Consider the following 72,089-nt stretch of genomic DNA (forward strand, 5'->3'; position numbering starts at 1 on the left):
GCTTCATCTTCCCTGTTCTCATTTTTGTAGAGATTCTACCTCATTTGTACTTCATATGTCTACTACATACTGATATAATCAGTTTTTGTGTTTATTTTTTAGTGTCATTCCCATCTGTTCCTCTCTCGGTGACTAAAGACCTCCCTTACTAACAACCTCTGATCTCTATTAATACCACTTCACCAATAATATGTCATAATATCATTGCTGCTGCTACTAAGTTGCTTCAGTCATGTCTGATTCTCTGCAACCCCATAGACAGCAGCCCACCAGGCTCCTCTGTCCCTGGGATTCTTCAGGCAAGAATACTGTAGTGGCTTGCCATTTCTTCTCCAATGCATGTATGCATGCTAAGTTGCTTCAGCTGTGTATGACTCTGTGTGACCCTATGAACAGCAGCCCTCCAGACTCCTCTGTCCAAAGGGTTCTCCAGGCAAGAATACTGGAGTGGGTGGCCATTTCCTTCTCCCCATAAATTATTATCACAGTGTTATCTTCTTTATTTGCTTAATGATATACTTTAGAATTAGAGACATGCCAGCAATACACTTGTGGACATATACCTGGACAAAACTATAATTGGAAAAGATACATGCACCTCGATGTCGACAGCACTTACAACAGCCAAGACATGAAAGCAACTTATGTGTCCAATGACAGATGAATGCATAAAGAAGATATTATATACACACACACATATACACACAAAATGGAATATTCAGTTCAGTTCAGTTCAATTCAGCCGCTCATTGTGTCCAACTCTTTGCGACCCCATGAACCGCAGCATGCCAGGCTTCCCTGTCCATCACCAACACCTGGAGTTCACCCAAACCCATGTCCATCAAGTCAGTGATACCATCCAACCATCTCATCCTCCCTTGTCCCCTTCTCCTACTGCCCTCAATCTTTCCCAGCATCAGGGTCTTTTCAAAAGAGTTAGATCTTCGCATCAGGTGGCCAAAGTATTGGAGTTTCAGCTTCAACATCAGTCTTTCCAATGAACACCCAGGCTGATTTCCTTTAGGATGGACTGGTTGGATTTTCTTGCAGGCCAAGGGACTCTCAAGAGTCTTCTCCAACATCACAGTTCAAAAGCATCAATTCTTTGGTGCTCAGCTTTCTTTATAGTCCAACTCTCACATCCACACATGACCACTGGCAAAACCATAGCTTTGACTAGATGGACATTTGTTGGCAAAGTAATGTCTCTGCTTTTCAATATGCTATCTAGGTTGGTCATAACTTTCCTTCCAAAGAGTAAGTGTCTTTTAATTTCATGGCTGCAGTCACCATCTGCAGTGATTTTGGAGCCCCCCAAAAGTCTGTCACTGTTTCCACTGTTTCCCCATCTATTTGCCAGGAATGATGGGACCGGATGCCATGATCTTCGTTTTCTGAATGTTGAGCTTTAAGGCAACTTTTTCACTCACCTCTTTCACTTTCATCAAGAGGCTCCTTAGTTCCTCTTCACTTTATGCCATAAGGGTGGTGTCATCTACATATCTGAGGCTATTGATAGTTCTCTCAGCAATCTTGATTCCAGCTTCTGCTTCCTCCAGCCCAGCGTTTCTCATGATGTACTCTGCATAGAAGTTAAATAAGCAGTATACAACCTTGATGTATTCCTTTTCCTATTTGGAACCAGTCTGTTGTTCCATGTCCAGTTCTAACTGTTGCTTCCTGACCTGAATACAGATTTCTCAGGAGGCAGGTCAGGTGGTCTGGTATTCCCATCTCTTTCAGAATTTTCCACAGTTTATTGTGATCCACACAATAAAAGGCTTTGGCATAGTCAATAAAGCAGCAAAAGATTTTTTTCTGGAACTCTCTTGCTTTTTCAATGATCCAGCGGATGTTGAAAATTTAATCTCAGGTTCCTCTGTGTCTTTTTTTTTTTTAATATTTGAGCATATTTTATTTTATTTTATTTTATTTTATTTTATTAGTTTTTGAACATCTGGAAGTTCACGGTTCATGTATTGCTGAAGCCTGGCTTGGAGAATTTTGAGCATTACTTTACTAGAATGTGAGATGAGTGCAATTGTGTGGTAGTTTGAGCACTCTTTGGCATTGCCTTTCTTTGGGATTGGGATGAAAACTGACTTTTTCCAGTCCTGTGGCCACTGCCAAGTTTTCCTAATTTGCTGGCATATTGAGTGCAGCACTTTCACAGCATCATCTTTCAAGATTTGAAACAGCTCAACTGGAATTCCATCACCTCCACTAGCTTTGTTCATAGTGATGCATGAACATTGCTCATCCATAAAAAGAATAAAATAATGCCATTTGAAGAAACAGACTGTCATGGTAGGTCAAAGTCAAACAAAGACAAATAGCATATGACACCTTTTATGTATGGAATCTAGGAAAAAAGATACAAATGAACTCTTTTACAAAACAGAAACAGACTCACAGACATAGAAAGCAAACATATAGTTACCAAAGGAAAAAGAGGGAAAGGGATGAATTAGTAGTTTGGGATTAATAGATACATACTACTTTATATCAGAAAAGGCAATGGCAACCCACACCAGTACTCTTGCCTGGAAAATCCCATGGACAGAGGAGCCTGGTAGGCTGTAGTCCATGGGGTCACATATAAAATATTAATAGCCAAATAATAAGGTCCTATTGAATAGGACAATGAACTATATTTAATATTTCACAGTAACCTATAATTAAAAAAACTGAGAAGGTGGGTCTGTCTGCCTGCAAGGCAGGAGACCCAAGTTCAATCCCTGGGTCAGGAAGATCCCTTGGAGAAGGAAATGGCAACCCACTCCAGTACTCTTGCCTGGAAAATCCCATGGATGGAGGAGCCTGGTAGGTTATACAATCCATGGGGTCACAAAGAGTTGGACACAACTGAGCTACTTCACTTTCACTTTTCACTTTCACACATATATATATATGTATACATATATATATATATGAATCACTTTGGTGTACACCAGAAACTAACTTAATGTTGTAAATCAACTATAATTTTTTTTAATTAAAGTATGAATTGCAGAAAGTCTTATACCTGATAAAAGAGGTGTTAATTTTTGTGTTTGGTTAATTTCAAATATGTAATAAGGAGAAGGAACAAAAGTCATTGTGTGCAATGCCCTCAGTGCCAGAGTTGATGTGTCAGAGGCACTTGTCCTGTATCTTTCTGAATACCCATGGTCTGCTATGAGAATAAAGAAAATTTCCAAAGACTTGCAAGCTAAACCTATCCTCCACCCTGAAACTTCTAAAATGAATAGAAAATGTGATGAGTCACTGAAATCATGATCTTCTGACAAATTGTACCTCATTTCTAGGAGGTTGTAAATACAGAAACACTTTTTTAGGCAAAGAAAAATTGTGATTAAAAAAAAAAACTATACCATAATCAAATGCAAATGTCAGGGTGTGACATTCTGGCTTGATTTTATAGATTAATTTTGTAAGGAGAAAAGGCAGGGCTTACAATTCAGTCTTTCCTTGATTTTAAAAAAGTTTATGCAGCTTTTAAAATATATTACTCTCCTAAAAGGGGGCTCCTTTCCTTCAGTGTAAAAAAAAAGTTGGGAGGAATAAATTCTGCTATTTTTCTGTTTGCAAAAAGAGAATAATATTTGAGCTCCCTTCAACTCAAGTTACTACTTCACAATTAAATGTATATGTAGAGAAGTGTAATTACTAATTAATGTGTATCCTCTCAGCTGGATGGTCATGTAGAGGACTACTTTCTCTCTCCATGAGTCATCCAAGTAGATGACTGAGGGAAGATGACATATAACAGAGAGATAGGTAAGTAGGTAGATAAAGATACATAGGTGATAGCTATTTTTTAAAGTAATGGGATATAAAACCACATTTAAAAATCCTCCTTCCCTTAGATTCCTTTTGTACTTCAACTCTGAAGTCTAACCCTTCATATTTTCACTGTTACCTCTGAACAGATACAGAAGAGTCAAGGTCTTGTATCCAACCTCAGGGAGAAAAGTGCTCTATCATATTTAAAATCTTAAAAATACATTACATGTATGCATAGTAGTAAATATATATTTAATAAGTTATTGTAACTTGTTTTACCCAAACAAAAACTTAGTTACTCTCAGGGAAAACAGGAAAACAAATTTGAAAACAATACTAAAATGTTTATCTTCACATTTTAAGTTTTCCTAAAGAAAGTTTTTGCATTGATAAAAAGTAAAGATTAGGCAGTTTTCATTATCAGATGGGAGAAGGTAATGGCAACCCACTCCAGTACTCTTGCCTGGAAAATCCCATGGGCAACGGAGCCTGGTAGGTTACAGTCAGTGTGGTCACAAAGAGTGGGACACAACTGAGTGACTTCACTTTGAATTTTCACTTTTCACTTTCATGCATTGGAGAAGAAAATGGCAACCCACTCCAATATTCTTGCCTGGAGAATCACAGGGACAGAGGAGCCTGGTGGGCTGCTGTCTATGGGGTCGCACAAAGTCAGACACGACTGAAGCGACTTAGCAACAGCAGCAGCCGCATTATCAGATGGAGGCTCGATAACTAAAACTTGACATTTTTTAGTCCATTTTTAAATGTTTCAAATACGTGTGGACAAAGGATCCTCACATGATTACCATCAGTTGATGGGCTGAAAGTTATCCTTGCCCCTGTGCACTCCCTGTAAACATGCAAAGGGAAGAGGAAGAGCAGGAAGCCTCTTCCGCTGGATTCAGTTCAGTTCAGTCATTCAGTCGAGTCCGACTCTTTGCTACCCCGTGAACTGCAGCAAGCCAGGCCTCCCTCTCCATCACCAACTCCCACAGCTTACTCAAACTCATGTCCATTGAGTTGGTGATGCCATCCAACCATCTCATCCTCTGTCGTCCCCTTCTACTCCCTCCTTTAATCTTTCCCAGCATCAGAGTATTTTCCAATGAGTTGGTTCTTCGCATCAGGATGCCAAAATATTGGAGTTTCAGCTTCAGATCATTCCTCCCAATGAACATTCAGGATTGATTTTCTTTAGGATAGACTGGTTGGATCTCCTTGCAGTCCAAGGGACTCTCAAGAGTCTTCTCCAACACCACAGTTCAAAAGTGTCAGTTCTTTAGTGCTCAGCTTTCTTTATAGTCCAACTCTCATATTCATACATGACTACTGGAAAAGCCATAGCCTTGACTAGACTGACCTTTGTCTGTAAAGTAATATCTCTGCTTTTTAATATGCTGTCTAGGTTGGTCATAGCTTTCCTTCCAAGGAGCAAGCATCTTTTAATATCATGTCTGCAGTCACCATCTGCAGTAATTTTTGAGCACAAGATAATAAAAGTTTCTCACTGTTTCCATTGTTTCCATATCTACTTGCCATGAAGTGATGGGACCCAATGCCATGATCTTACTTTTCTGAATGTTTTTTTCAGCCAACTTTTTGACTCTCCTCTTTCACTTTTATCAAGAGGCTCTTTAGTTCTTCACTTTCTGCCATAAGGGTGGTGTCATCTGCATGTCTGAAGTTATTGATATTTCTCCCAGCAATCTTGATTCCAGCTTGTGCTTCATCCAGCCCAGAATTTCGCATGATGTACTTTGCATATAAGTTAAATAAACAGGGTGACAGTATACAGCCTTGACGTACTCCTTTCCTGATTTGGAACCAATCTGTTGTTGCATGTCCAGTTCTAACTTTTGCTTCTTGACCTGCATACAGATTTCTCAGGAGGCAGATTAGGTGGTCTGTTTTTTCTGATCTCTTTAGGAATTTTCCACAATTTTTTGTGATTCACACTGTCAGAGGCTTTGGCATAGTCAATAAAGCAGAAATAGATGTTTTTCTGGAACTATCTTGCTTTTTCCATGATCCAGCAGATTTGGGCAATTTGAGATCTTGTTCCTCTGCCTTTACTAAATGCAGCTTCAACATCTGGAAGTTCACGGTTCATGTACTGTTGAAGTCCAGCTTGGAGAATTTTGAGCATTACTTTGCTAGTGTGTAAGATGAGTGCAATTGTGTGGTAGTTTGAAAATTCTTTAGGATTGCCTTTCTTTGGGATGGGAATGACCTTTTCCTGTCCTGTGGCCACTGCTGAGTTTTCCAAATTTGCTTGCATATTGAGTGCAACACTTTCACAGTATCATCTTTTAGGGTTTGAAATAGCTCGACTGGAATGTCATCACCTTCACTAGCTTTGTTCATAATAATGCTTTCTAAGGCCCACTTGACTTCACATTCCAGGAAATCTGGCTCTAGGTGAGTGAACACACCATCGTGGTTATCTGGGTCATGAAGATCTTTTTTGTACAGTTCTTCTGTGTATTCTTGCCACCTCTTCTTAACATCTTCTTCTGTTAGGTCCATACCATTTCTGTCCTTTATTGTATCCATTTTGCATGAAATGTTCCCTTGGTATCTCTAATTTTCTTGAAGACATCTCTAGTCTTTCCCATTCTATTTTTTCCCTCTATTATTTTCCACTGATCCCTGGAGAAGGCTTTCACATCTCTCCTTGCTGTGGTTTGGAACTCTGCATTCAGATGGGTATATCTTTTCTTTTCTCCTTTACTTTTAGTTTCTTTTCTTTTCTCAGCTATTTGTAAGGCCTCATCAGACAACCGTTTTGCCTTTTTGTGTTTCTTTTTCTTGGGGATGGCCTTGATCACTGCCTCCTGTACAATGTCATGAACCTCCATCCATAGTTCTTTAGGCACTCTGTCTATCAGATCTAATCCCTTGAATCTATTTGTCACTTCCACTGTAAGGGATTTGACTTAGGCCATACCTGAATGGTCTAGTGGTTTTCCCTTCTTTCTTCAATTTAAGTCTGAATTTGGCAATAAGGAGTTCATGACCTGAGCCACAGTCAGCTCCTGGCCTTGTTTTTTGCTGACTGTATAGAGCTTCTCCATCTTTGGCTGCAAAGAATAAAATCAATCTGATTTCAGTATTGACCTTCTGGATTGAAAACAATTAAACATCATTTTTCTGCTGAAGATTATTTCAATGTTCTATACACAATATTCTATATACAGTTAATCCCTATGGATTTAAGAAATCTAAATTTAATTTCAGCCACTTTATTTCACAGTTTAATGAGTTATATTTGTCATCTGGATTATAACTCTCTTATTTGGTCTAAACTGTTCAGTTCTGCCTTTTATTTTCTTGCTCACTTGGGAGCTAAATCAACAAAACAACTTAGTGCAGTAAACCACATGTTCACACCATAGAGTTCTATCACGTTTTTCAAGTAAGAAATCATTTAAAATAATCTATATCAACAGTAAAAAAGGAAAAGTTAGTTTGTTTGTTTGTTTGTTTTCCCTGAGTGGAATGGTAAGAATGTTAAGTACTCTAAGAGATGTATGGTGAATGTTGAAGACCAAAAGACCAATACATTTGCACAGCTACATTAAGTAACAAATAGAGCTGCAAAGAATTATTCAGCTAAAATTCAAGTTGAGTTGAGCAACACCAGGGTGCAGCCCTCACCTAACACAAGCCCTTTACCTTATAAACAAATTTATATTCCACCTGAAGAGTCCCCCGACTCTCTACCCAGATGATCGTAGTTTCCATCACATTTCTAACCAGAAAGCCTTTGATCTGAATCATCTTGAAATAATACTGGCAGGCAGAAAGCCAATAATAGAAAAACTTTAGTAATCTAAATGTGAACAAAAACAAATCAATCAAAATCACTGTTGGCCCAATCACCAAACTTCTCTACTGATCAGTGGGAACATTTTGAAGTATAGTAGGAGCAAGGGTCGCTAAGAGTCGGACACGACTGACCGACTTCACTTTCACTTTTCAATTTCATGCATTGGAGAAGGAAATGGCAACCCACTCCAGTGTTCTTGCCTGGAGAATCCCATGGACGGGGGTGCCTAGTAGGCTGCCGTCTATAGGGATGCACAGAGTCGGACACGACTGAAGCGACTTAGCAGCAGCAGCAGCAGGAGCCATTATGGGGCTTCCCTGGTGGTTCAGTTATAAAGAACCCACCTGCCAAATAGGAGGCCTGAGTTCAATTCCTAGGTCAGGAAAATCCCCTGAAGAAGCAATTGGCAGCCCACTCCAGTATTCTTTCCTGGAAAAGCCCGTGGGCAGAGGAGTCTAGTGGACTACAATCCACAGGTCACAAAAGAGTCAAACATAATTTATGTCTCAACGACAAGAAGGAGCCATAATGACAGCATAGATGGAAAATAGGAAAGATATGCTTTTCAAACTTTGTTGCAAAAAGCAAGTAATATGTTGGCTGAAAAGATCCCTGAAAGTACTTGCAAGTTTTTGTTGTTTGTATGTTTGTTTTGAGAAAATTTAGGAATACAACATACTTTTGTGGAAGATTATATAAATAAAACTAACTGAACCTGCCCCTAATGAACTCACTTCTCAGGTCCAGGGGCTGCAGGGCCAGTTCCTAATAAGAAGATTTTTGTGTATACCTAGAAGACAAAATAACAGTGAACAATAAATTTCCTTGTAATTTCCCCCTTTACAGTATAAGGGGAGCAATACTAGTGGGATATTAAAGCAATATCCCACTAGAAATAAATGCTTTTCATTCATCCACATTCAATGCTGAGCTGCCTTGCCCAGGGAAAAAGAGGGCATTTGCTGCCTTGAACAAAGAGGTTGTTAAATAGCGCTGATCTCCAGCTAACGTTTTTCTTTTTTTTTTTTTTTTAAGAAAGTAGTCTTGGAAGAGAGAGGAAGCAAATTTCTAAACTTCTTCAGATTCTATTAACATTGAAGAGTCAGGCCTATCAGAATGAATCTTAGATATTTACTGTATGCCTAAAGTAGGAAGAATTCAAGACATGGAAGGAAGAAAAAGCCCATGGCTTCCACACTGCCATTGCCACTGTTGTTTAGTCAACAAGTCATGTCCAATTCTGTGAACCCATGAATTGCAGCACACCAGACCTCCTGGTCCCTTACCATCTCTCAAAGTTTGCCCAAGTTCATGTCCATTGAATTGGTGATACGATTCAACCATCTTATCTTCTGTCATCCTCTTCTCCTCCTGCCTTCAATATTTCTCAGCATTAGGGTATTTTTCAAAACGTTGGCTCTTCACATCAGATGGCCAAAATATTGGAGCTTCAGGTTCAGCATCAGTCCTTCCAATGAATATTCAGGGTTGATTTCCTTTAGGATTGACTGGTTTGATCTCCTTGCTGTCCAAGGTACTCTCAAGAGTCTTCTCCTTCTCTCTGCCTTCTTTATGGTCCAACTCTCACATCTGTATGTGACACTGGAAAAACCACAGCCTAGATTATACACACTTTTGTCAGCAGAGTGTTGTCTCTGCTTTTTAATATGCTGTCCATGCTGGGCTTCCCTGATAACTCAATATGCTGTCTAGATTAGTCATAATTTTTCTTCCAAGGAACAAGTGTCTTTTAATTTTATGGCTGCAATCACCATCTGCAGTGACTGGGCAGGGAAGTCCAAGAATACTGGAGTGTGTAATCTATCCCTTATCCAGGGAATCTTCCTGACCCAGGAATCAAACTGGTGTCTCCTGCATTGCACGCAGATTCTTTACCAGCTGAGCCACCAGCTTTTTCACTCTCCTCAAGAGGGCTTCTCACCCTCATCAAGAGACTCTTTAATTCCCCTTCACTTCCTGCCATTAAAGTGGTATTATCTGCGTATCTGAGGTTGTTGATATTTCTCCCAGCAATCTTGATTCCAGTTTGTAGTTCATCCATCCTGCATTTCGCATGGTGTGCTCTGCATATAAGTTACATAAACAGAGGGATGATATACAGCCTTAACATGCTCCTTTCTCAATTTTGAGCCAGTCAGTTGTTCCATTAAGTTTTTAGCTGTTGCTTCTGTTCCACAGGTTTAACTGTTACTTTTTTCCACAGGTTTCTCAAGAAATAGGTAGGATGATCTGGTATTCCCTTCTCTTTAAGAGTTTTCCACAGTTTGTTATGATCCACTAAAAGGCTTTAGCATAGTCAATGAAACAATGGTAGTTTGTTGTTTGTTTGTTTGTTTGTTTGTTTGTTTGTTTTTCGGGAATTTCCTTGCTTTTTCTATGATCCAACGAATGTTACCAATGTGATCTCTGATTTATCATCCTTTCCTAAACCCAACTTATACATCTGGAAGTTCTCAGTTTATGTTATGCTGAGAACTAGCTTGAAGGATTTTGAGCATAACCTTACTAGCCTGGGAGATTAGTGAAATTGTCTGGTAGTTTGATTATTCTTTAGTACTCCCCTTCTTGGGAATTGGGATGAAGATTCACCTTTTCCAATCCTTTGGTAATGGTTGGGTTTTCCAAATTTGCTGACTCATTGAGTGGAGCACTTTAATAGCATCATCTTTTAGGATTTTAAATAGCTCTGTTGGAATTTCATTACCTCCACTAGCTTTATTGGCAGCAGTGCCTCCTAAGACCCATTTGAATTCACAGTCCAGAATGTCTGGCTCTGGGTGAGTGACCATACCATCAAGGTTATCCGGATTATTAAGATTTTTTTTGTAGAGTTCTTTTGTGTATTCTGGTCATCTCTTCTTGATCTCTTCTGCTTCTATTAGATCTTTACCATTTCTATCATTTATTGTATCCATCTTTGGATGAAATAGTCCTTTGATACTTCCAATTTTCTTGAAGAGATCTCTAGTCTTTCCTTTTCTGTTGTTCTCCTCTGTTTATTTGCATTGTTCATTAAAGAAGGCCTTCTTGTCTCTCCTTACTATTTGAACTTAACAGAACTTTGAATTCTGTTGTGTATTCTTTTCCCTTTCTCCCTTACTTTTCACTTCTCTTCTTTTCTCAGGTATTTGTAAAGCCTCCTTAGACAAATACGTTGATTTCTTGCATTTCTTTTTCTTTGGAATGGTTTTGTTCACCACCTCTTGTACAATATTATGAATTTTGTCCATAGTTGTTCAGGCACTCTGTTTACTAGTTCTGATCCCTCGAATCTTACATGGACATAACAATAAGGTTTGGAATAGAATGATGAAATTATTGCCAAAGTCTTCTGCTTCCCTACATCTTCAGAGACTTTACAGAACTTGAGGAAGAAAAAGAAGTGGAACTGTAGGACCATTCATAGAGGATGAGGACTTCAATGTTAATGGGTATATATTTATGACAGAGCCTTGGGGCACCCAGGAGAACCCCAAATTTGAACCCCATATCAGATCCAACATGGTACAGGTGGGATGGTGCAGAGGAAATGGTGAAAGATGGCTGACAAAGTGAACAGAAAGCAGTAGTTCTGGTTACTGATGATGTATGTGTAGCATATCTAGATATTCCCACACCCCTCAGAAAGGCGCTCAGTGAATACCTTTCCTATATTTATGATCATTTCCAAGCACCTTCACATGGAATACTGAGTCCTGCTGTGGTGCATTTTATATTATCCATTAAGTCCCCACCAATTACATTTTTACTGGCAATATCAGTTTCTCCAAAGTTTCCCCAACACTAAATGTTTCCAATCTTTTTAAGTAGCTAAATTATTAGGTGTAAGGGATTTTTTATCATTATTTTTCAAGATTTTTATTCAGCACTTGTGTCATAAGCCTTTCTCAAGCCAACTTTTCAAAAACACTTCATGCAACTCAAGAGACCAAGATGGAAACTTTGAATTTTTTCTCCTCCCATGAACTAACTGAACATACAGCAACATGTAGAGCAATTCCTTCTAAGGGAAATCCAAAAATTGGATAAGCAACTCTTACACATTGGGCAAATGAGAAAACACATCAAGACAAGTAAGAAAAGCTGAGAAGCTCCCCCTTCATAAACCTCATGGTATCATAAAATTGGAAAGAAACAGCTAACTTTCAGCTCCTCACTAAGAAGCAAAGCATTTGTATCACACATCTAACATGTCAGCTTCTAAAACTCCCACCAAAAGATGGACTGACTCCCAAGATACCTAGATCTGAAAGCCAACAGGGCAAGAGAAATAAGCCTCACAAGACTACTAAAAATAAGAGTCCTTGTTGGGCATGTGAGCAATTTTGCTAGGAAAAAATGCCCCTAGGAAATAATATCTGAAAATTTCTTAACCTGGGGAAAGAAATGTACATCCAGATAAAAGAAGCATCAGAAGTGGCAAAAGAAAAAACAATCTAAAAGACCCATATGGAAACACACTGTAATTAAATTGTCAAAGATTAAAGGCAAGAAATAGAGTAAATAAAGAAACAATAGAATGAGAAACACTACAGATATCTTCAAAAAAATAAGAGATACCAAGAGAACATCTCATGCAAAGATGGGCACAATAAAGACAGAAATGGTATGGATCTAACAAAAGCAGAAGATGTTAATAAGAGGTGGCAAGAATACAGAGAAGAACTGTACAAAAAAAAAAAAAAAAAAGATCTTCATGACCCAGATAACCACAATGGTGTGATCACTCACCTAGGCCCAGACATCTTGGAATGCAAAGTCAAGTGAGCCTTAGGAAGCATCTCTATGAACAAAACTAGTGGAGGTGATGGAATCCCAGTTGAACTATTTCAAATCCTAAAAGATAATACTGTGAAAGTGATGTACTCAATATGCCAGCAAATTGGAAAACTCAGCAAGTGGCCACAGGACTGCAGAAAGTCAGTTTTCATTCCTATCCCAAAGATGGGAAATTCCAAAGAATGTTCAATCTGCCACACTTGCACTCATCTCACACGCTAGTAAAGTAAATCTCAGAATTCTCCAAGCAAGGCTTCAACACTACATGAACCATGAACTTCCTAATGTTCAAGCTGGATTTTAGAAAAGGCAGAGGAGCAAGAGATCACATTGCCAACATCTGTTAGATCATAAAGAAAACAACGGAGTTCCAGAAAAACATCTATCTCTGCTTTATTGACTATGCCAAAGCCTTTGACTGTGTGGATCACAACAAACTGTGGAAAATTCTTAAAGAGATGGGAATAACAGACCACTTTACCTACCTCCTGAGATATCTGTATGCAATTCAAGAAACAAAAGTTAGAATCGAAATGGAACAACAAACTGGTTCCAAATTGAGAAAGAAGTACATCAAGGGTGTATACTGTCAGCTTGCTTATTTAACCTATATGCAGAGGACATCATGTGAAATGCCAGGCTGGATGAAGCACAAGCTGGAATCAAGATTGCCGGGAGAAATATCAATAACTGCTGATTTACAGATTATACCACTCATCAAAGAAAGTGAAGAAGAACAAAGAACCTCTTGATGAATGTGAAAGAGGACAGTGAAAATGCCTCCTTTAAACTCAACATTCAAAAAGCTAAGATTGGAGGTGGTCCTAAGATGGCAGAGGAATAGGATGGGGAAACCACTTTCTCCCCCACAAATTCATCAAAAGAACATTTAAACGCTGAGTAAATTCCATAAAACAACTTCTGAATGCCGGCAGAGGGACATCAGGCACCCAGAAAAGCAGCCCATTGTCTTTGAAAGGAGGTAGGAAAAAATATAAAAGACAAAAAAAGAGACAAAAGTGGTAGGGACGGAGCTCCATCCCGGGAAGGGAGTCTTAAAAAGAGAGAAATTTCCAAACACCAGGAAACACTCTCACTGCCGAGTCTGTGGCGAGCCTTGGAAGCACAGAGGGCAACATAACAGGGAGGAAAAATAAATAAATAATTAAAATCCACAGATTACTAGCCCAATGGTAACTCCCCCAGTGGAGAAGCAGCGCAGACGTCTGCACCTGCATTGCTTAGAGTAAGGATCTGGCCTGAATGCCCGGAGCGCAATCTGAGCGAACTAACTTGGGCTAGCAAACCAGACTGTGGGATAACTACCACACAAAGAGCCAGCCCTAACCTAAGACACCACCAGGCACATGCACAGAACAAAGGACTGAACAGAGATAGTGGGCTACAGACCATCCCCCTCCGGTGTCAGGCAGCCAGAGCCAGAAGGGGGCAATCGCAGCCCCAGAGGGACATTATCTACAAAACTGTAAGCAGGCTTCTTTGCTAACTAAGACTTCTTGGGTTTCTGGATGGTCAACATCTGCCTGAGAAGGTGCACCGGTTGTACACCCAGAAAACCGAGCAGCAGGGATGGGGGAGGTGATAAGTCGCAGTGACCACACTCGCCAAACACCTCATCACCTGAGCTGCTCGGACCTGGGGAGGGCACAAAACGCAGGCCCAACCAAGTCTGCACCTCTGAGGACTACCCGAGCGGCTTAGACCTGGGAGGTGCATGCAGCCCAGGCCCGGCCTTGGATGGTGCCTGGTGGAGCAACCTAGAGCCTGAGCAGTGTGGGCAGGGAGGGTACATGCACTGTGAGCATGGGCAGGCCCAGTGTTGCTGAGCCACTGCGAGCACACACCAGTGTTATTTGTTTGCAGCATCCCTCCCTCCCCACAGTGTGACTGAACAAGTGAGCCTAAAAAAAGTACCTACCACCGCTCCCTTTGTGTCAGGGTGGCAATCAGACACTGAAGAGACCAGCAAACAGAAGAAGCTAAAACAGAGGGAACCGCCTTGGAAGTGACAGGTGCAATAGATTAAAACCCTGTCGTTAGTACCGACTACATAGGAAGGGGCCTATAGGTCTTGAGAAATATAAGCCGGACCAAGGAACTATCTGGAAAATGAACTGACCCCACAATACCCACAACAACACCAGAGAAAGTCCTAGATATATTCTTACTATTTTTACAATCATTCTTTTCTTTTAATTTTTAAGTCCTCTATTACTCCTTTAATTTTCACTTTTATAACCTACTATTACTTTGCAAAAAAAAAAGACCCTATTTTTTAAAAGCAAACTTCATATATATATAAATAAAATATTTGTGACTTTTTCTCTTTTTTTTCTTCTTTTCTCTAATATTGTATTTTTGAAATTCCAGACTCTATTATAGATTTTTAATCTTTGCTTTTTGGTATTTGTTATCAATTTTGTACCTTTGAGAACCCAATTTTCAGTACCCGTTTTTACTTGGGAGAGAGATTACTGGCTTGACTGCTCTCTCCCCCTTTGGACTCTCCTTTTTCTCCACCATCTTGCCTGTGTCTCCTCTCTAAACCCTCTCTTCTCTACCCAACTCTGTGAATTTCTGTGTGTTCCAGATGGTGGAGAACACTTAGGGAACTGATTACTGGCTGGATCTGTCTCGCTCCTTTTGATTCCCCCCTTTTATCCTCCTGGCCACTTCTGTCTCCTTCCTCCCTCTTCTTTTCTATTCTCTGTATAACTCTGTGAACATCTCTAAGTGGTCCAGTTGTGAAGTGCACATAAGGAAGTGATAACTGGCTAGCTTGCTCTCTCCTCTACTGATTCCACCTCATCTCATTCGGGTCACCTCTAACTCCCTCCTCCCTCTTCTCTTCTCCATGTAACTCTGTGAACCTTTCTGGGTGTCCCTCACTGTGGAGAAACTTTTCATCTTTAACCTAGATGTTTTATCAATGGTGCTGTATAGAAGGAGAATTTTTGAGACTTCTGTAAAAATAAGACTGAAAACCAGAAGCAGGAGGCTTAAGTCCAAACTCTGAGAACACCAGAGAACTCCTGACTCCAGGGAACATTCATTGACAGGAGCTCATCAAACGCCTCCATACCTACACTGAAACAAAGCACCACCCAAGAGCCAACAAGATCCAGAGCAAGACATACCATGCAAATTCTCCAGCAACAAAGGAACACAGCCCTGAGCTCCAATATACAGGCTGCCCAAAGTTACTCCAAAATAACAGACATCTCATAACACATTACTGGACACTTCATTGCACTCCAGAGAGAAGAAATCCAGCTCCACCCACCAGAACACTGACACAAGCTTCCCTAACCAAGAAACCTTGACAAGCCACCTGTACAACCCCACCCACAGCGAGGAAACTCCACAATAAAGAGAACTCCACAAACTGCCAGAATACAGAAAGGACATCCCAAACTCAGCAATATAAACAAGATGAAGAGACAGAGGAATAACCAGGTAAAGGAACAGGATAAATGCCCACCAAACCAAACAAAAGAGGAAGAGATAGGGAATCTACCTGATAAAGAATTACAAATAATGATAGTGAAAATGATCCAAAATCTTGAAATCAAAATGGAATCACAGGTAAATAGCCTGGAGACAAGGATTGAGAAGATGCAAGAAAGGTTTAACAAGGACCTAGAAGAAATAAAGAAGAGTCAAAATATAATGAATAATGCAATAAATGAGATCAAAAACACTCTGGAGGCAACAAATAGTAGAATAACAGAGGCAAAAGATAAGATTAGTGAATTAGAAGATATAATGGTAGAAATGAATCAGAGAGGAAAAAAGAAAAACGAATTAAAAGAAATGAGGACAATCTCAGAGACTTCCAGGACAGTGTTAACGCCCCAACATTCAAATCATAGGAGCCCCAGAAGAAGAAGACAAAAAGAAAGACCATGAGAAAATACTTCAGGAGATAATAGTTGAAAACTTCCCTAAAATGGGGAAGGAAATAATCACCCAAGTCCAAGAAACCCAGAGAGTCCCAAAAAAGGATAAACCCAAGGCAAAACACCCCAAGACACATATTAATCAAATTAACAAAGATCAAACACAAAGAACAAATATTAAAAGCGGCAAGGGAAAAACAACAAATAACACACAAGGGGATTCCCATAAGGATAACAGCTGATCTTTCAATAGAAACTCTTCAAGCCAAGAGGGAATGGCAAGACATACTTAAACTGATGAAAGAAAATAACCTACAGCCCAAATTACTGTACCCAGCAAGGATCTCATTCAAATATGAAGGAGAAATCAAAAGCTTTACAGACAAACAAAAGCTGAGAGAATTCAACATCACCAAACCAGCTCGCCAACAAATGCTAAAGGATCTTCTCTAGACAGGAAACACAAAAAGGGTGTATAAACTCAAAACCAAAACAATAAAGTAAATGGCAACGGGATCATACTTATCAATAATTACCTTAAACATAAATGGGTTGAATACCCCAACCAAAATACAAGACTGGATGAATGGATACAAAAAAAAAGACCCTACATATGTTGTCTACAAGAGACCCACCTCAAAACAGGGGACACATACAGACTGAAAGTGAAGGGCTGGAAAAAGATTTTCCATGCAAATAGAGACGAAAAGAAACCAGGAGTAGCAATACTCATATCAGAAAAAAATAGACTTTAACAAAGGCTGTGAAAAGAGACAAAGAAGGACATTACATAATAATCAAAGGATCAACCCAAGGAGAAGATATAACAATTATAAATATATATACACATTGAAAAGTAGAGACATTACTTTGCTGACTAAGGTCCATCTAGTCAAGGCTATGGTTTTTCCTGTAGTCATGTATGGATGTGAGAGTTGGACTGTGAAGAAAGCTGAGCACCAAAGAATTGATGCGTTTGAACTGTGGTGTTGGGGAAGACCCTTGAGAGTCCCTTGAACTGCAAGGAGATCCAACCAGTCCATTCTGAAGGAGATCAGCCCTGGGATTTCTTTGGAGGGAATGATGCTGAAGCTGAAATTCCAGTACTTTGGCCACCTCATGTGAAGAGTTGACTCATTGGAAAAGATTCTGATGCTGGGAGGGATTGGGGGCAGGAGGAGAAGGGGACGACAGAGGATGAGATGGCTGGATGGCATCATGGACTCGATGGACGTGAGTCTGAGTGAACTCCTGGAATTGGTGATGAACAGGGAGGCCTGGTGTGCTGCGATTCGTGGGGTCGCAAAGAGTCGGACACGACTGAGCGACTGAACTGAACTGAACTGAGTGAATACCAAAGGAGAGCAAGCCGGCTGCGTATAGGACCCTCCCTCCCCGGAGACAGAGAGGCAGGCGAGCAACATCCAGAGCCTGAAGGCAAGGGGCTGCTGCAATCTCCACAGAGACCACATCTTCCACCAAACTGTGAGCAGGCTCCCGGTTGTTAACCTCATCTTCCTGGGATCCTGCGTGGTTGACATCTGCCAGCAGTGTCACAACCTGAGATCACCTCCCCAGAGGAGACACACGGCACGCCTGGGACTGTGCTCTCACATTGCATCCTGGAAACCGAGCCTCTGAGACTGGGCAGGTGAATAGGATGCACGGCCCAGCTGGGACAGCGTGCTCACCAAGCATCTGGTAGCCTGAGCTCCTCAGACCTGGAAAAAGCTCAAAATGCACAGCCCATCCTGGTCTGTGCACTTGCACTCTACCTGAAAGCTTAGACCTCAGAAGTGCATGAAATGCAGGGCCCACTTGGGTCAGTGCCCTTGCAGAGCACCATGGAGACTGAACAGTGTAGACCCGGGAAGCACATGCTGCCTCGGGCTGTGGCAAATCCAGTGTGGTCCACCCCCTGTAAGCACTCCCCACACATGCCAGCAGTATTTGTATGCAGTGTCCCTCCTTCCTCACAACATCCTGAAGAAGTGAGCCTAAATAAGTGGCCACGTTTGCCCCCTTGTGTCAAGGTAGAAATCAGACACTGAAGAGTCTTGCAAACAGAAGAAACCAAAATAAACAAAGAAGGGGAAACTGTTCTGGAAGTAACAGGTGCAATAGATTAAAACCCTGCATTTAATACTGGAGACATTTGAGGGGCATCTATAGACCTCGAGAACAAGTACAAGAAGGAACAATTATCTTCCCCTGAAAACAAACCTTATTAAAAAAAAAATTCCATGTATACTTTTGAATTATTATGATTGATTATGTTTTGTATTTTTATACTGTATTTTTGAGTTTAACATCTACTCTCTGTTTCTAATCTTTGCTTTTTGATATCTGTTATCAATTTTGTACCTCTAAAAATCTAATCTTCAGCATCCATTTTCACTTAGGGATTCGATTACCAGCTTGATTGCTCTCTCCCCTTTTGACCCTCCCTTTTCTCCTCCAGATCACCTCTATCTCTTTCCTCCCTCTTACCTCTATCTCTTTCCTCCCTCTTCTTTTCTATACATAACTCTGTGAATCTCTTTGGGTGTTTCAGGCTGTGGAGAGCACTTAGGGATTAGACTATGGGGTAAATTGCTCTCTTCCCTTTTGACTCTCCCTTTTCTCCTCCTGCTCACTTCTATCTCCTTCCTACCTCCTTTCTTATCTATATAACTCTGTGAATCTCTCTGGGCTTTCCTGGCTGTGGAGAATTGTTTCACCAATAAATCTAGGGGTTTTATCTTCTATGCTGTATGGATGGAGAAGTATTGAGGCTACTGTAAGAGAAGAATTGAAAGCCAGAGTCAGGAGGCTTAACTCAAACTTTAGAACATCAGAGGACTCCAGAATCCAGGGGACCTTAATAGACAAGAGCTCACCCAAAAGTCTCCACACCTACACTGAAACCAAGCTCCACCCAAAAGCCAACAATATCCAGTGAAAGACACACCATAATTTTCCAGAAAAACAGGAATACAACCCTGAACATTAAAAGATGGTCTCCTCAAAGCCATGCTAAACCCATAGACATCCCAAAACTCACTACTGGCCTCTTCATTGCACTCCAGACTGCCGGGGGCCAACGTGAGGAACTCCGCCCATGGCAAAGGTCATGAGGAAGGAGGCTTGGCTTACGGAAAGGCATGATCAAGCCTCAGGAAACCCCCTGTTCCTGAACATCTACCCCAAAACCAGAGTCTGTTTTATGTTCTCCCCCATAACCATTTCTCTTGGAGAAGGAGTAAATGTGCAGCTCCAAGACAATAAAAATTCCTGGGCATGACAAGAGTGTTTCAGCTTACGGACTCCTCTGAAGGTTATCTAGCCTGCCTGTATAGGTTCGTCCAGCCACATGTGATTGTTTACAGCCTCCCGACCTGAGAGGCATGAGATGTTTTAGACTTACTAAAGGCAAATTCTTTTGGGGAGTTAGAAATTATTAGTATAGTGTGTTGGTTAGGAATTATATTGGTGAGGGGTTTTTCATTTGTTGTGCCAATAATTGCTGCTAATTCCCTACCCTGGGTGTGACAAGGGTGTTTCAGGTCAAACCTCTCTGCTGACAGACTAGCTTGTGTGACAGGATTATCCATATTCCTGCCACTACCACATGATTGTTTACTACCTCTCAACCATAAACAGCACAGAGAGTTTTGGAGTATTTTGAGAGTCTTAATTAGCATAGGGCTTTTCTCATTGTTGAGTCAATGATTGCCGCCAGGCCTCCATATCCTTAGGCACCTGGGAATATATTAATCAATGTATTTGGAATATAGAGAAGGAAATAGAGTAGTTCTTGATGTTAGCAATACTAGACTTTTTAAGTTAATGGATTTTCTCTTTTGTAATAGATCACTGTACTTTATTATAAATCCCTGTGTCCTTGCCATGTAAAAATGTAACTTTATCACTATCTTAAGACTAGATAGATCTTAAGGGGAGCATTGGTGAAAGGATTTTCATTTGTTGGGCTGATGTTTGCTGCTAAATCTCCATATTCCCTGCCCTTATAATGAATATAATTAGCATATAGGAGAAATAAATATTAACCTTTAAGCATATAAGAGAAATAAGTATTAACCTTTAAGATTAATCCCGTTAACCTTGGGTTAAATAAATTCCTTTCTTGATTGTAACTCACTACACCTTCACCCTATAGGAATGCAACTTTATTTGGGGGGTGGTGCCTGGTTTAAGAAAAAACACCCTTGGAAAAAATAAGTTTTTTGGTTAACAGAAAGAAAGGATCATAAAATGTCAGCAGGTCTCACTCATGGCCAGACGATGTAATATCCCTAAAACCTTTTTTTTATATATACATTTATGTGAAGCACCTGATTTTGATAAAGGTCAGGACTGCTGACCCCCACGTGACTCTGTATTTATCCCTATGTGTAACAAAAGGTATATAAGCAAACCCAAGAATAAAGAAATCGGATCAGTTTCCGGAAAGACTGATTCCACCATGTCGCTTCTTTCTTGCTCCCGTTTCTCTGGCTGAATTCCCATCTGGATTCAGCCCCCTTTTCTCCACTACACTATCTCCTACTACACTATCCGTTTCTAATCTCTCTCTCTATCTGTAATTAAATATGTATTTTTCCAAAGATGCCGACGCCATCCCCACCTTCGAATTCCCTGGATCCACCGGGGCTGGACCCCGGCACCAGACAGAAGAGATTTAATTCCACTCACCTTGCCAACCCCACCCACAGGGAGTAGATGCCACATTTAAGAGGAACCATGAAGTTCCACCCTGCAGAAAGGGGACCCCAACCACAACAATCTAAACAAAATGAAAAGACAGAGAAATATTCAGCAGGTGAAGAACATGATAAAAATCTACCAAACCAAACAAAGGAGGAGGATATAGTGAGTCTACCTGAAAAAGAAATAAGAATAAAGATGATCCAAAATGTTGAAAACAAAATGGAGCTGCAGATAAATAGACTAGTGACAAGAATGTCACTAGAATGTCGCTAGAATGCAAGAAATGTTTACCAGGACTTAGAAAAACTAAATAAGAATCAATCAATATGAATAATGCAATAGCTGAGATCAAAAGCACTCTGGAGGGAACTAACAGTAGAATAACTGAGGCAAAAGGGAAGATAAGTGAGGTGGAAGATAGAATGGTCAAAATAAATGAAGCAGAGAGGAAAAAAAGAAACAAGAATTAAAAGAAATGAGGACAACTTCAGAGACCTCTGGGACAATGTAATATGCCCTAAAATTCAAACTATAGGTGTACAAGAAGAAGAAGACAAAAAAGAAAGGGCATGAGAAAATACTTGAGATAATAATTGAAAACATCCCTAATATGGGCAAGAAAATAGCCACCCAAGTCTGAGAAAACAAGTCCCAAACAGGATAAACCCAAGGCGAAACACCCCAAGAAACATATTAATCAAACTAACAAAGATCAAAGACAAAGACTATGGAGAACAGTGTGGAGATTCCTTTAAAAATTGCAAATAGAACTGCCTTATGACCCAGCAATCCCACTGCTGGGCATACACACCGAGGAAACCAGAATTGAAAGAGACACATGTACCCCAATGTTCATTGCAGCACTGTTTATAATAGCCAGGACATGGAAACAACCTAAATGTCCATCAGCAGATGAATAGATAAGAAAGCTGAGGTACATATACACAATGGAGTATTACTCAGCTATTAAAAAGAATACATTTGAATCAGTTCTGATGAGATGGATGAAACTGGAGCCGATTATACAGAGTGAAGTAAGCCAGAAAGAAAAACACCAATACAGTATACTAACACATATATATGAAATTTAGAAAGATGGTAATGATGACCCTGTATGCAAGACAGCAAAAGAGACACAGAGGTGTAGAGCTGACTTTTGGACTCTGAGGGAGAGGGAGAGGGTGGGATGATTTGGGAAAATGGCATTGAAACATGTATACTCTCATGTAAGAAACGAATCTCCAGTCTATGGTTGATGAAGGATGCAGGATGCTTGGGGCTGGTGCACGGGGATGATCCGGAGGGATGATGTGGGTTGGGAGGTGGGAGGGGGGTTCATGTTTGGGAGCTCATGTACACCCGTGGTGGATTCATGTCAATGTATGCCAAAACCAATAAAGTATTGTAAAGTAAAATAAAGTAAAAATAAAAATGAAAAAAAGAGTAAATATTGAAAGCAGCAAGGGAAAAACAATAAATAACACACAAGGGATCCCCATAAGGATAACAGCTGATCTTTCAATAGAAACTCTTCAGGCCAGAAGGGAAGGGCAGCACATACTTAAAGTGATGAAAGATAAAATCCTACAATCAAGATTACTCTACCAAGCAAGGATTTTGTTCAGATATGAAGGAGAAATCAAAAGCTTTACAGACAAGCAAAAACTAAAAGAATTCAGGACCACCAAACAGGCTCTTCCACAAATGCTAAAGGTTCTTCTCTAGACAGGAAACACAGTAAAGGTTTATAAAAATGAAGCCAAAGCAGCAAAGTAAATGGTAACAGGATCATACTTATCAATAATTACCTTAAGTGTAAATGGGTTACATGCTCCAACCAAAAGACAAAGCCTGGCCAAGTGGGTACAAAAACAAGACTACTATATATGCTGTCTACAAGAGACCCTCCTTAAACCTAGGGACACATACAGACTAAAAGGGAAGGGCTGGTAAAAGATATTTCATGCAAAAAGGGACTAATAGAAAGCAGGATGAGCAATACTCATAAGAAAAAATAGAATTTTAAATAAAGACTGTGATAAGAGACAAAGAAGGACACTACATAATGATCAAAGGATCAATCCAAGAAGAAGATATAACAATTATAAATTTATATGCACCCAACATAGGAAAACCTCAATAAGTAAGGCAAACGCTAACAAGTATGAAAGGGGAAATTAACAGTAACAAAATAGTAGTGCAGAACCTTAATACCCCACTCACACGTATGGATAGATCAACCAAACAGGAAATTAGCAAGGAAAAACAAGCTCTAAATGATACAGTGGACCAGTTAGACCTAATTGGTATCTATAGGGCATTTCACCCAAAAGCAACAGAATTCACCTTTTTCTGAAGAGCACACAGAACATTCTCCAGGAGAGATCACATCCTGGGCCATAAATCTACCCTGGTAAACTAAAAAAAAAAAAAAAAACTGAAATCATTTCAAGTATCTTTTTTCTTTTCTTTTTCTAAACTTCTTTTAATGTAAAGTTTTTAGTTAGATGAAATTCACATAACATTAAATTAACCATTTTAAAGTACCCAATTCAGCGGCATCTAGTACATTTACAGTATTGTGCAACTTCCACTTCTACATAACCCCACAATATTTCCATCACCCCAAAAGATGCTCCATACCCATTAAGCACTCACTCCCCATTTGCCCCTTCCCCATTCCTGGGCCACCGCGAGTCAGCCTCTGTCTCTATAGATTTGCCTATTTGGGATCTTTCATCAAGTATTTTTTCCAATCACATTGCGGTAAGACTAGCTGTCAATTACAGGGGGAAAAAAAAAAACACTAAAAATAGAAACACATGGGGGCTAAACAACAAGCTTCTGAATAACCAACAGATCATGGAACATATCAAAAAGGAAATCAAAATATGCATAGGAACAAATGAAAATGAAAATACAACAACCCAAAACCTATGGGATTCAGTAAAAGCAGTGCTGAGAGGGAGGTTCATAGCAATACAAGTATACCTCAAGACACAAGACAAACATCAAATAAACAACATAACTTTACATCTAAGGCATCTAGAAAAAGAAGAAAAGAACACCCAAGTTATAAGAAGGAAAGAAATCATGAAAATCAGAGCAGAAATAAATGAAAAAGAAACAAAGGAGAATATAGCAAAAATCAACAAAACTAAAAGCTCCTTCTTTGAGAAGATAAATAAAATAGACAAACCATTAGCCAGACTTCCATGCTTCCCTGAAAACTCAGAGGGCAAAGCATCTGCCTGCAATGCAGGAGACTCTCATTCAATCCCTGGGTTGGGACAATCCCCTGGAGAAGGAAATGGCAACCCACTCCAGTACCCTTGCCTGGAAAATACCATGGACAGAGGTGCCTTGTAGGCTATGGTCCATGGGGTCACAGTCAGACACGACTGAGTGACTTCACTTTCACTTTCATTAGCCAGAATCATAAGAAAAAAAAAAAAGGAGAAGAATCATAAGAAAAAAAAAAAAGGAGAAGAATCAAATGAATAAAATTAAAAATGGAAATGGAAAAATCAAAACAGAAAACACAGAAATTCAAAAGATCATAAGAGACTACTATGAGCAATTTTATGCCAATAAAATGGACAATGGATGAAATGGACAAATTCTTAGAAAATTATAATCTTTCAAATCTGAACCAGGAAAAAAACAGAAAATCTTAACAGACCCATCACAAGCATGGAAATCAAAGCTGTGATCAAAAATGTTCCAACAAACAAAATCCCGGGACCAGATGGCTTCACAGGTGAATTCTACCAAAAATTAGAGAAACGCTAACATCTATTCTATGCAAACTCTTCCAGAAAATTGCAGAGGAAAGCAAACCCAAACTCATTCTATGGGTCCACCATCACCCTAATACCAAAACCCAAAAAAAGATGCCACAAAAAAGAAAACTGCAAGCCAATATCACTGATGAACATAGATGCAAAAATCCTCAACAAAATTCTACCAAACAGAACTTAACAACATATTTTAAAAAATCATATATCATGACCAAGTGGGCTTTATCCCAGGGATGCAAGGATTCTTCAATATTCAAAAATCAATCAATGTGATACACTATACTTCAACATAATAAAAGCCATATACAACAGACAGAGCAAACATTATAAAAAGTATTATGATAAATACTCTCCAGAATGCAGGAATAGAAGGAACATACCTCAACATAATAAAAGCCATATATGATAAACCCACAACAAATATTATCCTCAATGGTGAAAAATTGAAAGCATTTCCCCTAAAGTCAGGAACAAGACAAGGGTGCCCACTCTCACCACTACTATTCAACATAGTTTTGGAAGTTTTAGCCACAGCAATCAGAGAAGAAAAAGAAAAGGAATCCATACTGGAAAAGAAGAAGTAAAACTCTCACTGGCAGATGACATAATGCTGTAAGTAGAAAACCTTAAAGATACCACCAGAAAATTCCTAGAGCTAAGCAGTGAGTATAGTAAAGTAGCAGGATATAAAATTAATACACAGAAATCCTTTGCATTCCTATACACTAACAATGAGAAAACAGAAAAAGAAATTAAGGAAACAATCCCATTCACCATTGCAATGAAAAGAATAAAATACTTAGGAATAAATTTACCCCCCCAAAAAAGGACCTATATATAGAAAACTGTAAAACACTGATGAAAGAAATTGAAAATGACACAAATAAAAGGAGAAATATACCATGTTAGTAGATTGGAAGAAGCAATATAGTGAAAATGAGTATACTACCCAAAGTAATCTATAGATTCAACACAATCTTTATCAAGCTACCAACAGTATTTTTCATAGAACAAATATTTCAAAATTCATATGGAAATACAAAAAAGTCTCAAATAGCCAAAGCAATATTAAGAAAGAATGGAACTGGAGGAATCAACCTGTCTGATTTCAGACTATATTATAGAGCTATAGTCATCAAGACAGCATGGTACTGGCACAAAGACAGAAATATAGATCAATGGAACAAAATAGAAAGCCTAGAGATAAGTCCATGCACCTATGGACACCTTATCTTTGACAAATGTGGCAAAGATACACAATGGAGAAAAGACAGTCTCTTTAACAAGTGGTGCTGGGAAAACTGGTCAACCACCTGTAAAAGAATGAAGCACTTTCTAACACCATACACAGAATAAACTCAAAATGGATTAAAGATCTAAATGTAAGACCAGAGATTATAAAACTCCTAGAGGAAAACATAGGCAGAACTCTCTTTGACATAAACAACAGCAAGATCCTCTATGATCCACCTTCCAGAGTAATGGAAATAAAAACAAAAATAAACAATGAGACCTAATTGAACTTAAAAACTTTTGCACAATGAGGGAATCTATAAGCAAAGTGAAAAGACAACCTTCAGAATGGGAGAAAGTAATTAGCAAATGAAACAACTGACAAAGAATTAATCTCCAAAAATATATAAGCAACCCATGCAGATCAATACCAGAAAAATAAACAACCCAATCGAAAAATGGGCCAAAAAACTATACAGACATTTCTCCAAAGATGACATACAGATGGCTAACAAACATATGAAAAGATGCTCAACATCACTCAGTATCAGATAAATGCAAATCAAAACCACAGTGAGGCACCATCTCATGCCAGTCAGAATGGCTACCATCAAAAAGTCCACAAACCATAAATGCTTGAGAGGGCTTGAGAAATAAACCCTCTTACACTCTTGGTGGAAATGCAGACTAGTACAGCCACTATGGAGAACAGTGTAGAGAGTCCTTAAAAAACTGGAAATAAAACTCCTATATGATCCAGCAACCCCATTGCTGGGCATACACACTGAGGAAACCAGAATTGAAAGAGACACATGTACCCCAATGTTCATTGCAGCACTGTTTACAATAGCTAGGACATGAAAGCAACCTAGATATCCATTAGCAGATGAATGGATAAGGAAGTTGTGGTCCATATACACAATGGAATATTATTCAGCTATAAAAAGAATGCACTTGAGTCAGTACTAATGAGGTGGATGAAACTGGAGCCTATTATACAGAGTGAAGTAAGCCAGAAATGAGAAACACCAATAAAGTGTATTAGTGCATATATATGGAATTTAGAAAAATGACAACCTTGTATACAAGACAGCAAAGGAGGCCTATATGTAAAGAACAGACTTTGGGGCTATGTGGGAGAAGGTTAGGGTGGAACGATATGAGATAATAGCATTGAAACATGTATATTACCATCTGTAAGACAGATAACCAGTACAAATTTGATTCATGAATCAGGCCACCCAAACCTGCTACTCAAGGACAACCCAGAGGGATGGGATGGAATTGGTGGGGGGCTCAGGATGTTGGGACACATGTACACCCATGGCTTGTTCATGTTTATGTATGGCAAAAACCACTACATTATTGTAAAATAATTAGCCTCCAATTAAAATTAATTAATTAACTTTAAGAAAGGTAAAAAACAGCAATATAGATGAATAGAACAGAATAAACCACCTAGAAATAAACCCATACATATTGTTCAGCTAATTTGTGACAAAGTAGCCAATACACACAATGAAGAATGGATAGTTTCTTCTATGAATGGTGTTTGAAAATGAAACAGCCACATGCAAAAGAATGAAATTGTATCTATATTTTATATCACACACACACACGCACGCGTGCCTCAAAATGGATTAAAGACTTGAATGTAAGACCTAGCACCATAAACTCTTAAAAGAAAACATAAGGTTAAGTTCCTTGACACTGGTAATGGAAATTTTTTTTTAACACCAAAAGCAAAGCAACAAACAAAATAAATGAGACTTCATCAAATGAAAGGGTAACAGAAACCAGCTTAAAAAGAAAAAAGGAAAATTCAATTAAAACTCACAGAGGAGCCACATAGACATTTTTCCAAGGAAGACATGCAAATGGCCAACAGATACATAAAAGATGTTCAACAATACTAACCATAAGAGAAATGCAAATCAAAACCTCATTGATGTATCACTTCACAGTTATTAGAATAGCTATTGTGGAAATGACAAGAGATACGTGTTGGCAAGGATATGGAGAAAATAGCAGCTCTGTATACTATTGGTGAGAATGCAAAATGGTGAAACAACTATGGAAAATGGTATGGAGATTCCTCAAGAAACTGAAAATAGAACTAACGTGACCCACCAATTCAAATTCTAGGCACATGTCCAGAGTTTATAAAATGAGTATCTCACTACAGCACTATTCACAATAGCCAAAGTTTGGAAACAACCAGAGTTGGTCTACCAGTGAATGGATCAAGAAAATGCACACACACACACACACAATGGAATATCATTCAGCTTTTCAGAATAAGGAAATCTTGCATTTGCAACAACATGGATGAACCTGGACGGTGTTATGCTAAATGAAACAAACTGGACAGAAATAGAGAAAAGCAAATCGTTTACATATGGAATTGTTGTGAAGGAAAGCCACTCATAGAAACAGAGAGTAGAATGGTGATTAATAGGGACTAGGAAGTGAGGGAAATAGGGAGGAGGCTGGTTAAAGGACACAAACTGTCTGATATAAGATAAATAAGGTCTGAGAATCTCATGTACAACATGGTAACTATAGATAGTAATATTATATAGTATTACATCTGATAAAATAGAACTAAAGTGTTCTTTAAAAAAAGAGGAAAAAATGTTTATATATAAGGAGATGAATGTGCTGATTAACTTAACAGTGGGAAGCTCTTCATAATGCATATTATACATTGTGAATATAAATATATATATATCAATATATATATCAAATATGTATACTACAATATGTATATCAAACCATCACATTGTACATTTTAAGTATATAATTTTATTTGTCAATTATACTCAGTAATTCTGAAACAGTTAAAAATTTTCTTTAGCGTTTACTGTTTATCTCCAGCACTATTCCAAATATTTTGACTATATTGTCTCATTTAGTAATCATAAAAATCCCATGAGAAAAAATGCTACTGTCATTCTCATTTTACAGAAGAGGAGGTTAAGCACACAAATACTAAATAACTTGCACAAGCTAGCATTCAAGTGCAGACAACCTGGCCCCAGTTGTGGCACTCCATATTATTACGGAACCTACTTTAGAAGGAAAATATACAACATGGGGAGTGTCACGTGAAGGCAAAGAAAGATGATGAATGTTGGTTGTAGAGCTGCAAGGGTGGCCTGAGGAAGGTGTGGACTGACTGTAGGCTGAGCAAAGCTTGAAAGATCAGGAAGAATAATTGTGTAACAGAAAGACTGGACACATGTTATGGTGTTCAATTGTTGAAAAATGTATAAAGGATGAATTTGATAAAGAAATCCACAGAGAAATACAGAGAAGCCACTAAGCTAAACTTAAGTGGCAACTATGGTTTCCATTCGGCCCCAAGGAGCATATCTGGGAAAGTTAAGAGGGACGTGCCTGCAGGACATCATGTGTAAGCAAAGTGAGAAGAACTTCCTTCCCAGGGCACTGTCTTGGCTGTTCATGGACAGTTGTTTCTCGGTCTTCTAAACACTGCAGAGAAGGATGCATCATATGTTTACATTGTTATTGTTGATACTGTTGTTCAGTCACTAAGTCATGTTCGACTCTCTGTGACCCTAGGACTGCAGCACACCAGGATTCCCTGTCCTTCACTGTCTCCTACAGTTCACTTAAATTCATATCCATTGAGTCACTGATGCTATCTAACCATCTCACCCTCTGCCACCCTCTTCTCCTTTTGCCTTCAGCATCAGGGTCTTTTTAAATGAGTCAGTTCTTCACATCAGGTGGCCAAAGTATTGGAGCTTCAGCATCAGTCTTTCCAATGAATATTCAGGGTTGACTTCCTTTAGGATTGACTGGTTTGATCTCCTTGTAGTCCAAGGGACTCTCAATAATCTCCAGAACCATAAGTTGAAAGCATCAGTTCTTCACTGCTCAGCCTTTGTTATAGTCCAATTCTCACATCTGTGCATGACTACTGGAAAAACCATAGCTTTGACTATAAGGACCTTTGTCAGCAAACTGACATCTTTGTTTTTTTAATATGCTGTCTAGGTTTGTCATAGCTTTCCTTCCAAGGAGCAAATGTCTTTTAGTTTCATGGCTGCAGTCACCATCTGCAGTGATTCTGAAGTCCAAGAAATTAAAATCTGTCACTTTTTCCCTTTTTAATGTTGAGCATTAAGCCAGATTTTTCACTCTCCTCTTTCACCTTCAACAAGATGCTCTTTAGTTCCTCTTCACTTTCTGCCATTAGAGTGGTATCATCTGCATATCTGATGTTGCTGATATTTCTCCCAGAAATCTTGATTCCAGCTTGTGATTCACCCAGTCTGGCATTTTGCATGATGTACTCTGCATATAAATTAAATAAGCAGGGTGACAATATACATCCTTGTCTTACCCCTTTCCCAATTTTGAACAAGTCAGAACCAGTCAGTTGTTCCATGTAAGGTTCTAACTGTAGCTTGTTGAATCACATACAGATTTCTCACGAGACAGGTAAAGTGGCCTGGCATTCCCATCTCTTTCAGAATTTTCCACAGTTTTTGTGATCCACACAGTCAAAGGCTTTAGTGTAGTCAATGAAGCAGATGTTTTTTCTGGAATCCCCTTGCTTTTTCTATAATCCAATGAATGTTGACAATTTTATCTCTGGTTCCTCTGTCTTTTCTAAATCCAGCTTGTTCTAAATCTGGAAGTTCTCAGTTCACATACTGTTGAAACCTAGCTTGAAGAATTTTGAAGTGCATGCAAAATGTGTGCAATTGTCCAGTAATTTGAACATGGTTTGCCACTGCCCTTCTTTGGGATTGGAATAAAAACTCACCTTTTCCAGTCTTTTTCCAGTCAAGTCACATGTTTATATGCACACCTAATAGAAATTGTCTCACTCTATCACAAAAATAGCCCTGAAATTGTGTTTTTGTAATAGAGCATGACATATTTCCCCCATTTTCCAGTCACCAGTCAAATGTTTTCCTGAAGTGATACATCAAATAGTTAAATCTTATTACTAAAGGAAAAGCAAGTCATTGCATGAACATTTATATACAGGTCCACATGAAAAGTTCACAATCATGGAACTGTTGTACTCTTATCTCCTGATTCTAACCAGGTCCCTAGATTAAATCTACAAGTGACCTCAAGTCCAGTCTCTCAGTAACCAAGAAAATGATGTGCTCCTTTATAATTCTTACTTTTTTAATTAACAGGAACTTTCTACTCCCACTCATCATTATGTGAAATTGTATCTTGAGGAACTAAGATACAGTCTTTTCAAACATATTTTTGCCTTTTCTCACTTACCCTGGCATTTTTAGAGACTAAAATGAACCATGCAGGGAAGAGTTGAAAGTGAAAGTCGCTCAGTCCTGTCTGACTCTTTGTGACCCAGGCCAGAATACTGGAGTGGGTAGGCTTTCCCCTCTTCAGGGGATCTTCCCAACCCAGCATTCCCATCTCTGGTCTCCCACATTGCAGGTGAATTCTTTGCTAACTGAGCTATCAGGGAAGCCCTGCAGAAGAGAGTTGGTGAGTTTCAAATGCATGAAAAGAAAAGACAAGTAACACGTGAAGGGGATGTAAAGAACCTAAAATGCTTTAATATTAAAAAATAAATGATTATATTTACTTTAGGGCTTCCCTAATAGCTCATTTGGTAAAGAATCCACTTGCAATGCGGGTGACCTGAGTTCAATCCCTGGGTTGGGAAGATCCCCTAGAGAAGGGAAAGGCTACTCACTCCAATAGCCTGGCCTGGAGAATTCCATGGACTATATAATCCATGGGGTCACAAAGAGTCAGGCATGACTGAGCGACTTTCACATGTTTGCTTTGAATTCCAGCTGAGATACAGACCAGTGGGTTTGGGGGGCTTTTCTTGTTTATGTGTTTGTGGTTTTTTTCTCTTTCTGTCTTTCTGCTTTAGATATCAACTTACAGCTAGAACTAGTAAGATCTCCAACTAACACATGGACAGCAGAAATGTCAAAACAAGGAAAATGCAAAGGCCGAAGCATTTTTATGCTTATTCAGTGTTTTATCTCATAGTTTCTTCAGTTTCCATCCCACGTGGAGAAACTGATACATACTGAAGATTGCCTTCTGAACATGAATAAGTTGTGACACAAAAGGAAATTTGGAGCTTTATGATTTATTGCTTTATCATTTTTAATGCCATCTCTGTTCATTCTCAAATCCAGGGCAAGCTACAAGACATATTAAAAGGGCAACATTTTCTGTATTCCTTTTTTTAAGTGCAAAGCACTTAACATTTTCTAAGTACAAGGCATTTAGCTCACTGCTTGATGAGTAACATTAAAGCCTGTATTTTAGACCACTTCAATACAGAATGCATTTTCTCAATTCTCAACCAACTTTTAAATGTTTGCACTGTGATTCTTATTTTCCTATTAGCCTGTAGCTATTTTAACTGACTTTCTCCTTTTAAGTGAAATGTGTTTTATCATATACACAAAAATTACATATACACACAGATCCACGTTGCAACTAGCTCCAGACTGGCCAGGTCCGTATAATCTTGTCGTCCAAGCCCAGCACTCATTATCTGAAGAAGCAAAAACAAGTCGTCCAAATTTGTGATGCCATCCAACCATCTAATCCTCTGTTGCCCCCCTTCTCCTCCTGCCCTCAATCTTTCCCAGAATCAGGGGCTTTTCCCACAAGTTGGCTCTTTGCATCTGGTAGCCAAAGTATCAGAGTTTCAGCCTCAGCATCAGTCCTTCCAATGATATTCAGGGTTGTTTTCCTTTTGGATTGACTGATTTGATCTTGCAGTCTGAAGGACTCTCAAGAGCCTCCCCTTCACAATTCAAAATCATCAATTCTTCAGCACTCATTTTAAAGCTCAGTTTCAGTTTTTCATGAGCTCTAGGGCATGGGTTGACAAATGTTTCCTCTAAAGAGCCATATAGTAATATTTTAGACTTTTCAAGCTAAACAGTCAGCCTGTGTTGCAACTGTTCTATCCTTGTACCTCCTAGAACTACCATAGACATAATATCACTAAATGGCTGTGACTCTAATCAATACAATTTTCTGCATGTGGGTTTAGTTCTGATCTTCCACTGTGGACCTCTGCCCTAGAGTGCAGACTGATACCTTTATCTTAGTTATGCACTACATTGAAATTTCTGAAACCAGTTTAAAATGTCAGAAAATAGAATTGAATTAGCATTCGAAGATCAATAATGTGCCAAATACGACAATTTTTTTTTAAATTTTGCCAAAGTTTACTCAGGATATTTTTTAAAATCCATTAATTTTCACAAGGTTGACTGTTTTCAGAAAATAAGTTATAAAATACACACTCACAGTCAAATAAAAGTGCCTTTCAATTGCAATTACATATGCAACAAGGAAGGAAGGAAGGAAGAATTTGTAGATAAACACAATGCTGGGCATATTGCCATTGAAGGATTTCTTCTTCTCATCTCTTTTATTTCTAGTGCTATGAAGTTATCTTTCTAAGAACAAATTTGAGTCTAAATCATGGAAATAGAAATTTTAAAAGAGACCCTATTCTATTAGCATTAACATTTAATTCTGTACATCAGAATTCTTAAAATTGTGGGTAATCTCAAAAAGGTAAAATGTATAGCTCCTTAATTTTTAACTTGACACCCAAGCTCCTGTCCTGGATGCCACATCCACACACTCATTTCATAAATTTTGAGAAAAATTATTTACCTATTTTAATAAATATTGGCATCCCTATATCACCGTTTATATAAAATTTAAGACCTCAAAACATATTTTTATCCCTTATTAGTTCCCATTATATACACAAATTCCCAAAATTCAAATCCAAAACTTTTTTAGCAGGGATTCTATTTAAATGCAGAATTACTCATAAGCAAAATCTTTAACTTGGAAAGAGCTTCCTCTTTCATTTCTCCAAGATGTTTAATGAAGTCAGTTTTTCACAAATTTACTCTATCATTTTATTATTTTTAAAACACTTTCTCTTATTTTTCAACACTTCTACCTCTATTTCAAATTTTTTTCTCACTTCCCAGTAAAGGAATATTTCACATGTGAAAGAGCCAGGCCTAATCCTCAGTTATCTATGTATTCTCTTTGTTCTTTCCATCTTGAGAATTGACTAGCCCTAAACCCCTAAGAAGAACTGAATTCCAAAAGCAGAAGAAATTCTGAACTACAACCCAGAAAGTTCTCTCCTTCACACACATCACCACCTCTGGCATCCACAGTCTGTCATCTGGAGTCCACAGCTGGCTATGCTCAGAAGTGGCTGAGACACAAGGACAGGGGACTTCACACTTCACTCCTCATGGTCCTCATGGACTCCAGGGATCCTTCTCCATGGGCAACAAAAGGAACGGGAGACTTCTTTTCCTTGTTGTTAGTCAGAAAATACACAATTTGAAGCCAGAGATTTCCCTAATTTTGTAGTGATCAACAAGAACTTAACTTTTCTGAACTTCAAGATCCTCATCTATAAGATGACAATAACAATTTCTATTTCATTTAGTTCTAAAAATAGACAGCCAATAAAAAGCACTTGTGATGGCTATCAAATTAAAACATGAAATAGCATTTTTAAGTTTAAAATGTTCAAATACTATCAATCTCATTTGGTTGAATCTAATATATTTTCACTTTAGAGTAACTGGATATATAGATGCAATGTTATTTTATGTGTCTTTGTGTTGAAATAATGAAGAAACAGGTTGAGGGCAGTGCCCCTGTTAATGAGCCCCAAACCAAAACTAATCCCAACTAATCCTGACTGTGGGCTCTTGATATGGTCTTAGCAAGGGGGCCTTCCTTGGTGATTCAGATGGTAACGAATATGCCTGCAATGCAGGAGACCCAGGTTTGATCCCTGAGTCAGTAAGATCCCCTGGCGAAGGGAATGACAATGTTGTAGCCATGCATTCTGGTAAACAAACTCACTCAGAAGAACAATGCAGATAGTAGAGTGAAGTTTATTACACTGGCAGGCTCAAGGCAGAGTCTCCTCTTAGCCAAGGACCCTGACCAGCATTTGTGAAAATCTTTTTTACCCCAAGTATACGTATCTGAACCCACCACTCCAAATTCCTTGAGACTTACATAAACCAAGGAAAATACAATCCCAATAACACCATCATTCACGTGCTATTTCCTCATGTGCTCAAATAGTCAAACAATTACCCAATAGTCAATAAACCCGAGGTTACACTCCGATAGATACAGAAAAATGTATGGCTTGTCTGGAGAAAGGGGTGATTAGTGTACATTTTCTCTTAGGCAATGAGAAACCTAGATATGATCTCCAAGGTTCCCCTGTCTGGAGGGGGTCTTATCCTTCTGTTGTTGTTTTCATAGGCACTAAACACAGAGTTCAGGGTCCATTGGAAAGGTGGCCAAGCATGATCAGCATGAACAGGCCTAAGATGGAGTCCAGGTCCTATGAATTCCTTCTTCAGCAACCCCTCCAACATTCTTTCCTGGAGAATTCCATGGACAGAGGAGCCTAGTGAGCTACAGTCCATGGGGTTCCAAAGAATTGGACACACGTTAGCAACTAACACTTTCACGTTCACTAGAAAGAGGGCCTAAAGGAGGAAGCAGAGAGCAGAGAGATTCCATTATGTTTCAGGTATTCATTGCACAATTGGATTTAAGCTACTCAGATAAAATTATATGAGTTTGAGGCTTGTTATCAAAAGATAAACTAAAGCATCTGACAGCTTATTCTAACATACTACTTAAGATTATAGACAAGTGAAGTATCAAGCCAATCAAAAACTGTTGAGTAAGTTATTTGTTAGGAGGGCATAGCAACCCACTCCAGCATTCTTGCCTGGAGAATCCCATGGATAGAAGAGCCTGGCAGGCTACAGTCCGTGGGGATGCAAAGAGTCAGACATGACTGAAGGGACTTAGCACACATAACACGGCACGTTATCTAATGTAAACAACATAAGTCATGGCCTTTTTTGTGATTAAAAACCATACAATTTACCATCTTAACCCTTATTAAGTATACAGTATAGTAGTATTAACTATATGCACATAATTATTTGATTTTAAAAAACTTCATCAACTACCATTTTATCTTACCCATATTCCATAAAAATCACTAAATTAATAGGTCAAATTTAATAATTTTTGATTACCATTCCAAAACTCTATGGGTTTCCTTGGTGGCTCAGATGGTATAGAATCCAGCTGGAATGCAGGAGACCCAGGTTCAATCCCTGGGATTTAATACTTTTTGATTATTATTCCAAAATTCAATCTTTACCTATAAAAAAAAGAAGAAGAAACTTCCATCTACAGTAATATTATGAAATGACAATAATCCTAATATGCAAGTAATAAATAATCAACATTTTTAACTCAAAAAAAGAAAGGAAAGGAAAGCTGACAAATACTTCCCAAATGTCAGACAGGGAATAGATTACTCCTTGCATAAGAGAATCCTAAACAAATGGTTCAACGATGCCTATATGTAAAATTAACAGAACATATAAGAATGTGAAGTCAAGTGGGCCTTAGAAAGCATCACTATGAACAAAGCTAGTGGACATGATGGAATTCCAGTTGAGATATTTCAAATCCTGAAAGACGATGCTGTGAAAGTGCTGCACTCAGTATGCCAGCAAATTTGGAAAACTCAGCAGTGGCCACAGGACTGGAAAAGGTCAGTTAACATTTCAATCCCAAAAAAAGGAAATGTCAAAGAATGCTCAAACTACCGCACAATTGCACTCATCTCACACACTAGTAAAATAATGCTCAAAATTCTCCAAGCCAGGCTTCAGCAACACATGAACCGTGAACTTCCTGATGTTCAAGCTGGTTTTAGAAAAGGCAGAGGAACCAGAGATCAAATTGCCAACATCTGCTGGATCATGGAAAAAGCAAGAGAGTTCCAGAAAAACATCTATTTCTGCTTTATTGACTATACCAAAGTCTTTGACTGTGTGGCTCACAATAAACTGTGGAAAATTCTGAAAGACAAGGGAATACCAGATCACCTGACCTGCCTCTTGAGAAACGTATTAGCAGGTCAGGAAGCAACAGTTAGAACTGGACATGGAACAACAGACTGATTCCAAATAGGAAAAGGAATATGTCAAGGCTGTATTTTGCCACCCTGCTAATTTAACTTATATGCAGAGTACATCATGAGAAACACTGAAATGGAAGAAGCACAAGCTGGAATCAAGATTGCTGGGAGAAATATCAATAACCTCAGATATGCAGATAATACCACCCTTATGGCAGAAAGTGAAGAGGAATTTAAAAGCCTCTTGATGAAAGTGAAAGAGGAGAATGAAAAAGTTGGCTTAAAGCTAAACATTCAGAAAACTAAGATCATGGCATTTGGTCCCATCAGTTCAGTTCAGTTCAGTCGCTCAGTCGTGTCTGACTCTTTGCGACCCCATGAATCGCAGCACGCCAGGCCTCCCTGTTCATCACCAACTCCAGGAGTTCACTCAGACTCGCGTCCATCGAGTCAGTGATGCCATCCAGCCATCTCATCCTCTGTCGTCCCCTACTCCTCCTGCCCCCAATCCTTCCCAGCATCAGAGTCTTTTCCAATGAGTCAACTCTTTGCATGAGATGGCCAAAGTACTGGAGCTTCAACTTTAGCATCATTCCTTCCAAAGAAATCCCAGGGCTGATCTCCTTCAGAATGGACTGGTTGGATCTCCATGCAGTCCAAGGGACTCTCAAGAGTCTTCTCCAATCTACAGTTCAAAAGCATAAATTCTTCGGGTGCAGCCTTCTTCACAGTCCAACTCTCACATCCATACATGACCACTGGAAAAACCATAGCCTTGACTAGACGGACCTTAGTCGGCAAAGTAATGTCTCTGCTTTTGAATATGCTATCTAGGTTGGTCATAACTTTTCTTCTAAGAAGAAAGTGTCTTTTAATTTCATGGCTGCAGTCACCATCTGCAGTGATTTTGGAGCCCCCCAAAAATAAAGTCTGACACTGTTTCTACTGTTTCCCCATCTATTTGCCATGAAGTGATGGGACCGGATGCCATGATCTTCGTTTTCTGAATGTTGAGCTTTAAGCCAACTTTTTCACTCTCCACTTTCACTTTCATCAAGAGGCTTTTTAGTTCCTCTTCACTTTCTGCCATAAGGGTGGTGTCATCTGCATATCTGAGGTTATTGATATTTCTCCCAGAAATCTTGATTCCAGCTTGTGTTTATTCCAGTTCAGTGTTTCTCCCAGTGCAGTATTTCTCATGATGTACTCTGCATAGAAGTTAAATAAGCAGGGTGACAATACACAGCCTTGACGTACTCCTTTTCCTGTTTGGAACCAGTCTCTTGTTCCATGTCCAGTTCTAACTGTTGCTTCCTGACCTGCATACAGATTTCTCAAGAGGCAGGTCAGGTGGTCTGGTATTCCCATCTCTCTCAGAATTTCCCACAGTTTATTGTGATCCACACAGTCAAAGGCTTTCGCATAATCAATAAAGCAGAAATAGATGTTTTTCTGGAACTCTCTTGCTTTTTCCATGATCCAACAGATGTTGGCAATTTGATCTCTGGTTCCTCTGCCTTTTCTAAAACCAGCTTGAACATCAGGAAGTTCACGGTTCATGTGTTGCTGAAGCCTGGCTTGGAGAATATTGAGCATTACTATACCATCATGTGAGATGAGTGCAATTGTGTGGTAGTTTGAGCATTCTTTGGCATTACTTTTCTTTGGGATTGGAATGCAAGCTGACCTTTTCCAGTCCTGTGGCCACTGCTGAGTTTTCCAAATTTGCTGGCATATTGAGTGCAGCACTTTCACAGCATCATCTTTCAGGATTTGACATATCTCAACTGGAATTCCATCACCTCCACTAGCTTTGTTTCTGGTGATGCTTTCTAAGGCCCACTTGACTTCACATTCCAGGATGTCTGGCTCTAGATGAGTGATCACACCATCATGATTAACTGGGTTGTGGAGATCTTTTTTGTACAGTTCTTCTGTGTATTTTTGCCACCTGGTCCCATCACTTCATGGCAAATAGATGGAGAAACAGTGGAAACAATGTCAGACTTTATTTTGGGGGGCGCTCCAAAATCACTGCAGATGGTGATTGCAGCCATGAAATTAAAAGATGCTTACTCCTTGGAAGAAAAGTTATGACCAATCTAGATAGTATATTCAAAAGCAGAGACATTACTTTGCCAACAAAAGTCCATCTAGTCAAGGCTATGGCTTTTCCAGTAGTCAGGTATGGATGGGAGAGTTGGACTGTGAAGGAAACTGAGCACTGAAGAACTGATGCTTTTGAACTGTGATGTTGGATAAGACCATTGAGAATCCCTTGGACTGCAAGGAGATCCAACAAGTCTATTCTAAAGAAGATCAGTACTGGGATTTCTTTGTAAGGAATGATGCTAAAGGTGAAACTCCAGTACTTTGGCCACCTCATGCGAAGAGTTGACTCATTGGAAAAGACTCTGATGCTGGGAGGGATTGGGGGCTGGAAGAGAAGGGGATGAGAGAAAAATGAGATGGCTGGATGGTATCACCAACTCGATGGACATGAGTTTGAGTGAACTCCGGTAGTTGTTGATGGACAGGGAGGCTTGGCGTGCTGCGATTCATGGGGTTGCAAAGAGTCAGACACGACTGAGTGACTGAACTGAACTGAACTGAACTGATATGTTATTAAATCTATCTAGTCTTCCTCTAGTTGATCTTTAAGAGATTTTAAATTTATTCTAATTTGTCTCACCACCAATGTCACTAATGTAATTGTGGTTCCTGCTGGAAACATCTTAATAGATTTTGTGATTGCTATTGAGTAACAAAGAACAATTTGCTATTTTCACAAACTCCCAATGATCCAGGAATGGTATAGCAGAAACTGTCTTCTCTACTGAGTTTTAGACTCCTGTCCAAAAGTGTTTAGCTTTCTTCTTTAGTAACTTTCACAATAATATTGATATAAAGTAAATAATACTCAAAGTAAGAATTCAATACAGATGAATGAATGGTGTATTAAAATTTTAATTTTTTATAGGTTAAAGTGACCAATTGATTTATGGAGTTCCTCATTTGTCCATCAGGTATTTGAAAATCAGGAAAAATAAAGTAAGTTAGTCAAACGACTAAAAACGTTCTACTTTTTGAAAATGGTTCCATGAATAAGAGTCTTGTATCACTTAATAAAATTGAGGAAACAAAGAAATTGCCTTTAATTAATCTTACATGGTGATATAAACTATCACTAATCAGGAGAAAGTCAATTTGATCTAAAATGAATTTTAGTTCACTTTGGATGTTTATTCAGTTTCATTCAGAAAAATTGAAACTTTACTCAGTACCTAAATTATAATTTAAGTATCTATATGATTAATGTTCCCACACAGTTTTAGAAAATGAAATGCCACATTTCAACTCATCTCAACTAATGAAATATCATTCAATAAATTAAATCCTGATGTATTTTGAAGTAGGCATACAATTCCCAGTGACTATGTGTACCCTATTAAGTATTTTGAGGACAAAGTTCAAAAAACAAAATAATGACAGATGGGAATTTCTAGCAAATCCAGAGCAACCTACAATCTCATCTGAATATGTATGCATGTTCACTGCTTTATATTCACTAATGATTCATATTCATTGAATATGATTTTATTAAGATGAAGCCAAAGGGAGTACTTTATTCAAACCCATATTTCTTTATGAAGAAATCTATCATATTTCTCATAATATGACTATCTTTTTTCCATGAATGCTTCACATTTACATTTTTTAAAGTAACTAAAGCAATCTATCTTGTTTGGAAATAGCAATTCCAAAAAAGAATGAATTGTACGCTTTGTGATACAATCTCCAATGCATCACATTTGTCTGCTTTTCAATTAATATTCATGAAATTTTTTGCACTATTTATTTTCTAGATTGCATTTAATTCAGTTCTACTTTTCTAGTAAATGTGGTTGACTAAAAACACAAATTGCTATTTTATGAAGGGTACTGAAGTGTTAATTGTAATATGATCAAAAATGGCTAATGAGAAAGTTAAGAGAATGTTTTTCCATAGTGTACTTCTCAATAAGTTCTATGGCATGCTTGCATTATCATTGGTCTTCTTAGATTTTGACATATATATAAATATTTGTCATCATCATTATCAATGTAAAATCCAGCAAGCTAAAATACAATAGGGGAGGGCAGTATAAAACTGAACTTTAAAATTCTAATAAATTAATTGCCTATTATGAGATCTAACTGTATTCTATAACCATCTCAGGCTCCAAATTTCTAAAATATAATGTTTTATTTTACCTAACATCACAAATATTCTCTTCCTTTTGCATTATCAATCCTAGTTATTAAGAAGAATTGAAAGCATCTTTGAGATTAGATGACCCGAGTTTCACGTCCTAGCTTTGCCAGAACCTTCTGTGTAGTTTCAGGCAGGCTAATTAACAGAAGTGTCTTCATCTGCAGAATGTAGATCATAATTATTACATAATAGACTAAAAGAGATGATGAAGGTAAAGTGTTTTGCAGCTTCCTAAGTATAAGTCTTCTGTGTATTTACACAGAAGAACTATACACTAAAAGATCTTCATGACCCAGATACCCACAATATTGTGATCACCCACCCTGAGCCAGACATCTTGAAGTGCAAAGTCAAATGGGCCTTAGGAAGCATCACTATGAACAAAGCTAGTGGAGGTGATGGAACTCCACTTAAGCTATTTCAAATCCTAAAAGATGATGCTATGAAAGTGCTGCACACAATATGCCAGCAAATCTGGAAAACTCAGCAGTGGCCACAGGACTAGAAAAAGTCAGTTTTCATTCCAATTCTAAAGAGGGACAATGCAAAAGAATGCTCAAATCACTGTGCAATTGCACTCATCTCACACACTAGCAAAGTAATGATCAAAATTCTCCAAGCCAGGCTTCTCAACAGTACATGAACCGGGAACTTCCAGATGTTCAAGCTGGATTTGGAAAAGGCAAAGGAACCAGAGATCATATTACCAATATCTGTTGGACCATTGAAAAAGCAAGAGTTCCAGAAAAACATCTATTTCTGCTTTATTGATTATCCTAAAGGCTTAGACTGTGTAGATGACAAGAAATTGTGGAAAATTCTTCAAGTATTGAAAATATCAGACCACCAAACCTTTCTCCAGAGAAATCTGTATGCAGATAAAGAAGAAACAGTTAGATCCAGACATGGAAAAACAGACTAGTTCCAAATTTGGAAAGGCCAAACTGTGGAAAATTGTGAAAGAAATGCAAATGCCAGACCACCTGACCTGCCCCTTGAGAAACCTATATGCAGGTCAGGAAGCAACAGTTAGAACTGGACATGGAACAACAGACTGGTTCCAAATAGAAAAAGGAGTACGTCAAGGCTGTATATTGTCACCCTGCTTATTTAACTTATATCCAGAATACATCATGAGAAATGCTGGGCTGGAAGAAACACAAGCTGGAATCAAGATTGCCAGGAGAAATAACAATAACCTCAGATATACAGATGACACCACCCTTATGGCAGAAAGTGAAGAGGAACTAAAAAGCCTCTTGATGAAAGTGAAAGAGGAGAGGGAAAAAGTTGACTTAAAGCTCAACATTCAGAAAACTAAGATCATGGCATCTGGTCCCATCACTTCATGGCATCTGGTCCTACCAATTCATGGCAAATAGATGGGGAAACAGTGGGAACAGTGTCAGACTTTATTTTTCTGGGCTCCAAAATCACTGCAGATGATTATTGCAGCCATGAAATTAAAAGGCACATACTCCTTGGAAGAAAAGTTATGACCGACCTAGATAGCATATTCAAAAACAGAGACATTACTTTGCCAACAAAGGTCCGTCTAGTCAAGGCTGTGGTTTTTCCAGTAGTCATGTATGGATGGGAGATTTAGATGGTGAAGAAGGCTGAGCACCAAAGAATTGATGCTTTTGAACTGTGGTGTTAGAGAAGACTTTTGAGAGTCCCTTGGACTGTAAGGAGATCCAAATAGTCCATTCTAAAGGAGATCAGTCCTGAATGTTCTTTGGAAGGAATGATGCTAAAGCTGAAACTCCAGTACTTTGGCCACCTCATGTGAAGAGTTGACTCATTGGAAGACTCTGATGCTGGGAGGGATTGGGGGCAGGAGGAGAAGGAGATGACAGAGGATGAGATGGCTTGATGTCATCACTGACTCGATGGATGTGAGTTTGTGTGAACTCCGGGAGATGGTGATGGACAGGGAGGCCTGGTGTGCTGCGATTCATGGGGTTGCAAAGAGTTGGACTCGACTGAGTGACTGAGCAGAACTGACATCAAGGTTGCATATTGTCATCCAGCTTATTTAACTTATATGCAGAGTACATAATATGAAATGCTGGCCTGGGTGAAGCACAAGCTGAAATCAAGATAGCCTGGAGAAATATCAATAATCTCATATATACAGATGATATCACTCTTATGGCAGAAAGTGAAGAGGCACTAAAGATCCTCTTAATGAGAATGAAAGAGGAGTGTAAAAAAACTGGCATAAAACTCAACATTCAAAAAATGAAAATCATGGCATCCAGTCCCGTCACTTCATGGCAAATAGATGGGGAAACAATGGAAACAGTGACAGACTTTATATTCTTGGGCTCCAAAATCATTGCAGGTCGTGACTGCAGCCATGAAATTAAAGGATGCTTGTTCCTTGGAAGAAAAGCTATGACCAACCTCGACAACATATTAAAAAGCAAAGACGTCACTTTGCCAACAAAGGTCCATCTAGTCAAAGCTATGGTTTTTCCAGGAGTCACGTATGGATGTGAGAGTTGGACTATAAAGAAACCTGGACGCTGAAGAATTGATACTTTTGAACTGTGGTGTTGGAGAAGACTCTTGAGAGTCCCTTGGACTGCAAGGAGATCCAACCAGTCCATCCTAATGGAAATAAGTCCTGAATATTCATTGGAATGACTGACGGTGAAGCTGAAACTCTAATAGTTTGGCCACCTGATACGAAGAACTGACTTATTAGAAAATACCCTGATGCTGGGAAAGGTTAAAGGCAGGAGAAGAAGTGGGTGACAGAGGATGAGATGGTTGGATGGCATCACCAACTAGATGGACATGAGTTTGAGCAAGCTCCAGGAGTTGGTAATGGACTGGGAAGCCTGGCATGCTGCAGTCCATGGGGTCGCAGAGAGTCGGACAAGACTGAGCAACTGAACTAAACTGAACTAAACTGAGACTTACTTAGTGTCCTTCTAGGCCCTTTTACAGCCAATCCAGCCTTGAATTTTGTTACTCCTTGATTATTTAAATCTCTTATAATCTGCCCCTTCTTCTTCACCCTGACCATGACAGTTTCAGTTTGTTCCCCCTCTGCAACTCTGTATTCTGTCTTTGCAGTTCTCAATGGTCTCCCACCTAAGCTCTAAGCCCTTCAGTCCATTTTCCATGATACCTTCAGAATAGGTCACAAAATGTCTGGAATCATGTCAATACAACACAAATCTGAATATTTCACTTTCCCAAATTAAGCTTTGAGTAGCCTAAGCTGAATTCATTTGCATGATTTTGAAAGCCCTCCATGATCTGAGATGCAGCTTTTGATCACATGGTCTGCATTAGCTTCTCCTCATCCTCCGCTCAACTCTGTCATTGAACAGGTGTATCATCATCACATACTTTTGCAGGTGCTGCTTCTAGTCTGGAATAGCAGAAAAGCAATAGACATACCTTTCCAGATAGATCTAAACTTCACTTTATGTTACTGTGCATACAACATAATTTTCTATATAAGATTTTTTTAAAGATTATTTGGTTATTACAGAAATAGTCAGTATAAACCAAGAAATTCTATTTTAAAATATTTTCAGACATGCAACCCTGCTCTTTATTGCTAATATAATTAAATGTCTTCAACAAGTTCAAACATAGAACTTTCCAAGCCAAAACTTCAGAGGTCAACCTAGAATCCAATTTTAAGAGGACATTTTAGAGTAGATTCTGAGAATTTATAATCAGATGTCCTAATAATCACTTCCTTATATAGTGTTAAATGTAATAGAATTTAAAGAGCTGAAAATTGAACATTACTTTAAAAGCAACACAGTGAACATTTTTCAAAAGAAAAAAACATTTAGGATGTCATAAAAATGCAATTTCTAAAGAGTAAGAAAAATTAGAGGCATCAATTTGAAGCTTATCATCTTACTGCTATTACTTTAAGTAATGCATGAAATTTTTCTTCACATTTCCATGATCCATTGTGACTCCCTTCCATGATTGTTTACTCTGGTCTCAGATGATATATTACTACCTCATGGACAGGTGAAAATAAACATATTCTGAGCACGAAAAAAAATCTTCAAATTGCTCATCTGTCTCTAGTTATCTCCCTCAGTGGTCTGAATGTGTCTGATATTGATATATCACGTTTTCTTCTCTATCGTTCTCTTACCTACTTCCCTCCTTCTCTCTGTGAACCGCAGGATTTCAAGGCTGTAGCTACCCTTAACTTCATGGCTAGAAATTTTCACCAAATTTGTCTTTATGAGTTTTCTTTATGGCAGTGCTTTTATAGGAACTCAAGAGTTGTTTCAATTGTTGCAACACTGTTATGTAGATCTATCACACTGATTGAATAAAAGAAATGAACCACAATCCTGCATTAAAGGAAATGACATATACTTAATCTCTTTACTGTCCTTATAATTAAGACAAAACAGCCATTAGTGAAGATCTTCTCAAAATAGGCACTATGGACCCCTTGGGCCAGGTCGGGTTTTGCTATGGAAGCATGCTCTGTGCACTGTGGGATGTTTAGCAGCATCTCTGGCCTCTACATTCTAGATGTAAAAATATATCCCCCAAATGTCTCCTGACATTGACAAGCATCCCCCGAGGAATGACAAAATCACCCCTGATTAAGAATCAGTGCATCAGATAGTGCTATTTTTCAGGTGTAACATCTGCATTAGAGGCTTGCAAGCTATGAACCAGAAGACAATCTGACCACAGCCTGTTTTCATACGGTCCATGATCCAAGAATAGTTTTCACATTTTTAAAGGATTGTAAGGAAGAAGAGGAAGGAGAAGAGTATGAAATAGAGACTATAGATAATGTACACAGCTTAAAATATTCATTATCCAAAACTCTAGAGTAAAAGTCTACCGATGTTTGAGACGAATAAACCGAAACTCCAGAGACATAAGTGACCAGCCCAATTCACAGATTCTGATATTTCCAACTCTCTCATTAGTCCCAGCTTCTTCCACTTCTGTAATGTATGGTACACAGGACAATTAGGGTTCAAAATAAGGTTCCCCATAAGGAGGGAGACAAAAGTGGTTATCATACATATATTTGAGTTTATAGTTGATGTTCATTTTTCTGACTTACTGATTTGTACAGTAGGAATCCATGCAAGATGTGTTCTATTTCCATTTGTTTAAAAAAATACAATATATCTTAAATATTAGAATCAGGTTTTTACCTACCTAATTTTAGACAATATCATAAACTGGAATTACACATTGAAATTCAGAGACCTGGTAAAAAACTATAAATTGTTTTCATAGCCCCCTATTTCTAAACATACTACCACTTTTATTCCAAATAAAGAGTAGATAGCTCTTTCTTTAAAAAGCTCATCACTTCATATTGCTTTGATGAGTAGGATAATAACAGTAAAAATACCCAATTTCATCTTGTTGCAGCTTAAATTCTTTTTTTTTCCTTTAGGAGTATAGGAATGCTGTGTGCTGCTTGTAGTTCACTGTATATTTAAGATTATCCCTTCTTCTTAATGCTTCAGTTGTAGGTTTCCTGGCTCAATAACTGGTTTCTTTGACCTCTGAAGTTTAAGGCAACCCAAGATTCCCAAATTTGTCTGAAATCACATGGGTAACTTCAAAAACTGCATAAACCTGTGTTCTACCCCAGAGCCTGGGAGTTAATTGGTCTGGGATTTAGCCCCAGATTTGTAAGACCAAGTGATGCCAACGTGGAGACAAGCTTTGGGACCACTGGCATAGGAGTTAAATATACATATTCAGGGCCAGGCTACCTGGGGCCACATTCCTGGTTCTGTTCCTTGTGAGCTTTGGCAAATCACTTAAAATTATGTGCTTCTATTCCTTTATCTGTAAAATGGATACAGTAAGATAATACTTACAGTATAATACAGTAATACTTATAATACTGTAACGTACTTTAAGATAACTACTTCTGGAGGATGCTGAGAGTTAATATAAAAAGCACTTGATCTTCAGCATTTAGTATTACTTAGTAATCATTAGCAATTAGTGTTATTTATAATGATGGTATTAGTAATAGCAATAATTTGTAATTCCCCAATCATTCTCTCTTCAATGTTGTTGTTGTTGCTGCTGCTGTTTAATTTAACACTTAATTGGATCCAGGGATTGACCAAGCATTTAATTTGGGCCATTACAAAATACAGGCATGACCAATTATTATCCGTTAGGAATCTAGTACAATTTTAGTTCCACTTTTTAGATTTTTTATAATCATTAAATCAATGTCCTTTGTGAATCAGAGTGAACCATGAAAATATTCAAGAGGAAGAATACTATTGGTTTTTAAAAACTTTTTTCTCAGTCACTCAACCGCTGACTATTAAGGCCAAATCATTTAGATTATCTGTACATATAAAAAGGTTGGTTCAACTCACAAATATATGTATATTCTGTTCTCATTTGTGTCTTTTTTCTTCTTTTTTGTGTGTCTAAATTACTTTTTACATATTGAATTTACATATAAAAAACAAATTACCAATATGACTAATTTGAAGGGGGGTTATAGAAAAACTTATTCTTTTAATTTTTCCAACGATTAAATTTAGTTATTTGACTTGTTCAGTTCAGTTCAGTTCAGTTCAGTTCAGTCACTCAGTCGTGTCCGACTCTTTGCAACCCCATGAATCGCAGCATGCCAGGGAGCACTGTCCATCACCATCTCCTGGAATTCACTCAATCTCACATCCATAGAGTCAGTGATGCCATCTGCCATGTCATCCTCTGTCGCCCCCTATTCTTCGTGCCTCCAATTCCTCCCAGCATCAGAGTCTTTTCAAACGAGTCAACACTTCACATGAGGTGGCCAAAGTACTGGACTTTCAACTTTAGCATCATTCCTTCCAAAGAACACCCAGGGCTGATCTCCTTTACAATGGACTAGTTGAATCTCCTTGCAGTTCAAGGGACTCTCAAGAGTCTTCTCCAACACCAAAGTATAAAAGCATCAATTCTTCAGTGCTCAGCTTTCTTCACAGTCCAAATCTCACATCCATACATGACCACTGGAAAAACCATAGCCTTGACGAAATGGATCTTTGTTGGCAAAGTAATATCTCTGCTTTTGAATATGCTATCTAGGTTAGTCATAACTTTCCTTTGAAGGAGTAAGTGTCTTTTAATTTCATGGCTGCAGTCACCATTTGCGGTGATTTTGAGGCCCAAAAAGATAAAGTCTGGGACAATTTCCATTGTTTCCCCATCTATTTCCCATGAAGAGATGAGACCAGATGCCATGATATTCATTTTCTGAATGATGAGCTTTAAGCCAACTTTTTCACTCTCCTCTTTCACTTTCATCAAGAGGCTTTTTAGTTCCTCTTCACTTTCTGCCATAAGGGTGGTATCATCTGCATATCTGAGGTTATTAATATTTCTCCCAGCAATCCTGATTCCAGCTTGTGCTTTTTCCAGCCTAGTGTTTCTCATGTTGTACTCTGCATAGAAGTTAAATAAGCAGGATGACAATATACAGCCTTGATATACTCCTTTTCCTATTTGGAACCAGTCTATTGTTCCATGTCCAGTTCTAACTGTTGCTTCCTGACCTGCATATAGGTTTCTCAAGAGGCAGGTCAGTTGGTCTGGTATTCCCATGTCTTTCAGAATTTCCCACAGTTTATTGTGATCCACACAATCAAAGGCTTTGGCATAGTCAATAAAGCAGAAATAGATGCTTTTCTGGAACTCTCTTGCTTTTTCCATGATCCAGCAGATGTTGGCAATTTGATCTCTGGTTCCTCTGCCTTTTCTAAAACCAGCTTGAACATCTGGAAGTTCACGGTTCACGTATTGCTGAAGCCTAGCTTGGAGAATTTTGAGCATTACTTTACTAGCATGTGAGATGACTGCAATTGTGCGGTAGTTGGAGCATTCTTTGGCATTTCCTTTCTTTGAGGTTGGAATGCAAACTGCCCTTTTCCAGTCCTGTGGCCACTGCTGAGTTTTCCAAATTTGCTGGCATATTGAGTGCAGCACTTCCACAGCATCATCTTTCAGGATTTGAAACAGCTCAATTGGAATTCCATCACCTCCACTAGCTTTGTTTGTAGTGATGCTTTCTAAAGGCAACTTGACTTCACACTCCAGGATGTCTGGCTCTAGGTGAGGGATCACACCATCGTGATTATCTGGGTCATGAAGATCTCTCTTGTACAGTTCTTCTGTGTATTCTTGCCACCTCTTAATATCTTCTGCTTCTGTTAGGTCCATACAATTTCTGTCCTTTATCGAGCCCATCTTTGCATGAAATGTTCCCTTGATATCTCTAATTTTCTTGAAGAGATCTCTAGTCTTTCCCATTCTGTCCTTTTCCTCTATTTCTTCACGTTGATCGCTGAGGAAGACTTTATCTCTCCTTGCTATTCTTTGGAACTCTGCATTCAGATGCTTATATCTTTCCTTTTCTCCTTTGCTTTTCACCTCTCTTCTTTTCACAGCTATTTGTAAGGCCTCCCGAGACAGCCATTTTGCTTTTTTGCATTTCTTTTCCATGAGGATGGTCTTGATCCCTGTCTCCTGTACAATGTCATGAACCTTATTCCATAGTTCATCAAGCACTCTATCTATCAGATCTGGTCCCTTAAATCTATTTCTCACTTCCACTGTATAATCATAAGGGATTTGATTTAGGTCATACCTGAATGATCTAGTGGTTTTCCGTAGTTTCTTCAATTTAAGTCTAAATTAGGCAATAAGGAGCTCATGACCTGAGCCACAGTCAGCTCCTGGTCTTGTTTTTGTTGACTGTATAGAGCTTCTCCATCTTTGGCTGCAAAGAATATAATCAATCTGATTTCGGTGTTGACCATCTGGTGATGTCCATGTGTAGAATCTTCTCTTGTGTTGTGCTATGACCAGCGTGTTTTCTTGGCAAAATTCTTTTAGCCCTTGCCCTGCTTCATTCCGTATTCCAAGGCCAAATTTGCCTGTTACTCCAGGTGTTTCTTGACTTCCTACTTTTGCATTCCAGTCCCCTATAATGAAAAAGCATCTTTTGGGGGTTGCTAGTTCTAAAAGGTCTTGTAGGTCTTCATAGAACCGTTTAACTTCAGCTTCTTCAGCATTACTGGTTGGAGCATAGACTTGGATTACTGTGATATTGAACGATTTGCCTTGGAAACAGAGATCATTCTGTCATTTTTGAGATTGCATCCAAGTACTGCATTTCCGACTCTTTTGTTGACCATGATGGCTACTCCATTTCTTCTGAGGGATTCCTGCCCGCAGTAGTAGATATAATGGTCATCTGAGTTAAATTCACCCATTCCAGTCCATTTTAGTTTGCTGATTCCTAAAATGTCGATGTTCACCCTTGCCATCTCCTGTTTGACCACTTCCAATTTGCCTTGATTCATGGATCTGACATTCCAGGTTACTATGCAAGATTGCTCTTTACAGCATTGGATCTTGCTTCTATCACCAGTCACATCCACAACTGGGTATTGTTTTTGCTTTGGCTTCATCCCTTCATTCTTCCTGGAGTTATTTCTCCAGTGATCTCCAGTAGCATATTGGGCACCTACTGACCTGGGGAGGTCCTCTTTCAGTATCCTATCATTTTGCCTTTTGATACTGTTCATGGGGTTTTCAAAGAAAGAATATTGAAGTGGTTTGTCATTCCCTTCTCCAGTGGGCCACATTCTGTCAGACCTCTCCACCATGACCCGCCTGTCTTGGGTGGACCCACAGGGCATGGCTTAGTTTCATTGAGTTAGACAAGGCTGTGGTCCTAGTGTGATTAGATTGACTAGTTTTCTGTGATTATGGTTTCAGTGTGTCTGCCTTCTGATGCCCTCTTGCAACACCTACCGTCTTACTTGGGTTTCTCTGACCTTGGACGTGGAGTATCTCTTCACGGTTGCTCCAGCAAAGTGCAGCCACTGCTCCTTACCTTGAAGGTGGAGTAGCTTTTGACTTGTTAATCATACCCAATCTGAATATAATTAAATTAACCTACTAACCCTTGGACTGCAACAAGATCCAACCAGTCCATTCTAAAGGAGATCAACCCTGGGTGTTCTTTGGAAGGAATGATGCTAAAGCTGAAACTCCAGTACTTTGGCCACCTCCTGGGAAGAGTTGACTCATTGGGAAAGACTCTGATGCTGGGAGGGATTGGAGGCAGGCAGAAAAGGGGGCGACAGAGCATGAGATAGCTGGATGGCATCACCGACTCAATGGACATGAGTTTGAGTGAACTCTGGGAGATGGTAATGGACAGGGCTGCCTGGCGGGCTGCAATTCATAGGGTCGCAAAGAGTCAGACACGACTTAGTGACTAAACTGAACTGAACTCTGATAATTAATATGTTTTATTCCTAGCTTTGAATTGTTTAAAAACAGCTGCATAATAATTTCTGAACTTTTTTAGACATATAATTAACCTTATTATTAGAGATATCATTGTTTGCCTACATATGTATTTACAAATACTCTTTCTCCAATTCAGAAATAAGAGTGTCCCTTGAACAATCCCTGGTGGCTCATTTGGTAAAGCATCTGCCAACAATGCAGGAGACCAGGGTTCAGTTCCTGGGTTGGGAAGGTCTCCTGAAGAAGGAAATGGCAACTCACTCCAGTATTCTTGCCTGGAGAATCCCATGGACAGAGGAACCTGGTAGTCTACAGTCCATGGGGTCGCAAAGAGTCAGACATGACTGAATGACTTCACTTTCTTTCACTTGAACAATCTACTTAAAATGTTATAGAAAATAAAATCCTTTCACTTTTAACTTTTGTCTAATCCTCTTGAGAAGGTAAAACAAGTCCTGCCAGATTTGTTCAAGAAAACTCATTTAATGACTATTAGGATCAAAGTATTTTTACTTCTTTCAAGGAAGTAGCCTTATGATTAATGGATGAAAACTAACTTGAGAAAGCTTTTGGCTCTGTGTGCAAGGAGGAAGAACAACAATCAAAAGACAATACCATTGAAACATGTATAATATCATGTAAGAATCGAATTGCCAGTCTATGTCCGATGCAGGATATGGCATGCTTGGGGCTGGTACGTGGAGATGACCCAGAGAGATGCTGTGGGGACGGGGGTGGAAGGGGGGTTCATGTTTGGGAATGCATGTACACCCGTGGTGGATTCATGTCAATGTATGGCAAAACCAATACAGAATTGTAAAGTAAAATAAAAAATAAATTAAAAATAATAATAAAAAAAAATACCAATACAGTATACTGACACATATATATGGAATTTAGAAAGATGGTAATGATGACCCTGTATGCGAGACAGCAAAAGAGACACAGATGTATAGAACGGACTTTTGGACTCTGAGGGAGAGGGAGAGGGTGGGATGATTTGGGAGAATGACATTGAATTATGTATACTATCATGTAAGAAACAAAGTGCCAGTCTATGTTCGATACAGGATACAGGATGCTTGGGGCTGGTGCATGGGGATGATCCAGAGAGATGACATGGGGTGGGAGGTGGGAGGGGGATTCAGGATTGGGAGCTCGTATACACCTGTGGTGGATTAATGTCAATGTATGGCAAAACCAATACAGTATTGTAAAGTAAAATAAAGTAAAAAAAAAATTTTTTTTTAAAGACAACTCCATTTCAAAACAGGTGAAAGACTTGAATAGACATGTCTCCAAAGATGATCAATAAACACATAAAGAGATGCTCACTTCATTAGGCATTAGTGGAATGCAAATCAAAACCAATCTGAGGTACCCCTTTATACCTACTACAATGGCTATATACATTTTTAATAAAAAAGGACAAGTGTTGGTATAAAAATAACAATTGTTGATGAAAACACTGAATTCCCAGTACATTGCTGGGTGGGGGGATTTTAAATGGTCCAATTGCTATGGGAAACAATTTGATCATTTCTTAAAAATTAAGTGTCATGGCAATTTTTTTTGACGTCTCCTGGAGTAATATAAATAAAAACAAAAAATGATCAAATGTAACCTAATTAAACATAAAAGCTTTTGCACAGCAAAAGACACCATAAACTAAGTGACAGCTTATAGAATGGAAAAAAAAATCTGCAAATAATGTAACAGATAAGGGATTCATTTCCAAAATATGCAAATAGTCCCTGTAACTAAATAAATAAATAATGGGTAGAAGATATAAACAGACATTTCGCCAAAGAAGATACAGATGGCCAACAGACACATGAAAAATATTCAACAGTGATAATTCTTAGAGTAATGCAAAACAAAACTGCAATGAGATATTACTTCACATTTGTCATAATGGCCATCAACAAAATGTCTTTAAATAATAAATGCTGGAGAGGATGTGGATAAAAAGGAATCCTTCTACACTGTTGATGGGAAAGGAAATTGGTGCAGTCATTATATAGAACAGCAGGAAGTTTTCCTAAAAAGAAACTAAAAATACAGCTACTCTCTGATCCTCCCATCCTACTTCTGGTCATGTATCACAAAAAAATTATAATTTGAAAAGATACATGCACCCCAATGTTAATGTAGTGCTGTTTACAATAGCCAAGACCTGGAGGCAACCTAAATGTTCATCAACAGATGAAAAGATGAAGAAGATGTGATGATATATGCATACAACCAAATATTACTCAGCCATAAAAAAAGAATGAAATAATGCCATTTGCAACAACATGGATGGACCTAGAGATTGCCATATGTGAAGTATGTCAAAAAAAGATAAATATCATATGATATTGCTAGTAAATTGAATCTTTAAAAAGATACAGATGAACTTATTTACAAAACAGAAATAAACCCACAGACATAGAAAACAAACTTATGGTTACCAAAGGGGAAAGAGGTGGGGGAGGGGTAAATTAGGGGGAGTTTGGGCTTAATATATACAGACGACTATATATATAAGTAGATGACCAACAAGGATACACTGTATAGCTCGGGGGACTATAGTCAATAATTGATAATAACCTTTAAGGGAAAAATATTTAGATGTAGATAGATATAAGATGTGGATTCAATCCCTGGCTTGGGAAGATTCCCTGGAGGAGGGCACAGCAACCTGTCCCAGTATTCTTGCCTGGAGAAACCCATGAACAGAGAAACCTGGCAGGCTACAGTCCATAGAGTCACAGAGTCCTACATTTAGCATGCTCACACAGATACATATAGATAGATACAGAGCTTCTCTGGTGACTCAGATGGGAAAGAATGCAATGCAAGCAACCTGGGAACAGTCCCTGGGTTAGGAAGATCTTCTGGAGGATGAAATGGCAACCCACTTTAGTATTTTTGCCTGGAGAGTTCCACAGATAGAGGAACCTGGCAGGCTACAGTCCACAGGATCACAAAGAATCAGAGAGAACAGAGCAACTCACACACACACACACACACACACACACACACACACATACACACATACATCTTCTTAAGTGAACAATGCAAAGAAATAGAGGGAAACAATAGAATGGGAAAGACTAGGGATCTCTTCAGGAAAATTAGAGATACCAAGGGAATATTTAATGCATAGATGAGCATAATAAAGGACAGAAATGGTGTGGACATAACAAAAGCAGAAGAGGTGGCAAGAATACACAGAAGAACTATACAAAAAAGGTTTTAATGACTTGAATAAGCATAATGATGTGATCACTCACCTAGAACCAGACATCCTGTAGTGTGAAATCAAGTGGGCCTTAGGAAGCATTGCTACCAACAAAGCTAGTGAAGGTGATGGAATTCCAGCTGAGCTATTTAAAAACACTAAAAATGATGTTGTTAGTATACTGCATTGGTGTTTTTCTTTCTGGCTTACTTCACTCTGTATAATTGGCTCCAGTTTCATCCACCTCATTAGAACTGATTCAAATGTATTCTTTTTAATGGTTGAGTAATACTCCATTGTGTATATGTACCACAGCTTTCTTATCTATTCATCTACTGATGGACATCTAGGTTGCTTCTATATCCTGTTTTTTATAAACAGTGCTGGAACCAATACAATATTGTAAAGTAAAAATAATAATAGTAAAAATAATAATAATAAAAATAATAAATAAATGATAAATGTTAAAAAAATAAAATAAAAATGATGTTGTTAAAGTGTTGCACTCAATATGTCAACAAATTTGGAAAACTCAGCAGTGGCCACAGGACTAGAAAAGAGCAGTTTTCATTCCAATCTCAAAGAGGGACAATGCCAAAGAATGTTCAAACTACCAGAAAATTGCTCTCATTTCACGTGCTAGTCTGGTAATGGACAAAATCCTCCAAGCTAGGCTTCAACAGTATGCAACCAAGAACTTCCAGAAGTACAAGTTGAATTTAGAAAAGCAGAGGAACCAGAGATCAAACTGCCAACAACCATTGGATCATAGAAAAAGCAAGGAAATTCCATGAAAACATCTATTTCTGCTTCATTGACTATACTAAAGACTTTGACTAAATAGATCAAAACAAAACGTGGAAAATTCTTCAAGAGATGGGAATACCAGACTATCTTACCTGCCTCCTGAAAAACCTGTATGCAGGTCAAGAAGCAACAGTTAGAACTAGACATGGGAAAATGGATTGGTTCAAAATTGGGAAAGGAGTATGTCAAGGTCTTGTCACCTTGCTTATTGAACTTCTATGCAGACTACATCATGCAAAATGCCAGGCTGGAGAAGCACAAGCTGTAATCAAGATTGCTGGGAGAAATATCAGTAAACTTAGATATGGCACCCAAATGGTAGAACGTGAAGAGGAACTCTTTAGAGTCTCTTGATGAAGGTGAAAGAGGAGAGTGAAAAAGCTATTTAAACTCAACATTAAAAAAACTAAGGTTATGGCATCACATCCAGTTCCATCTCTTCATGGCAAATAGATGAGGGAAAAAATGGGAACAGTAACAGACTTTATTTTCTTGGGCTCCAAAATCACTGTGGACAGGAACTGCAGTCATGAAATAAAAAGACACTTACTCCTTGGAAGGAAAGCTATGACAAACCTAGACAGCATATTAAGAAGCAAAGACATTACTTTGCAGACAAAGGTCTGTATAGTCAAAGCTATGGTTTTTCCAGTAATCATGTATGGATGGATGTGAGAGTTGGATGGTAAAGAAGGCTGAGCACTGAAGAATTGATGCTTTCAAACTGTGGTGTTGGAGAAGATTCTTGAAAGTCCCCTTGGACAGCAAGGGCATCAAACAAGTCAGTCCTAAAGGAAATCACTTCTGAATATTCACTGGAAAGACTGATGCTGAAGCTGAAGCTCTGATACTTTGGCCACCTGATACAAAGAGCCAATTCATTGAAAAAGATCCTGATGCTGGGAAAGATCAAGAGCAGGAGAAGGGGGTGACAGAGGATGAGCTGGTTGGGTGGCATTAGCAATTCAATGGACCTGAGTTTGAGCAAACTCTGGGAGATAGTGAAAAACAGGGAAGCCTTGGCTTGGTGCAATCCATGGGGTCACAAAGAGGCAGAGACAATTGAGCAACAGAACAGCAACAAAAGCATGTAAAACTGAAGCACTCTGATATTACTTTAAAGCAAAGTTTTCCAAGATGGGGAATGTTGATAATTTGGGGCTGAATCCTTTGTTGCCACGTTTACTGTAAGCATTTTTGCAGCATTGTTGATCTCTCCCCACTAAATTTCAGTAGCATCCTCCTACTCATGTAGTAATAAAGGTGTGTCCAGACATTGCTAAGTGTTCCCCAGGGATAGATGGGGTGGTGGGGCAAAAACCTCCACCTGAGAACCACTGCCTTGAGATAATGATGTTCAACAGTACAACAAGTACCTGGCTTAATAAAATCTTCAAAGAAAAAAAAGGAATGGATTTTGTATAAATGGTAGCAGAGCTGTCAAACAATTTTAAAATGGCCTTATGACATAATGAGCTCTCCTTCAATGGAGTATTTATAACTCGAGGTTCATTCTTCACAAAACCTTTAAAAAGGGTCTTCCTTTGAGTGGAAGAATGGACTATGCATCACAAGTCCTTCCCACTACTAAGATTCCTTATTTCTAAATATGGTTTATGCTGTTCCATGTTGGAATATACAAGTATAGCACTGTTAACTGGTTGTGAGAAATTCATCTTTGTAAAGTTTATTAAATTATTCTATTCTGCGGGTAAAAAGTGCATGGAACTGCATTGTATTTGGATGTTTTGCAAAAAGATTGTGGAAAGAGAAGGAGGAATAGATACCTATTTTGTCCTAAGTGCTAGAAAGAAAAATAACTTGATCCTTATAATTCTCCATTAAATTATTCATTTGGAATTAAACATTTAACACTGTATTTTAATACCCCCCTTTTTATTTTACCGTGCCTCACAGCTTGTAGGGTCTTAGTCTCCAACCAGGGATTGAACTTGTGCTCCAGTAGTGAAAGTGCCAAGTTCTAACCACTAAATCACCAGGGAATTCCCTAATATTCCTATTATATCTAGTGCTTTTTTCTTTGAAAACCATCACTTCAAGAGACTCTAGGCTCTGGCTCTTATACAGACAAGATGAAAAACATTTCTCAATTCAGAAAAAGCTTTTGGGTAGAAAGAACACTTAAGGATCCTTTAGCAAGAATGGGAAGGCTTTCTCATTGTGGACACTTTGTTCTTCCCTTTACATTTCACAGTGTAGTGTAGCTGTGCTTCTATGCTCACATAATGCTTGGGATCCTAGGCAATCTTTGAAGATAAGAATGGGTTTTCTCCACTTTTCTAAAACACCACTATCGAGATCTTTCTTTATCATAAAGAACATATGATTTTAAAATTTGTAGTATTATTCCTAAGATTTGCACATGACTCACGATTAAAGAAAGCCACCCTGGCTTGGTTTGATGAACAAAATATCTGCCATTTATAAAAACCTTTCAATATCAATGTTTATTTTGTCATAGATAGTAACTATAATCTCTCTCCCTAAGAGGTAATAAAAAATTTAAAGGTGATGTTTCTGTACTTCAAAATTTCAAAAGAAAAACAAGAATGAAAATTGCTAAATAATTTTCTGGCATATTTTCTAATCACTACTGTAACTATATTCACCCCTTGAAGCCATTATTGTTAGTTAAATAGTGAGTATAATCACCTTTGCACTTTACAGAAGTCTGTTGGAATGTTTTTATTACTCTTTTTGAATTACAATAAATGTAGATACTAGAGTTATATGTTTCCAACAGACTTATGTTATCAATGCTGCTGCTGCTGCTAAGTCACTTCAGTCGTGTCCAACTCTGTGCAACCCCATAGATGGCAGCCCACCAGGCTCCTCTGTCCATGGGATTCTCTAGGCAAGAATCCTGGAGTGGGTTTCCATTTCCTTCTCCAGATCATATCAATGTTTCTTGTCAAATTAGTCTATACTATGAAAATTTTAAGAAGGATATACACTATTGCTCTCTGGTCTATCTCTTTCATAGCCACTTCACAGAGCTGAGATATTTGCTAAATCAAATCACTTAAATTATTTGTATTCTTAATAAAGTTTTCACTGATAATGCAACATATTCACATTCTAATCTCATTCGTGTCTGAATTCCATTTTAACGTGAACACTGATAATATTCCAATCCTTGCCTCTTGCTTTTAATATTGTTTCATTAAAATAAAAAGCTTTCTGCTCTATATTTGCTTATTGTGGCTGCTGTGACCAAAATTGAGGGTTTGAGACAACAGGAATGTATCCTCTCATAGTTCTGGAGGCCAGAAATACTAAATCAAGGTGACACATGTACCTCAGTGTTCACTGCAGCATGTTTACAATAGCCAGGACATGGAAGCAACCTAGATGTCTATTGGCAGACAAATGCACAAATGCATAAGAAAGCTGTGGTACATATACACAATGGAATATTACTCAGCTATTAAAAAGAATGCATTTGAATCAGTTCTAATGAGGTGGATGAAACTGGAGCCTATTATACAGAGTGAAGTAAACACCAATGCAGTATATACAGAAAGAAAAACACCAATACAATGTATTAACACATATATATGGAATTTAGGAAGATGGTAACAATGACCCTATATGTGAGACAGCAAAAGAGACACAGATGTAAAGAACAGACTTTTGGATTCTATGAGAAAAGGTGAGGGTGGGATGATTTGAGAGAATAACATTGAAACATGTATATTACCATATGTGAAATAGATTGCCAGTCCAGGTTCAATGCATGCGACAGGGTGCTCAGGGCTGGTGCACTGGGATGACTCTGAGGGATGGGAGGTGGGAAGGACTTCAGGACGGGGGAACACATGTACATCTACATCCATGGCTGATTCATATGAATATATGGCAAAACCCACCACAATATTGTAAAGTAATTAGCCTCCAATTAAATGAATTAATTTAAAAAATAAAAAAGAAGGTAAATAAATCAAGGTGTCAGGAAAATGACCCTCCCTCCAGAGGCTTGAGGAAAATGTATTTTTCACCTCTAATAGATTTTGGTCTCTGCCAGGTGGTGTTTCTTGATATCACTCTAATCTCTGCTTCCATCTTCAAAATCCAACTCTGTCACTTAGGGACAATTTGAACTTGAATAAATTACATAACTCTTCAGTTATTCAATTTCTTCATCTCTAAATGGGAACTGTATCCCTACTTAACTCATGGGGTGGATGTTGCTTAATATTTTAAGGTAGTTAGAATAAAACTGGGTCCATAATAAATGCAACATAGAATTTTATTACAGCAAATTAATTCCATTATATTTCATTATAAAAAGTCATTGCTTATAACAATGCATACTCTATGAAGATTTCTATCTTTTGAAATGATGCATTCCAGTCTGTACTGATTAGATAAGTGTTCTTGCAATAGTTAGGAGACAGGACAAAGCAACAGAAAGGCACCAGATGTTGGATTAAGGATCAAAAAGATGAGCAAAAATGCTAAAGATGAGAATAATGATATTTCACCTTTTTGTTTGTTTCTATAAGCAAAAAAGCTAGTCATTCTTTGAATTTCTGACTTTCATTTGCCTCATGAGTCTGGCAATAAAGAGGCCCCAGCTTGTGTTCTGTGAGTGAGATCTTCCTGCCATTACTTGCTAACTCAGTTTGAACGACTCGTGAAGATGTAACACAAATCTGTCAGCCCCATTAGCACTAACCTACACTCCTGATCTTGTGCCTTGGCTCGGATCCCTCTGGTTTCAATGAAAATTGAGCTCTCGGAGAAGGGCAATATTTCTGCTCCCTACCCTCTGTGACAACCTTCAGAGGACAACTGCTTTATTGTTCTCTATCTTCCCACCACCTTACAGTTTCTTATGTAATAAGCATCTATTCATTTGTCTATTGAAATGAACATATCCATTTGAAGCTGTATTTAAGATAATCTGGCTACTAATTTTTTTATGCTTTATTTTCCTAGACAATTTTTCTCTTCTCTTCTTCAATATTATTACCTGATTTTAACCTCCAATTAAAATAAATAAATTTATTTTTAAAAATAAATAAATTTATTTTTAAAAATAAATAAATAAAAATCCAAAAATAAAATAAAATAAAAGCTGCCTTAATCACTTTTGGATTAAGATTATGTAATAAAATTAACAGAGTATAGGCTTTAAAACTTATAAAATTTCTTTGTCATCTTGGACCTCTTAGACTTGCAATAATTGTGTTTTCTCTTTGAATTAAGTGATACAAAACTTTGAAATCAACTCTAACTATCAGTGATTCTTCTCTCCAAGTTAGATGAGGTGGACTTTGGTTCTATTTGGAGTATTTCATATATCAGCTTCTGGAAATTTTCCAAATGGTTTAGTGTAATTGTTTTCTTAACAGAAGCAACTCCAAAAGTGTTCTGCCTCTCTTGTAAGGGTGGAAAAAAAAAACATTTTTCATCATCCTGACCACTTATCCTAGTAAATCTCCTCAATCTTTAGATTAGAAGTGCTCTCATTGAAACTATTAATAAGAAATAGACTCAACATAAAGGAAGGAATACTCATTCTTTTAACCATTGAGCTTAGAATACAGACATTCATTAGTTCCATTTATTTTCATATTGATTGAATTTCTAAAATTTTACTTGTCTGATTGTCTCCAAATTGAAAGTTTGCTTGGGATAAGAATTCATTTGACTTTTCCTCTTTTCCTGTCAGAAATTTTAAAGACCAGAAGCCACATGTGGCATAGGTGTATAATAAGGACAATAAGAGAGGAAAGTGGCATACATAAGATCTTAGAAGTCATAAAGAAAACCCTATAAATAAGAATGAGAAATGGATGTAATTTCCCAGAAAAAAAAAAATGAAATGAGCTAAGACAAGGGACATATATGGGATGCTAGCTGGTAAAGAAATATGAAATGAAACTTACTGATCTGAGACTCAGCTCACTGGAAGCACAGTACAGCATTTTTACAATTAGAGTGATGAGAATATTACAACTTTGGCTAAGAGAGTACATCTGAAATTTAAACCACTTGCATCTCTATTAATCTACTTTCACTTCATAATTTTTAATAAAAGGTGAATTTTTTTCATGAATTAACTGGATTAAACATAAAGAGTAAAATATTTTAACATTAAAATATTTTTTTCAAACCTCAGTTAAAATATGCTTCCAAGAAAGTCACATGTTACAAATAATACTAACCATATGGAAACTGCAGTATTTAAAATATAGAAAAACTACAAACTTATTAACATAGCAAAGAATCACCATCACTCTAACACCTCTAAAAACATGGGGACACACGTGGTATTTTCCTGAGGAAACGTGTCTTTAGCTTCATTCATAACCACATGCACATATCATCAGAATTGCCATTTTTTCAAAATTGATAATCTATTTTTCAACAAATTGAGTTTGTTCATATGCTATTTCAACTTGAGAAACTTTGAGTTCAGTGGCACAGTTGTGTCCAACTCTTTGTAACCCCATGGACTGTAGCATGCCAGGCTTCCCTGTCCGTCACCAACTCCTGGAGCTTCCTCAAACTCATGTACATTATGGCGGTGATGCTATCCAACCATCTCATCCTCTGTCGTCCCCTTCTCCTCCTTCCTGACTTCAATATTTCCCAGCAGCCGGGTATTTTCCGAGGAGTCAGTTCTTTGCATCAGGTGGCAAAACTATTGGAGTTTCAGATTTAGCATCAGTCCTTCCAATGAATATTCAGGGCTGATTTCCATTAGGATTGACTGGTTGGATCTCTTTGTAGTCCAAGGGACTCTCAAGAGTCTTCTCCAACACCTCAGTTCAAAAGCATCACTTCTTCAGTGCTCAGCTTTCTTTATAGTCTGACTCTCACATCCATACATGACTCCTGGAAAACCATAGCTTGGACTAGACAGACCTTTGTTGGCAAAGAAATGTCTCTGCTTTTTAATATGCTGTCCAGTTTGGTCATAACTTGCATGACAAAGAGCAAGCATCTTTTAATTTCATGGCTGCAGTCGCCATCTGCAGTGATTTTGGAGCCCAAGAAAGTAAAGTCTGTCATTGTTTCCATTGTTTCCCCATCTATTTGCCATGAAGTGATGGGACCGGGTGCCATGATCTTTGTTTTTTGAATGTTGAGTTTTAGACCAGCTTTTTCACTCTTGTCTTTCACCTTCAATAAGAGACTCTCTAGTTCTTCTTTGCTTTCTGCCATAAGGGTGGTGTCATCTGCATATGCTAGGTTATTGATATTTCTGCCAGCAAACTTGATTCCAGCTTGTGCTTCATCCAGCCTGGCATTTTTCATGATGTACTCTGCCTAGAAGTTCAATGAGCAGGGTGAAAAGACCTTGACATACTCCTTTCCCAATTTTGAACCAGTCCATTTTTCCATGTCTGGTTCTAACTGTTGCTTCTTGACCTGCATACAGATCTCTCAAGAGGCAGGTAAGGTAGTCTGGTATTCTCATCTCTTGAAGAATTTTCCAGTTTGTTGTGATCCACACAGTCAAAGGCTTTTGGCATAGTCACTAAGCAGAAGTGGATGTTTTACTGGAACTCTCTTGCTTTTTCAGTGATCCAATGGATGTTGGCAATTAGATCTCTAGTTCCTCTGCATTTTCTAAATCCAGCTTGAACATCTGAAAGTTCCCATTTCACGTACTTTTAAAGCCTGGTTTAGAGAATTTTGAACATTACTTTGCTAGTATGGAGATGAGTGCAATTGTGTGGTAGTTTGAACATTCTTTGGCATTGCCTTTTTTGGGGGAAATGGAACGAAAACTCACCTTTTCCAGTCCTATGTCCACTGTGAGTTTTCCAAATGTACTGGTCTTTTGAGTGCAGCTCTTTCACAGCATCAGTTTTTAGGATTTGAAATAGCTCAACTGGAATTTCATCACCTCCACTAGCTTTGTTCATAGTCATGCTTCTAAGGCCCACTTGACTTTACAATCCAGGATGTCTGGCTCTAGGTTAGTAATCATACCACTGTGGTTATCTGGGTCATGAAGATCTTTTTTGTATAGTTCTGTGTATTCTTGCCACCTCTTCTTAATATCTTCTGCTTCTGTTAAGTCCAAACCATTTCTGTCCTTTATTGTGCCCATTTTTGCATGAAATGTTCCCTTGGTATCTCTAATTTTCTTGAAGAGATCTCCAGTCTTCCTCATTCTATTGTTTTCCTCTGTTTCTTTGTATTGATTATGGAGGAAGGCTTTATCTCTCCTTGCTATTCATTGAAACTCTGCATTCAAATAAGTATATATTTCTTTTTCTCCTTTGCCTTTCACTACTTTTCTCTTGTCAGCTATTTGTAAGGCTTCCACAGACAAGCATTTTGCATTTGCATTCTCTTCATGACAATGGTCTTGATCACTGCCTTCTGTACAGTATCATGAACCTCCATCCATAATTCTTTTAAACTCAAGAAAATTTAGTCTCTCAAAATAATGTTTGTATGAGAGTTCAAGTGTTGGAAAGAAAAGAATTTGCAATCAATATGTTTAACTCTTGGATTTTGATTGATTACTCAGTGGATTGAATATAAATACCCCCAAAGCTGCTAAAAATAAAGAATTAATATAATAGTAAATATGAAAAATGAGGGTACAGCAAATAATACTCAGTATTTGTATAATGAATACTGCAGGTTTTAGGTATAATATTTTTAGAACTCACATTCATCATCAGTATAAGTTGATCCAACCTAGTCAATTCAGTTTAGTTCAGATGCTCAGTCATGTCCGACTCTTTGCGACCCTATGGCCTGCAGCATGCCAGGCTTCTCTGTCCATCACCAACTCCCGGAATTTACACAAACTTATTTCTGTTGAGTCGGTGATGCAATCCAACCATCTCATCCTCTGTCGTCCCCTTCTCCTCCCACCTTCAATCTTTCCCAGCATCAGGATCTTTTCAAATGGGTCAGTTCTTCACACCAGGTGGCAAAAGTATAGGAGTTTCAGCTTCAACATCAGGCCTTCCAACAAATATTCACAACTGATTTCCTTAGGATGGACTGGTTGGATCTCCTTGCAGTCCAAGGGACTCTCAAGAGTCTTCTCCAACACCACAGTTCAAAAGCATCAATTCTTCAAAGCTCAGCTTTCTTTAGTCCAACTCTCATATCCATACATGATTACTGGAAAAACCATAGCTTTGACTAGATGGACCTTTGTTGACAAAGTAATGTCTCTGCTTTTTAACATGCTGTCTAGGTTGGTCATAACTTTTCTCTCAAGGATCAAGTGTCTTTTAATTTCATGGCTGCAGTCACCACTTGCAGATATATTGGAGCCCCTCCCCCCCAAAATAAAGTCTTTCATTGTTTCCATTATTTTCCCGTCTATTTGCCATGAAGGGATGGGACCGAATACCATGATCTTAGTTTCCTGAATGTTGAGTTTTAAGCCAACTTTTTCACTCTCCTTTTTCACTTTCATCAAGAGGCTGTTTAGTTCTTTGCTTCCTTCTGTAAGGGTGGTGTCATCTACATATCTGAGGTTATTGATATTTCTCTCAGCAATCTTGATTCCAGCTTGTGCTTCATCCAGCCCAGCATTTCTCATGAAGTACTCTGCATATAACTTAAATAAGCAGGATGACAGTATACAGCCTTGATGTACTCCTTTCTCAAATTGGAACCAGTCTGCTGTTCCATGTCCAGTTCTAACTATTGCTTCCTGACCTCTGACCTGCATACAAATTTCTCAAGAGGCAGGTCAGATTGTCAGGTATACCCATTTCTTTCAGAATTTTCCAGTTTGTGCATAGTCAATAAAGCATAAGTAGATGTTTTTCTGGAATTTTCTTGCTTTTTTGATAATCCAATGGATGTTGGCAATTTGATTTCCTCTGCCTTTTCTAAATTCAGCTTGAACATGTGGAAGTTAACTGTTAACGTACTGTTGAAGCCTGGCTTGGAGAATTTTGAGCAATACTTTGCTAGCATGTGAGATGAGTGCAATTGGATACCATTGGAAGGACTCATGCTAAAGCTGAAACTCCAATACTTTGGCCACCTCATGCGAAGAGTTGACTCATTGGAAAAGACTGATGCTGGGAGGGATTGGGGGCGGGCGGAGAAGGGGATGACAGAGGATGAGATGGCTGGATGGCATCACCAACTCTATGGACATGAGTTTGAGTGAACTCCAGGAGTTGGTGATGGACAGGGAGCCTGGTGTGCTGTGATTCATGGGGTCGCAGAGAGTCGGACACGACTGAGCGAATGAACTGAACCGAACTGAACTTGAGCATTCTTTGGCATTCTTTCCAACCCAGAGCTATAAGCTAATAGATTATGAATAAAACAGATTTTCTACAGAAATTCCAAATGAAATGTCAACAGTGAAGCTTAGGCTTACAACTTTCAGGTTGTCCTTGTTCTGAATATATGCTTACCCCACTAAGAAATATTCAAGAAATTCAGCATTGTGCTGCTGCTGCTAAGTCACTTCAGTCGTGTCCGACTCTGTGCGACCCCGTAGATGGCAGCCCACCAGGCTCCCCCGTCGCTGGGATTCTCCAGGCAAGAACACTGGAGCAGGTTGCCATTTCCTTCTCCAATGCATGAAAGTGAAAAGTGAAAGTCAAGTCGCTCAGTCATGTTCGACTCTTCATGACCCCATGGACTGCAGCCTACCAGGCTCCTCCGTCCATGGGATTTTCCAGGCAAGAGTACTGGAGTGGGATGCCATTGCCTTCTCCATCATTGTGCTGCTGCTGCTAAGTCACTTCAGTCGTGTCCGACTGTTTGCGACCCCACGGACTGCAGCCTACTAGGCTCCCCCATCCGTGGGATTTTCCGGGCAAGAGTACTGGAGTGGGATGCCATTGCCTTCTCCATCCATCATTGTGCTAGTAAGTTTTTAAGAATATGCTCTCCGAAGAAAAATGATAAGATAGGCGGTTGATTTGATTTGTAGTGTCTGTCAATTTCCCAGGCATAATAAATATTCTCACCATAGCCAATTTCAAGCTACCAACATGAACTCACTGATGTGGAGTTGAGAAACTGCACAAACGCAGCACTCATTAACCACTGCAAGCTGCTCCAGTAAACCACTGAAGGTTCTTACTATGTTCAGATAGGTTAAAGACAGATGTTGGGTTAAAAAATAATGCAACATTTCTGGATGCAAATTTTAATTTGTATAGTTGTAATGGTCATTGTATGAATGTTTTTACTAAGTAAAGAAAGTAAGGGGATTCTGGCCATTTTCCCTTTCTGAGGAATTACATGGAAAGCATGAAATCTGTAGAATACACAGTGAGTTCCATTGCACATGACTTTGGTAATGTGGTCAGAAGTACAACCACAATCCTAATGGTATCCCTGATATTTCATGACAGCTGGCTGCACAGGTCTTTGATGACTTCTCTGGTTAATCAAGGGTGTAAATTAAGCTCCAGCTTCAGCGGTACTCAGGCATCCTCACAGATCTTTTCTTTAGTATCAGTGCTTCACAGGATAATGGCTTGGTTTTCTTTGCAATTTACTAGTAAGTAATATGTGCACTCTCTCAAAGAAAAGGCTAAGAAAAACGGCTAAAACCAATGAATATGGCAATCATCCAGAGACAGAAAGTCCTCATGAAAGTCATGCAGTGTCCCTTTACAACTTGCTTGTGTGGCCAAGCTGGCCAACTCCAATCTAAACAAAAAAGGATGCTTTGGGATACTTTGGTGTGTTTACAGTGCTTTTATTTGGCTTTTATTTACACTATGACTTTTGTGCCTGATCTTTCTTTACAGTTTTAACATATAGGTTTGCTCTGTCTCACTGACAATCTCAAGATGTATGGGTGTGTTGATAGGGCTCTATGAAACCATAATGCTCTTCAGCAAAATTTTCTTAAATTTGCTCACATAGCCATGACAATAACATTAGATACAGGAACCAGTAAGGAAAGCTGTATGTTTCTGGACACTTTCATCCGTATTACCTGATGTGCAATATTATTTTAAACATATTTTTCCATGTTTTCCTGTTGCAAGCAAGGAGTTAAAGCAATCATACTATCAATTAGATACTACCATTTGGGGACAAAATGCCTTTCAGTGTCTCCATCTCTGGTGTATACCTTTACTGCCATCTGCTGATATGAGTTTTTCAATTCAGCTATTCTTCAGAGCTAAATGCCACAATTCATCTAAGATTTTTGATTGAACACAGAAGTCAGAGCTGCTAACAATCGAAGTTAACCTCTCCTAGTTCTGAGTATCCTTAGAGGAATATCCTTAGAGGAATACCCTAAGTTTTTTTAAAGAAAATTCCAAGTTGAGGCTCAGTGTTTATGCTATCCATTCTCTTTAGACCAATAATGCAGTTGGTAAACATTAAGACTGGCATTACAAAGGCATGCTTTACAATAAATTAGAGCAACAATAATTTTTGTAAATGAGCAATAGTTTATTACATCACTTCTTTTCCTCTTTTTGTATGGAGTAGTATCAACAAATGACGTGAAATAGAAAAGTCAACATAAATGTTTCAGAATAAGAGTCTAAGGGCCCAGATTTGTGATTCTTGGGATGCATCACTTGTGAATGTGGTTCTAAAACCTTCCATTTAGCATTGCCAAATTTGCAAGCTTCATAGGGATGGACATGTTTATATTGAATGCCCTTCTATATGTGCTGTCATAAATGTGAAATTATTGACCTTAATTTCATCTTTGAAAATGTTAAATTGAAGATTCTGTTAACTTGTATTTTGTAAATTATAATATTGTATTACTGCAAGAGATTTTTTTTAGCACAGTGCCAAGATCTCTCAAGTGAATATGCCTTTTTTTCTAATTCTATTTTGCTTTAAAGCACATTTAAAATGTAGTTTTCACATTAATAAAAGTTGTCCATTTGAAAAATTGTCAAAATATAATCAAAATATTTTTAAAAGTCAAATGTTACTAATTTTTAGATTCATTTAACTGCTATCTATACTGCAAATTATCCATATAGAGAATCTGATTTAACATTAATTTTCAAGTCTAGGTCAGGTAAATAAAGAGATGAACTTGCTGGCAAATTTAAGTCATGTCCAAAATTTAAAATCCACAAGCTAACAGCATTGTTGGTTAATAGCCAAACCCAGCAATAAGAGAAAGGAAGGTTTATATTTTATATCTATAAAAGCATTCAGTATTATAATCAATTTTGCAATATTCCTTAGAAAGGGTTAGTCCTGTTCAGTTTTTTGCTATTGTAATATCATGGCTTTAAAACTCTGTAGCTATGGCAATTATGCATGAGTAATATTCTATGAGCATGTAATACAGTACTACAGCAGCCATTTAAAGAATTTAATTCCATTGTTATTAATGCCAGTGATTCATACCTTTCAGATTTGGGAACTCAAACATGCTTACCTTAAAGGAAAAAAAAAAATCATACATTCTACTTATCTCTAGAGGGAAAAAAACTATTTTACTTATGTGCTTATGAAATATGCCACTGAAAATAATTGTGAGATAGATGCACTGAACTATCTTTAGCAGAAAACAGCCAAGAGATGGAAAAAGCCAAAGAAATATATATAAAGTTAATTCTAAATGGCTTGCTTAATTTTTCTTAACTCTTCCTCTCACAAGTTAAAAATAATTTTGTATTTACATGGTGCTCCTAAGACAAGGACTTAGTTTGATCTTTGCTGTTGTGTGTGTGTGTGTGTTTTTCTTTTTATTAAAAAAAAATGATCTCCTTAGTCACAAGGACTCTGTAACTTCATGTTTTGATGCACCTCCTTATTGTCATATACACATCATCAGTGAAAAAATTATTTAAAAATAGGCTACTGAAAAGACAAAAGCAAGTTCATAAATAGGATAAATATCTTCCCAAATGAGAAATGGACAAAAATACAGATTGGAATGCTTCAGCCCTCCAAGATATAGAGCCAGAAACAGGGCATCTCAGTTTCTCTATGACAAAGGGAAATAAGCTACTCACTCAAGAAAACATGTGACGCCACCACACAGCACAGCCAGTCAATCAGAAATGGTCCAACACCCAAACCAGCATGCCTACAGTAGTCAGTACACCACAACAGAAGGATCAATGCATCGCTTATAGGGTTACCTCTATAACTCTTGTGACCAGAGAGGAGTGTGGTGCTGGAGTCCATAGGATATCTCCTACATAGAACCAATTCTCCAAAATTGGCAAATGTAACCATGCTACCTAACACATAGAAATAAACACAGAGAATTAGGCAAAATGAGGAAAGAGAGGAATATCCTCCAAAGACAAAACTTCAGAAAAAGAACTAAAATGGTGGAGATAGGAAATCTACCTGATAAATGAAATAATCATAAAGACACTCACCAAACTCCAGAGAGGATTGGATAAACACAATGAGAATTTCAACAGACAGAAAATACAAAAAACAACCAAGCAGAGCTAAAGAATATAATAACTGATATAAAATTATAGTAAAAGGGATCAACAATAGATTAGATTATACAAAGGAACAACTAAGCAAACTGGAAGACAGAATAGTCAAAATCACACAAGCTGAACAGAAAAAAAAGATTTTTAAAAATAAAAATGGTTAAGCATACTAACATTAAGATAACATTAAGCATACAAACATTTTAATTAACTGGTACCAGAAGGAGAAGACAGGAAGAACTGAGGTGACATTAAGCATACTAACATTTGCATTAAGTGGTACCAGAAGAGAGGAAGAAACAGACAAAGAAATATTTGAAGAAATGATAGTTGAAATTTTCCCTAATCTGGGAAAAGTAATAGACCATCCAAATCTGGAGAACACGGAGTCTCAAAAAAGATGGACTCAAAGATATCACATTAAGACACAATATAATTAAAATGGCAAAACGTTAAATATAAAAGGAATTTTAAAAAACAGAGAAAAATAACCAGTTATGTATAAGGAAGCACCAATATCCAATTATCTCATCCTCTATCAGCTGACTTTTCAGCAAAACTTTGCAGACCAGAAGACAGTGGCACCATATATTCAAAGAAATGAAAAAAAAAAGAAAGAAAAACAAAAGTAAACATAGAACCAAGAATATTCTGTCAAGGTTTTAGTCACTAAATTCAAATTTGAAGGAGAGATAAGTTTTCTAGGCAAGCAAAAGTTAAAACAGTTAAGCATCACTAAGACACTCATATAAGAACTGTTAAAGGGAAATTATCTAAGTAAAAAAAAGAATAAACAATGACTAGAAATATCAAAATAAAGAAAAAATATATTTGACAAAGCAAACATACAGTAAAGATAGTGGCTCCCCCACATATAAAACCAGAGGAAGGTTGAAAGACAAATTAGTAAAATAATCTATATCCAAAATAAATACAAAGAAAAACACAAAATAAAAAGATGTAAAATACAAAGTGAAAAATATTAAATGTTCTGGGGGAGTAAAAATGAAGAATGGTTAGAATGCATTCAAACTTAAAAATTATCAAGTTTTAAAAAAATCACATATATATAAACTGTTATATATGAAATTCATGGTAACCACAAACCCAAGACCTATATAGATAAAACACCAAAATAAATAAATAACAGAGAAGAGAATCTGAAGTCCAAAGATAGTCATCAAATCACAAGAGAGTAAAAGAAATAAGGACCAGAAAAATACTACAAAAACAATCCAAAAATAATGAACAAAATGGCAATTAGTAAATATCTGTCAAAAATTACTTTTGATGTAAATGTAATAAAGTTTCAATAAAAGACATACAGTGGTATGATAATCAAGAAATCAATTACATAATTGATCTCATAATAATAAAGGAATCTTTCAACAGGATTATATAACAAATATGCACCAATAAATGTTGTCTTTGTTGTGACTAAGTCATGTCCCACTCTTGGTGACCCCATGGACTATAACACACCAGGCTTCCTTGTCTGTCCTTCAGTATCTCTCAGAGTTTGCTCAAACTCATGTCCATTGAGTCAGTGATGCTATCCAATCATCTCATCCTCTGCCAACCCTTTTTCTTCCTGCCCTGAACCTTTCTCAGCATCAGGGTCTTTTCCAGTGAGTCATCTTGTCACATCAGGTGGCCAAAGTACTGGAGCTTTAGCTTCAGAATCAGTCCTTCTAATGCATAGTCAGGGTTGTTTTCCATTAGGATTGATTGGTTTGATCTCCTTGCAGTCCAAAGGACTCTCCAGCACCATAATTCAAATGCATGAATTCTTTGGCACTCAGCCTTCTTTATGATCCAACTCTCACATCTATATCTGACTATTGGAAAAACTATACCTTTGACTATATGGACCTTTGTCAGCAAAGTGATGTCTCTGCTTCTTAATACTCTGTCTGGGTTTATCATAGCTTTCCTTCCAATGAGCAAGCATCTATTAGTTTCATGGCTACAGTCACTGTCCACAGTGATTTTGGAGCCCAACATAATAAAATAT

The sequence above is a fragment of the Oryx dammah genome, unplaced genomic scaffold (assembly GCF_014754425.2).
Source record: "Oryx dammah isolate SB20612 unplaced genomic scaffold, SCBI_Odam_1.1 HiC_scaffold_19, whole genome shotgun sequence".
In the NCBI taxonomy this organism is placed as follows: Eukaryota; Metazoa; Chordata; class Mammalia; order Artiodactyla; family Bovidae; genus Oryx; species Oryx dammah.